The sequence below is a fragment of the Neolamprologus multifasciatus genome, chromosome 1 (genome assembly GCF_963576455.1).
Source record: "Neolamprologus multifasciatus chromosome 1, fNeoMul1.2, whole genome shotgun sequence".
Taxonomy (NCBI): Eukaryota; Metazoa; Chordata; class Actinopteri; order Cichliformes; family Cichlidae; genus Neolamprologus; species Neolamprologus multifasciatus.
Window position 1 is genome coordinate 13,615,707 of NC_140439.1, and position 70,950 is coordinate 13,686,656.

Below are 70,950 nucleotides of genomic sequence, written 5' to 3' on the forward strand. Positions count from 1 at the left end.
ACTGTTTCATTCAGTCACTTCTCCCAGCCACTCTTTAATTTATATAGTCTGTAGCTTAAACTAAAATTCATGCTAGGAATATACTAATAATAATATGTTGTGTTTTAATGTTATTAAAACACAACATATTATTATTAGTATATTAATTTATGTATATTATATTTTTATTAAATCTATTAATCAAGGATAAACATATTATTAGGAGAAAACGCTCTTCGTGTCACCAGGTGTATGATGTCAGTGAACTTCGTCAAGCTTCGGATGATTTGTTAATAAAATATATGAAATGCAAAAAACAGAAACACGCTGACACGTGTACGAAGAAGGACCATGTCTGCCCTCTTGTGGCAAAACCAAGAATGACACCTCGTCTGGGTGGCCTTACTAGCAGCAACCCCTCCCCGGCTTATGATTGTAATTTTGCTGGTAAATCCTCAAATTAACTCAAAACACAAATGATGATCACACGTTTACAAATCCAGTATTACACTTTGATGTCATATGAAATAAGCAAGAGTAATTTTGAAATGACATCAAGACAACATAGCTAGTTACTGCTGTACTGGTGATATGAATGTGAAATTCATAATTTACACAGTCTCACATTTCAAGACATAAATCTAAAGGTAATTAGAAACACTGCTGTCTATCAGTGAGTGTGTGTGGTCATTCTTATTATTTGCAGTAGTACTTATTGTTGTAGTAGTAATATTTTGTGTTAATTGCGTTTTTCTAATGTAAATGCACATTTTCTGCGCCGTTTTGCTCTTTTGGGTGCGCTTGTGTGCGAGGGGCGGGCCGGCTTCAAAAGGGCGGGTGTTCGTAGTTTTGAAGCGCATGATGAAGCCGTGAACAGCCTGCAGCTTTGCCTCAGCCTCCTCTGCTTTGCTCTGCATCGTTTGCTAATTGTGAAACTGGGAGAAGCGTGAGCAGAGAGCCAGTCGACGTTCAGACAGACAGACTGCCCACTGTGAACACTGTGACCGTGAACATGGCTTCCTCGGAGCTTGGTGAGTTTCTCTGAGCATGAAGCAAACTTTCTGAGTTTTGGTGTTGCGACATGCAGGCTGCTAGCTGACTGGCTAACATTAGCCAACGTGGTTAGCTCCACTTCGCTAAAAACGGGCATTTATTCTTCGTTTGCGTTTGTAAAATGACGACAAGTCCTGAGTTAAATCTCTGCTCGTCTGTCTTTGCAGCACTTCTGAGTGTTTCTGACAAAACTGGACTGTTGGACTTCGCTAAGAGGCTGGTTGGTGTGGGGCTGTCTCTGGTGGCCTCAGGGGGCACAGCCAAAGCCCTGCGGGATGCTGGACTGGCCGTCAGGTGGGTGCTCCACTAGCCCTTAAAGTCAAAACCATAGGCGTCCACATGTATTAGTACTGTAGATACCTGCAGCATGTGAGGCCTTCTCTGAGTTCTCAGAGTCTCTGCTTTGTGTCAGGGATGTGTCTGAACTGACTGGACATCCAGAGATGCTGGGCGGCAGAGTGAAGACCCTGCATCCTGCAGTGCATGGAGGTATCCTGGCCAGAAAAACACCCAGTGACACCGCTGACATGGAGAAGCTGGGCTACAGCCTGGTAAGGTGAGACAAACACAGCAAACAGAAATGGGCAAAAGCTTTCTCAAGCATGTAAAATACTCTGATGTGTACAGTATGATGGATATTTGTGTGTCCTTGCAGTAGAAAGAGAAAAAGCTGAGTGGAAATGAAACCCTTGTGCATATGTGACCCATGTGGAATGCAGGCACGTGCTTTTTAATCAAGATGCATGTCGAGTTGATTTGGCTGCCGGATAATTGGAAACCTGCTGCCCGTGCATGCTCATCCTGTGACTCCTGTTCGATTGGAAGAATCTGATTAGATTTCACTGTGTCCTCAGTGGAAAATTAAACAACACATGACTGAAGTTTAGCAGATGACTATTTCTTAACAACTTTTTTTTTTTTTTTTTTCTTTTAAAGACAAGAAAATCAGTGGATCCTGTTGTCAGTGTGCAATTCTTGCTTCTTCTGTTTTTTGTCGGATTATTAAAAAGGTTTGGCAACATCTGAAAAAATGCTGAAACTGCAGTAAAGTTAATGGATTTAATTATTTCATTTACTGACTGTTTACACAAGTAGTCATAAGACACGCTTGAGCAAAGCTTGTCTTGCTTTGTACTTTCTTTGCTAGTGGTCTCAAATAAAGAAGCGGAAAAATGTATTGCACACACACACACGATTAACCCCCTTCAGTGCTGCAAAACACGATTTTGATCATTACAGGTTGAACATTAGAGTTTTTCAAACAGCAGGGGACCCTGCTTACCTACCACGAAAAATGCTCAGTGCCCACCAAAGATGTTTTATCCAGAACCAAAGGGAAGCACCAGCACGTTGACAAAACAATCTGTTTAACCAGTTGTGGTAATTTCATTCTCATAAGTATGTCAGACACTTCTGCTCAACAGAATCCGAGGAAATACGTGGCTTTCTCTCAGACAAGTTGCAATAAGTTCATCGAGTTTATTATGCCTCTATGCATAGACTGAAAACATTATGCATGTATAAGAGAATTAACTGTGAACAGCTTGTTTTGAGCATGTGGATTCCCATAAACACCTTAGGTCTATGTAGTATCTCCCACTGAACTGATCTCCATCTTTAACTTATCTGAAGCTGGCAGAACTGCTGTGTAGTGTGCCTCCACAGCTGGATCAGTAAGAAGCAGCTGTGCACCCACATTTAAAATGTGAGGGCCCTCAGTTCATTATTGTACTCCAGTGTTTGAAAGTTTTTAAGTATGAAAAGATTTTCCTTTGTTTGCCCTTTTCAAGAGTGGTGGTGTGCAACCTGTACCCATTCATAAAGACCGTCTCTAACCCGGATGTCACGGTGGAGGATGCCGTAGAGCAGATTGATATCGGTAATGCATAGAAGTGCACTCTTTGCTTGCCTGTCTTACTAATGATGAAACACTTATTTGTGTACTCTGCGTGTATTGATAAAAACTGTTATTTCTTCTCAGGTGGTGTTACTCTGCTCAGAGCAGCAGCCAAGAACCACGCTCGGGTCACCATTGTGTGCGATCCTGCTGACTATTTGCTGGTTGCCAAGGAGATGGAGAATTTGGCGGACAAAGACACGACCCTTGAAACTCGCCGGACTCTGGCCCTGAAAGTGAGTCTGTTTTGTTGCAAGCGTGTGACCTGGTTTTCTGAGAAAGGAATTTTAGGAAAATACAAACTTGTAGACTTTTTGAGGTGGGCTTTTAGATTTAAAGGTTTTAATGTTATAATGCAGTTTTGGGGGGAGTGGGGTTAAGGTGAGGGTTGGTTTTGGATTATGTTTTGAAAATGGGGTAAAAGGGCATGAGCTGTCAACTCTCCAAACGCATAATTTCTCATTGCGTTTCTGCTTTATCATACCTGTCAGAGGGACACCATTTAAAGTTTGTCATTCAATTCAATTTTATTTATATAGCACCACATAAGACTAGACAAGATAAAAACCCTACAGTAATACAGAGAAAATCCCAATAATTGAACGACCCACTGTGAGCGCACGCTTGATGACAGTGGGAAGGAAAAACTCCCTTTTAACAGGAAGAAACCTCCAGTAGAGCCAGGCTCAGAGAGGGGCAGCTATCAGCCGTGACCAGGTGATCACATGAAGTCACATGTTTGCCTGTTGGTTGGTATACTGCAGTTTCAGAAATTCACATATCACTACTTTTTATATTTTATAAATTGCTAGCTGCTTATTTTGGTTGGGGGGTAGGGCAGGGAAACATGGCCAAAAATATTTATCACAATATATTTGAAAATTTGCGATAAAGATGTAATTGGCGCGAGACAAAATACCTTACAAGTCCACAACTTAGATGGGGCTTTTTTGCACTAATAATGTATTTTCACTTAAACAAGCAGCTGTTGTTTATGTGCATTAAAGTTTAACAAATTTAACAGTGCAAATGCAAATTCCTTGCTGACAGTTTAACCAAAAGGCATTTCCAGTGGAAATTGGCCGACATATCTTCAGCATAACCATGTGTAATATCCACAAAACTTAAAAAGGGGTTATACACACACACACACACACACACACACACAATACGGTAATATTATGTTGAAGCACAGTACGTATCACTCCGCCAGGCTCCTGACTGCGGTTGCCGTAATGCTCCGACAATCCATCAAGCGGTGCGGTTTTGTAACTTTTGGAAGTCGTACTAAAACATTTTTTTTGACAGATTTTCGAGCGCTGCATAAAATTGTTTCGAGGTCAGTAAACACAACCTGAATTCATACATAAGGCACACGGGATTATAAGGAGCACACAAAGGATTGATTTTAAGTGCGTCTTATTTTCCGAAAAACACGGTAATAACGACGGCCCGCTAGCATGCTCTACCAAAAATTGTCCTTTGGTGTGTATCTGACTTGCAAAAGCCAAACCATTTCCATATCACTGAAGTTGCAGCATTTTTACAAACCAATTCTGGTTCATCTGTTTCATTCAACGATGTGCTTTCGCCCTCATTCTCCGTCACCGCCATGCTTTTTCTGCCATGTGCGTATGAAAACAAAGACACTGCGCATGTGCGTTTTACCCATATTCTATCGCCATATTTCATTTTCTTATCATTGCCTAACATTAAACTTACAGTGAACGGTATGATATGACTCAGCCCTATTGGGGGGATGTCTTTAATGCCTGATCATGTATTGAAGGAGCCATATGTTACAGCTAGTTGCCTTCAAAACGATGTTGCTTAAATCTAACTTTAATAACCAGTTGAGTCAAAGACCGTTTCCTGATGGGATTAGTCATAATCCTGCGTGGAGAATTTTAAAAGTGCCGTTTCAGAGTTGATCACATGAGCCTCGAACATCCATCCATTCTGTTCAGACTTGTTCCACTTTAAGCTCCATGCTGAAAAGAGACTTTTTGTTTGGAGTAAGAGGGGAATGTGTGTGTGGGGGGGTGTGTGGGGGGGGGTGTGTGTGTGTGTGGGGGGGTGTGTGTGGGGGGGTGTGTGTGGGGGGGGTGTGTGTGGGGGTGGGGGGGTGTGGGGGTGGGGGGGTGTGTGTGTGTGGGGGGGGGGGGTGTGGGGGGGGGTGTGTGGGGGGTGTGTGTGGGGGGGGGGGGTGTGTGTGTGTGTGGTAAGGTATCGTTGCCAAAATAGCTGCTGCTGCTTGACGTGTGGGGGACTTCAGGGAGTTTGCGTTCTTTTGATCAATCCTTTATAATCACAACATTGTATTACCTAGTGCTATTTTAAGATGGCTTATGATAAAAAATAACAAACAAAAGCTTGAGGGTGATCATTAAGGAGTTGCTCCTCCCCCTGTGACTATTTGTTCTGGTTTTGCTATTTGCTCAGAGATGAGCGTCAGCGAGTCGAAGTCCAGGCTGTTTATCACAGAGTGATGAAATGTGTTTAACATTTGAGGAGCAGTGAACTCTAACCTCACAGTCTGACTGCACTGAGCATTGAGTTAAATACTGATAACTGTCCCACTTTGCCTGCAGCCCTTTTTTTTTTTTTTTTCTTGTGGAGAGATGGTTCCTTCCCTAAAACATCAGAAAGTGATGTAAGCAGTTTTTTTTTTTTTTTTTTTTTTTTTTTTTTTTTTTTCTTCTTCCTAACCTTTCTCTACTCACTCTGCTTCCTGTGCAGGCCTTCACACACACAGCACAGTATGATGAGGCTATATCCGATTACTTCCGCGGGCAGTACAGCCGCAGCGTGTCCCAGCTGGCTCTGCGATACGGCATGAACCCCCACCAAGCACCTGCTCAAATCTACACTCTGCGCTCGGCTTTGCCGCTCACAGGTACCCTCACACCACGCCATGCCACGCCGCAATCTGTCCTTTAATGTCACCAGTCCTCTTTTAACGTTCCCTCTCTTAGTGGTCAACGGTGCTCCTGGCTTTATCAACCTGTGCGACGCTCTGAATGCGTGGCAGCTCGTTAGGGAGCTGAAGAGAGCCCTCGGCATGGCTGCAGCGACTTCCTTCAAACACGTCAGCCCTGCTGGTAAGAAAGAAAGACCCCATTCAGACGCACTCTTACAGTTAACAGTGTCCGCATAGATCTGACAATGAAAGCTGTCACCTTGTTTCTGAAGGAGCCGCAGTAGGAGTTCCTCTGACCGAGGAAGAGGCCAAAGTGTGCATGGTGCACGACATGCTGAAGGACCTCAGCCCACTCGCCACCGCCTACGCAAGGGCAAGAGGTTAAAAAGTCACCTGTATAGCTGATGCCCTGAAATGATTGTGTGCTGGGCTCTTTTTTTTCTTTTTTTTTTTTAATGTTATACATTTACTCTGTGCCTCCAGGTTCAGACAGGATGTCTTCATTTGGAGATTTCATTGCTCTGTCAGATGTGTGTGACGTTCCCACTGCTAAGATCATATCAAGAGAGGTAAATAAGAGGGCAAGCTTTTTAATTTTTTTAATCATTACTATTATTATTATTATTATCTTCTTTATAAAAAAAAAAAAAAATTGTGTAATGTAACATTCTTAGGTCTCAGACGGTATCATTGCTCCTGGTTATGATGAGGAGGCACTCAAAATCCTTTCCAAAAAGAAGAATGGCAACTACTGTGTGCTTCAGGTGAGGGCGCTGTTTCCACACGTCTGTATTTGTCTGTGTTTTTGGAAGCATGTCTTTGGATGTACTGATTAGCTTAAAAGCCTCATAATTCTCAGACACATGCAGATTGAATAACCAGCTCTTTTCTTTTCTAGGCGGATAATGTAACTGGAGTAGTTGCAAGTCATGCTGAAGATAAAAATGTGTACAGTACAAACATACTATGTAAACTGGGTTATGTCCGTGCTTGTGTCTCAGATGGATCCTGACTACGAGCCCGATGACACCGAGGTGAGAGTGTTGTTCGGTCTCTATCTCAAACAAAAGAGGAATGGAGGACGTATCAATAAGGAATTCTTCAGCAACGTTGTTTCCAAAGGCTCGGTAAGACACTGAAGTGTGTTAACGTTTTACTGACTCGATCCAATCTGACAAATTTTAATGCCTTCTGTTGTGTCCTAAAGCTCTCTGAGGAAGCTGTGCGTGACCTCACCGTGGCAACCATCGCCGTCAAGTATACGCAGTCTAACTCTGTGTGCTATGCTAAAGACGGACAGGTAAGAGGTGGCGGATAAATGAGGGAGGAATCCAGAGGAGCCTCAGTTGTTCCCTAATCTTTCTTCACCTGTGTTTTCCAGGTTATCGGTATTGGTGCAGGGCAGCAGTCTCGTATCCACTGCACTCGGCTGGCGGGTGACAAAGCTGACAACTGGTGGCTCAGGCACCACCCTCGAGTCCTGAGCATGAAGTTTCGCAGTGGTGTGAAGAGAGCAGAGATGGCCAACGCAATCGACCAGTATGTGAGCGACACCATTGGAGAGGTGAGGGAGTAACATTTGGAGACGTGCACTGTAGTTACTAGTGAGGAAAAAGTACAACTGTGTTTTTATTTTGTTTGGATGTAAACATTTCAAGACTGCATTTGTGTTTATATGAATATTTAAAATGCGTACATGCAACCCTTTGTGTCTTAAATGCAAAGAAGAACTCAGCTTCTGACATGGACACAAATAAATATGCAGTTTTAAGTGTTTTGTACAATAGATGAAGAATTACTGTATTTTGCAAGATGTAAACACATCCAATGTTCCTGTGCATATTCAGGACTGAGGCACAAAGCAGCAGATTATTTATTAGGTTAATAGATTCTCATTTTTTGTATACAAAAGATTTAAGATGTGCCCACTTCTGATGTTCAATGTCATGTCAAATCACACAGCATGCCAAGTTTGAGACTGTGAGTAAATGAAAGGCTGTGTCCTGTGTATATTCTGTCCTGTGCTGGCAGGGCCCAGACTTGGAAGTTTGGAAGTCGATGTATGAAGAGGTCCCTGAGCTACTGTCAGAGACTGAAAAGAAGAACTGGATCAGCTCACTGCAGGCTGTGGCTGTCAGCTCTGACGCCTTCTTCCCTTTCAGAGATAACATAGATCGGGCCAAAAGGGTAAGTGCCTTGCACGAAGAGCGTGTACATGCTGCACACACCTTGTCAATCTCACTGCAACTTAAACCCTGGTCTCCCTGTCATAACTCACATTTCCTTTCTGTGTGTGTCTGTCTCCAGAGCGGCGTTCAATACATCGCAGCTCCAGCGGGCTCTGCTGCTGATGAGGTTGTGATCAATGCCTGTAATGAGCAAGGCATTACTCTGGTGCACACCAGCCTGCGACTCTTCCACCACTGAGTTCAGTAAGCGTTGAGTTCGCTCTCAGTTTCGTGTCTTTACAAAGACGAAATAAACGTGTGCAACATTGCTGATCTTCAGACATTCCTACATTTAGCTGAACTGTAGAAACAGACGCACAACTTTGTAACACACTAAATACATTCCTGACTTGTGATCAAAATGTTCAAGAGTGTAATACTGTAACTGTAGCTGATCCTTGTAGGTCAGTCTTGCAACACTATAAAATAAACTTGGAGTTTGACTTTTTTGTCTCTTTCATTGTGCTAACTGCATGGCACTGTTAGTCCATTGCATTAATCCAGACTCAAGGTCACAGTGCTTCATTGGGATTGCAGTGAATTGTTCAGCAAAATTGAACTAGCGTGAAAAAAATGTGGCTACAGTTAAATCACGATTCAGCAAAGGGAGCAATACATTTTTCACATGGGGCCAACCAGATTTGGATGAATAAATGCAAAATATGAATAATGAAAAACCTGAAAATGTAAGTGTGACAAATATGCAGAAAACTAAGAAATCAGGAAGAGGGCAAATATTTTTTTCCTGCCATTGTAAGCTTATTGTTGGCACCTTAACCCACCCCCCAACCCTAATAAGAAAGCAAAACACCGTGGTAATGTTTAAGAATCTCTCCAGCTTTATTAAAATAAGGGACTTCTATTTGTCATCGGTAGAAACACTTTGGCACAAAGTACAAAAATAGAACGGTTCATATCCTTGTTCAACACATTCACACGATGAGATCAAAGGGATAAATTACCAGAACTTCAGAATGTGTCAATCACACACAGTGCGACCCCTCTGTAATGGAAGAGGGGCTACAGAAAAGAGAAGCACATTTTCGAAGACCGTTTCAGCAACACTGCACAGTGCGTACTTTATGGGTTTTGGTCAGAATACAATTGGGAAAAAAATGTAAATGGGAAACAAATGCCAATTTCACAGATGCGTAAATCTGACTGGACAAGTTCTAAATAACTTTAGAAAGTTGGGGGTTTCTGTTTCTAATACATCACAATTTCAGAAGCCTGGAAGTCGACAGTGAATAGACTCAAGTGAAGATTAATGATGAGGGCAGCAGAGCAATGTGATAAGGCAGTTAGTTTGTTTCATCACAGACAGCGTGGCTTCTACAAGGTGAGACAGTGCAGCAACTTGACGGTAAGGGAGCAAAGCAGATGTCAGATGACCAGCTCATCATTCCCGAGGATTGTGAGGAACGTGTGCATCTGCCAGCAGTTCAGGCCGGAGGCACTCAATGGGGCAGTGAATGTTCTGGAGGATGAATGGTGGCACAGTTATAAACTTTGACACGTGCAGACTGTTACACAACAGATTACTGCAATTTGAAAACTGATATTTACAGTTTGTATTATGGCTCCTGATTTTCAATACATTTCACTCACTTTGCGCAGTGTGTTGTCTCCATATCTGATTGGCTGCAGCAGACCGACATCGACGTCACCACCTGGTCTCCTGCAGTTCTCGCATCGCCAGCCCTAATAAAGGCAAAAAAAAGCATTTAACCACGCCCTCCGTATCTCTGGATGATCCCGTATGATGTAACGAGAACACGAGGAAGGCTCACGTGTCTTACCTGTTGTCCTCCAAAGCACGTGCAGGTGCAAATAGAACCCAGGTACTCCTTCTGCCACTGGTTGCCCACCCGGTAAGTTTTGCCATCATCGTAACACGTGGACTCATCTGCGTGAATAGATATTAAATGGGGTTAAAAATGACACGCAGCTCATTCACTTTGTAACAGCCACAGAACATTTCAATTAAAATGTTAAAGAGGCCTTACGCGGTTCACACTTAAACTCTCCTTTGCCGTTTCCTAAACAAGTGCAGCTCATTAAGTTCCCGTTCTCTGAGCGACGATCCCATTTCTCTCCAATTCTGTAGTTGTTGCCATTGTCGTGGCACCACTCTGAGAAGAACATACAGAAACCGAGTGAAATGTATTCAATTTCCATCCATGTACACGTATTGGGGAAAGATACCCTAAAAACCTACTAGATGAATCACATCTGAAGTGGCCGCTGCCCAGGCCCAGACACCTGCACGACAGCTTGAAGCCTGTCTCAGACATCCGCTCCCATTCAGCACCGACGTTGTGATGGGTGGCAGTAAAGGCATCATAGCACGTGTCTTTATTTGAGGAATCTCCCTCTGTAACTGAAGGAAGAAGAAAGTGGGGGGGAAATTAGCCACGATGGGCTTCATTCAGTTTCCTTTAATAATATATTCAGATACATCACAGCTGGAAGCTTACTTGTGTTTCCAGCAGTCACTGTCTGCTCCAGAATCTTGTGTTTGAGGGCCCCCAGGAGTGCCTCCACAATAACGTTATAGTCTGCTCCGGGAGTGAGTCCTAGCAGGGTAGCAGTAGTGGCTGTGCCTGGCAGGCGGACCTGGGTAGAGAGGAAGAAATCATAGCTTATTCTCATAAATGGAATAATGAGAATAATTGAATGATGGACTGGCCTCTTACCTGGAACATCTTCTCATTTAGCTGTGTGATGGGATGACAGGACACCAGGTAGGCGTTGCTCTGCCTGTAAGGCTTCCAGGAGACGGTGGTCTGAGTTTGGGCCTCCAGCGGCACACTTGTCTCGTTAAAGAGTATGGGTCCAATGGGCATGTTTAGCTTCACAATGGGCTTTCTGCGGCCTTCTGCATCAGGAAGGGGCACAAACACCAGGGGCTCACGAACTTGGCCATAGGGAGAAAGTGGATTCCGATTATATCCGTTGTCTCCATTGTTGTTGTACTCTGTGTACTCCACATGCTGGCTCTGATCACCAAACCCATGGTTATTGGTGCCCACTAACTGGACGTTGTTGTCCAGAGATTCAGGCACATCCAGCCTGCCATTTCCAGGGCGGTTAGGCTGGGGCAGAGGCAAAGGAAGCAAGGGGTCTTGAGCTGGCAGGAGAGACGAGGTTACGGAAGCGAGCAGGTTAGACGAGGGGGAGTAAAAGCAGAGCAGCTCTAACACATCTCAGCCAAAAGGGATGACGGATACGCAGCAATGCAACTCACTGCAAAGTGTGTCATAATGCACTATTACAAACACACTGAAATATTTTGAATGACACTTGCGAGGACATTCAAAATAACAAAGTGGGTATTATCGTTTTAGATTTTGGAAACACACTTGATCTAAAGCTTCATACAGCTCCAGCTGAGCAGATGAAAGCTGCCGTTCCCCCCCCTTAATCTTACCAGTAACTGACTCGAACTCTGAATGGATCCTTTTTACTTCACATTTATCACCATACAGAGAAAAAAGTATCAGTAATAGTACTCACGAGTCCTGCTCCTGCCCACCAGAGGTGTGCTTCTCTGCGTGTTTTGGATGGCGATGATCTTGATGATGTACTCCGTGTCTGGTCTTAGATCTGAGCAAAGAAAAGGAAAAGTGTTGTTTTTCCGTGCGTAATTGGTGTGTCAGGATAATCCTGTGTGATGCTTTAAAAGTCAAATAAAAGTACGTACCACTGATGGTGGCGTAGTTTTGGCCAGCGTGGGGTCTTGGGAAAAGCTCCTGTGGTCTTCCTCCCGACTCTTCATAGGTGACATAGTATCCTGTGATTTGCGTGGGAGGTGGCTGCCAGGTGAAGGAGATGGAGTAGGGGGTGACGGATGTAAACTGCAGGTTGGTGGGCGCCTGGACCAGCGGGGCAGCTGTAAGGACAAATACAGCTGTTAAACTGCCCGAATGCTATTTTTTTTCTCTGTGTGTGCAAACTAGGATGTGACCTGTGTGAGGCTGAAGCTGCATTTGTTGTGACTTAACCCTTTATCAGCGTAAGTTCATACAAGCAGCCTGGATTTATTTTGTAACTTTGGCTGTAAAATTACAAATTATTTCTCACTTTAACGCTGTAATGCCAGAAGTATCATATCTGATATTTTTGTGATTTTTTTTTTATATTATTTTGGACATTTTTGTGACCTCTACATCACGAGTGTGATTTTTTTAATCTTTGAAAAACTGATGTACACAATCAGATTAAAAGTGCAAAACTGCCAGAGATTTAGGTAACCTCAAGCTGCTAGCCCCAAACAGGTCAGGAAACCTTGCATGCTTCTGCCTCTTCTAGTTGCAGTTGTCTCTTGAATTACATAACTTAAGGAACTGCGATGTGTACTATGCAGATCAGTGTACTGTAACATTATGTAATGACAGAAATCAAAAACCAGAATATTACACTGAAATTAATATTTGTAAAAAAGAAGCCGTTTTTAAACCTGGATTTTTGCATTACCTGTTTGAATTCTGAGAGTGAATGGGTCGCTCCTTGTGTTCCCACTCAGAGTGTACATGTTAACATTGTAAATAGTGTTGGGCCGCAAACCTGCAACACAAAAACACACTTTAAAGCAAGACTGAAGCTCCAAAATCTCTCTTTAAGACCTTAAATGCGTTAAACTGTGGCATACCAGTGAGGGTGTAGGTGTAAGCTTCACTTGGGATGGTCTTGGTGATGGTGGGATACGATCCACTCTGGGGAATGGCTTCAATAAGGAAACCAGTGAAAGGTTCCAGCTTGGAACGCCAGGTCAGTGTGAAAGAACTATCCATTACTTTCATGACACGCACGCGGCGAGGAGCACTCAAAGCTGCATTGAGGGGAAACAGAAGCAAACTTAAAAAGATCAGTTACACCACGAGTGAGGTCTGCAGATGTGTCCATTTATGGCACAGCACGTTACCTTGCAGCGTGGTGGCTTCTGCCTCCGCTGGTCTGCTTGTGACTGTGTTCTTCAGAGCGTAAACCTGCACCTGGTATGTGGTTGCCACCTACACAGTACACAGTTCATATTTACTCACTGACCCATTGTGGATCCATGTAAAGATTCACACATGAACTCTGCTCACCATGAGCCCTGGCACCACAACACGAGTGGTGTCCGGAGCAACGTTCATTTCTCTGTGAGGGCTGTTGATGTTCTTGGGGCTCACGACTACACGGTAGCCGGTCAGGCGCGCATCTGGAGCTCGCCATGACACAGTGAAGGAGGAAGGACTGACCTCTGAGATCGCCAGGTAGGTGGGAGCAGGGATTACTGAAGCACAAAGACACAGTGTCAAGGCCAAAGTTTTAAGACGGGGATATCAAATGGAGACAAATGCTTTGGTGTATTTCTGCTTAGCGCTACCTGTGGCCTGAGTTCCCACCAATGGTGAGCTGGGTGTTCGGTCATGGAGGGCGATGACCTTAACAGTATACTCTGTTCCAGGGCGAAGGTTTCTCAGCACCACACTGTCCTGGTCCCCTCTGGGTGCTGGGCGCAGCTCTCTCTCACCTTCCTCTGCACTGGTGTACAAGACACGGTATGATGTTACTGCACCGTCTGGGCTGTCCCAGGAGATGCGCATGGAGGTGGAGTCGATGTCAGAGAAGGTGAGCTCCTTCGGACGGTCCATAGCTGCAGAAAAAGAGGAACAGAAAGATTCCTCAGTGCTAAATAGATTTTTCCTGTTGGCTTTGGAGGAAATTTACCTGAATTTCCTGTAGCAAAACTGCAGAGTATAGCTTTAACATAGTGCAAGGGAATCAGGACAAATAAAGTTAGAGCTGAAAGAGAAGTGAATTAAGTGAGACTAACCAGTGACTGCATTTTCTATTAGCGGGGAAGACGGCTGTCCATTATTGCCCAGGGCATAGACACTCACAAGATACTCAGCAGTGGGCATCAGACCCGTGAAAGTCACCTCGGTCTGATCTGTAACAGGAGAGCAGAAAAGGAGCCAATAAGATGATGAGTGTTGTGTGTGAAAATTTTAATCATCATGGCAATCTGATTGTGAGCATCTGGCATTCCTTGCAGGCCTTACCAGGAGCCAAATCCTCAGAGTAGGAGGGTCCCACGCCATTTTTGGGAATACTTGTGACTCTGTAGCCTCTGATTGGTCCCCGAGCAGGAGACCAACGCACTGTGATGGCATTGTCACTTATATCAGCCACCCGCATGTCAGGAGGGGCCTCGATATCTAAAGGAACAATGGATAAAGCTTTAGATTTACCATAAACACTCAACATTAAGTTGCTTTTCCAAAAGTTTTCCCGTATTTCTGTACCAGTCCTGTGTGTTATGTAGACGGGGACACTGGTGGCGGGGTTATCGCCTCGTCCGCTAACTGCATAGACTGTGATGGTGTATTCAGTGCCGGGATTCAGTTCGGTGATGGTGGCAGTGGTTTGAGTGCCTGGGACATTAATCTCCCGAGGAGTCTCGCCACCTGAGAGGACAGTATAGAAGGCCCAAGTGTTAAACTTGTGTGGCTGATGTTAGAGGAAACCAAGAATTCAAAAATAAAATGTACAGACTTCTTCCTGCATAGGTGATCCTGTAGTTTCTCACTGAGATAGAGGGAGCATCCCAGCGTATGGTGACGGTGGTTGGGGTGGATCTTGTTACCACTAGGTCAGTGGGCGAATCAGAGACTGAAAAACATTAAATAACAGAATAGAGAAAATCACAGAGGATAATTATGGAGGAAAAAAAACATTAAAACAGATGAGGAATGATCACGCCCACTAACTAAAAGAATAGGTGGGACTCACTTGTTGCCTGTGTGCCAGTCAGAGGCTGACTCTCCTGGCTGCTGCTCACAGCATACACATATATCATGTACTCGGTTTCAGGTGACAGTCCAGTCAAAGTGTAGTGGGTTCTGGTTGGGGGGAGCCTCTCATCCTTGGCATGTCCACCACTGGTCTTCTGATAGCGGATTCGGTAGCCCGTGATTCTAGCCTGTGGAGCTTGCCAGTGAACTGTAAAGGAGTCTGTCCGAATGTCGGAGAAGTCCAAGCCAGTCGGGGAATCCAGCGCTGGAAGAAAAATGTAGTGAAAAACTGAGATACATTTTACATATACATATACAAAGATAATGCCAAATACAGTCTTTCTAGTAGAAATAAGCAAACGTTAATGTAAAAAATCTGAAATGGATCAACTGATATTAATAAAAATCAAACAAAAAGTCACCAAATGCAGGCAAGCTTTAAATAGATTAGGTAACTCTGGAATAAGAGACAAAATATTTATTGTTGATATTATTTATAGTAGCATTGTAGTTATTCTGTTATAGTTTATTCTGCAGGATAATATGCACTCATACATCTTGTCAATCACACTGTATTCACACTCTCGTTTAACACCCTTTTTACCCTAATGAACATCACATCAAGAAACTAGTGACTGAGATAATAAACTAATACCAGTGAAGTGAGAATTGGGATCTTTATAGACTCTTATGCTTCTTTTAAGTTTCCCCCCGCCCAGCATTAGAAAAATGATGGACATTTCAGACTCGGGGGCTACATCCATCTTTTATTTGCAACACCCTTGGTTCTTCTGTGAGGCCACCTGTGTAGATACTCACTTGTTTTTTGAGTCCCTGTGGCTGGTCTACTTTCTCGTTCACCATACACACACACCACACTGATACGATAGTCAGTGTTGGGCTGCAGGTCTGTGAAGATGATTGGTACAATTAGTATTGTTCGAGATGGAGCAGTATAAAGCACAAGTCATTTTGCCTTTTCAAGCCTCTGAGGTCTTCTTACTTTGCAGCAAGTAGGTGTTGGTAGCTCCTCCAACATTGACCTCCTTGATGTCATTATCAGTGGATACGGGGTGATAACGGATAACGAACCGAGAGATGTCGTTTGGTGTGGCAATTCTGGGGACTGACCAAGTCACCCTAATGTGATCAGGGCCCACTCCTCCAAACTGCAGGTTGGTGGGAGCTGGAATGGCTGTAAAAATGAGGGGTTATAAGCTATAGCTATCACTGGTAACGCAATGAGTTTAAGAAAATAATGGAGGACTTCCAGTGGCACAAAGAAAATATCACAGAAATGATTAAATTCAGATATTTGCTGCAGTGTGGCACACTTAAAAAAGAATAAAGGTGCCTCAGATCAAGACCCAACCCCTCCCCAGTGATGGACTGAAAGAATAAATCACCAGCATGCGTTTGCTTTGTGCGTGTGGCCGGCTCGCTGTCCCCCTCTTCTGTAACAGTGAAGATACTGATGTCATAGTCCACACCAGGCTCCAAACCACGAATCGTGTAATAACCAGCAGATGCTTCCACCATATCTTGAAAAATTGGCAAGCTCTGGCCTGAAGCTACTACCACTATCCGGTAACCAATAATGGTAGTACTGTTCAGAGGGATCCAGTGTAGCCCAATGGTGGTGTCAGTAATGTCGACAAAGTCAATTTGACTTGGAGCAGGGATGTCTGAAAGGGTTAGGCATGTTGCAAAGCGCAAGCAAATTTAGACAGACAAAAAAGACCCAATTATTTCATTGGTTATATCAAGAACATTCATTTGATTCCCGATAAAGCATTCAGAGAACCTGGGTATAACAGTAACCATGCAAGACAGTTACACATAACTGGATTGGAAAACATTCAGAATTAAAATTATAATTAAAGGTAAATATAAGGCAGTAATAATACTACTAATGGACATGCAAAAAAATCCCAAAAATATTCACCCTACCAAGTGATAAACACGATTTCCATGCAAATGGTCAGTTAGCAAATAATCATGCTAGCAGTAGATTATAAAAAAAAGCTGCATTAGACATTTGAACCAACTGAGCTTAAAGAACACTGACATTTAGATTTAAATTGGTTGCCAAATAGTGAGCTCCAGCACATTGTACATAATGACATTATTCTTCTGTCTAGTGGGTAAAAATTAACTAATGCAGCTTTAGTTTCTTCTGAAACTAGGCCAAGCTCTGTGGGGATGGGAGTAGCAGGGTCCATTTTCATTGAGTGGGAAAATTATGTCATTTGTTCCTCACGATGAACCAGACACACTAGTCTTTGTGGCTTTCTACCACGTGTAAATGACTTCCTCTGGCTCTTACCTGTTGTGACAATAGTGGACACTGGACTGCTTTCCACATTGCCCTTGGTAGCGAACACGCTGATGTTGTACTCCATACCCAGAGTCAAGTGCTCTAGAACAACTGAGGTCTGATCAACTGCAACAATCTCTTCAAGCGAGTATCCTCTCTGGCCATTGGTTGGTCTGCTTGTCACTCGGTAGCTTGTAATACCTGCAGAGAGATGGAAAATATAACAAATTCATGAATTAATATTAGAAATCAAAGTGAAATACCAGGAACAGCTTTTTGTTCTGGTGAAAAGAAAAAAAACTATTTGAAGGCCAAGGTCTAGAGACCTTCTGTGATCCAATGGGCTGTCAGTGCGTGGGGAGCAAAGTCAATATTTACCTGGTGTTTTGGAGGCTACCCAGTAGGCTGTGAGAACTCCTGTGTTCGGGTTGGACTCAAGTCTGAGGTCAGTGGGAGGAGATAGAGCTGCAACAAGAAACAGCAGACCATGACGCATTGAAAAAAATCTTCAACGCAGCAAAAAATGTCTGGCACAAAATCACGCCAAATGGTTTTAACGGCACTCTGTCAGCTCAGAGCAGCATCAAATCAACCGGACGATCGGTCACACAACTGGTTTTACAGTTGGTTTTGTTCAGCAGTCACCACAGTGCCTGGCTTTTTATTTGTGAAATTAAAACAGATACGCACAAGTGACAACATTGCGGGTGATGGGATTTCCGCGGTTCTGTCCATTGTAGATGGGCTGAACGCTGTAGGTGTACTGAGTTCCTGGAGTCAGACCATCTACATAAACACGTCCAGAGGAAGAGGTTTCTTCTCTGGGAGACTCGCCTTCCTCACTGGGCAGCACAGACAGCTGGGGAAATAAAACGGACATGAGAAAAACTGGAGAATACGCTTAAAAGAAAAAAATTAACAATTAGAAACAATTAGCAATGGCCTAAACTCTGCCCACTCCAGAGGATAAATATTAGGCTCTTTGGCTCTTTACGGTTCCGCTATGTTCACCAGCTAGTTTCTAAATGTGCTTGGACACTGCTTGGAGATAAGTAGTTAGTGAACAGCTCCAGTGATTCCTTTAATGTAATGAGCTAACCTTGTAGCTGAACCTGCGGACAGGTATCCAGGTGACGATGATCGAGGTGTCGGTAACCTCAGTACTGAAAGTGGGCGCATTTCCCATCTGGGGAGCTGTAAGAAAGGGAAGAAGGTGGGGAGGGGGGGGGGGGGGGGGGGGACAATATTTTAAAAAGATTGGAGCAATTTATTCCCGTCTTTACTTGTGTTCGGTTTCTCCAAATACCGACCGGTAGTAAAGTATGTGGTGACGCCCTCGCTGAGCTCATTTTCGAGATCAGAGTAAAGGGTGGCAGTGTACTCCGTATCTGGACGTAGATTCCTCAGTAGGTACTGGGTAACCCTGCCTGGGATCCTCTTTTCAATGGGACTTGAGCCTTCGATGCTCAGGTAAAGGCGGAAACCACTGACAATGGCACGAGGAGCCTCCCAGACAATCAGTGCGTTGTCAGGGCCGATCTCAGTGAAGCGTACATCGGTGGGTGCATCAGGTTCTGGAGGAGGCAGAAAGCATAACACATGTGAGGCAAAAAAGATCTGTTGTGTTTTGGATAAAATCCCTGCGTTTATGTGTTTGGGCTTTTTTCCAAAGTGGCACTTACTAGTAGCCTTTTCTCCTACAAGAGGCTCACTCTCCACTCCGCCGCTGATGGCATAGACGTAGAAGCGGTAAAGCGTGCCTGGCTGCAAGTGGGTGATCTCAGAGTATGCACTGGTGGAGACAGGCAGCCCCAGGGGCCTTACGTCAGTGCCATCAGACCCAACGGGGGAGAAAGTGACTCTGTAACCTGACACCTCATTGGGTGGACCGGTCCAGGTGATGGTGACCCTCGTATCCGAAACCTCGTAGAACTGCAGGTCTGTGGGGGCTTGGACCACCTCTGTGGAGAGGAGAGTGCTAGTTGACTAACAAGGGTCACAGTCAAACCTTAGAGTCTCCTTAGGAGTTTTTTTACTATGTCATTGTCTACGTTTGGAGACAGAGAGACAGAGAACTTAATATTTATTTTACATTTATTAGGCCCCATAGGTAAAAACATAACCTTTAAAAAAAAAACCTCATACCTAAGTTATATATAATAAGTATACAGAGCTAAATATGCAATATTAGGTGCAGATATTACCGCTGCTTTTTAAAAATCTTTAATTTAATTGTGCTTGGCTTAGATAAAATAGATGCTGTTAGCTTAGAGTCTAAAATGGAAATCCATTTAAAAATATTCTCAAAGATATTAGAATGATTTATGAATGATTTATGAATGATTTATGAATGATTTATGAATCCATCCTTGCCTTTTTAAGTGTTTTAAACTAAGTTTAAAGAGGTCACTGTTTTGCGGCCAAGTCTGATTTAAAAGAAGTCATCTGAGGTCCATAATATTTAAGGAGACAGGAAGAGAAATATTACAATGGTATGGCTATAACCATAAAAGCACATTTTGACAAAGCCATGTTTTGACAAGCCCTCTTAACTGAGCAGTGAAAAGCCCTTTCTAAGTCCCTATAAGGAATCTCCAGCTGCAAGTATAAACTGAATCTGTTCAGCCTTCACAGACAGCCGAAAGGCTAAGAATCACCTAAAAAGAATCCTGAGCAATCTAAAGAACAGCATATTGTTCAAATCTTTCACAAAAAGAAAAATTAGGTTTTACAGTGCTAACTCGTGAATTGATTCTGTTTAAAAGGCATATTATGTCTACCTTGCGGAGGAGATCCAGCAGTGTTGACCTGTACAAAAACAGGCTCACTCTCCTGGTCCTCTTCCACGGCGTAGATGCTGATGTTGTAAAGCAGACCGGGGCGAAGGTCAACCAGGGTCACGGACGTCTCTGACTCTGGGAGGGTCAGCTCTGTGCTGCTGCCTTCCACTGATGGTGTGTAGACCACACGGTAGCCTGCAGGCACAAGTATACAGTTATACACACAGCCAGGATAAGAAAAAGGATTTATATCTCAAACAAATACAAAATAAATGGTTTGTTACCAGTAATAGGAGCCTGAGGTCTGGACCAGCTGATTCGGATGGAGGTTTCGCCCACTTCATTGACAACATGCCTAGTAGGTGCGTCAGGAGCTGCCCAAAGGATGAGAGGATCATTCTTTCAAACGCACTGGGTGACTATGAGTGTAACATCACAACAGTGGAGAAGAGAGCTTCTCCTACCTGTGGTCTGTGAGGTAGTGAGGATGAGGTTGGGCTGCCCCCGACTTGGGACCTCGAAGACGCTGACGTTGTATCTGCGTCCAGGCAGGAGATTACTGATGGTGACAGAGGTGGATGTGCGAGGAACATCTGGAACACAGTCAAAAGTCAGAATATAATAAAAACTGAATTGATCTGCAGGAAATATGGAGGCATTACGGAGGTTTCAGGGATGGTCAAAGGCTCTCACCCAGAACTTTAGGCTTGGACCCCTCCTCACTGAGCTCATACTCCACCCTGAAGCCAGAGAGGGTTGTATCAGCTGATGTCCAGGATACAACAAAGCTGTTTGAGGTGATTTCTGTCACAGACTCGGAGGTGTCCAACACAGGTGGAGGTGCAGTCGTCTCTCCCTCATATGTCTCCACTTTTGAAATTAAGGAGCATGGCGTTATTTTAAATATTTCTTTAGATGTGCTGCTTTGGTGTAGCCATGTAGCTGTAAAGCATACTCACAGGAGCCAAGGTTAGTAGTGAAATCAAAGCGCGTGACCTCACGGCGTCCATAGTTCTGAATGCTGATGAGCTGACCCTCATAGGTGATGCCTGGACGCAGCCCGCTAATGGTGTAGGAGTTGATGTTGCCCGGGATGGTGACCTCTCTCCAGGGAGAACGGGTGTTTTTCTGCAGATTAGCGATAATGAGAGGTTGACAAGTTTAAACATTTTAATCTGTGAAGATAAAGAAGAGGTACTCAACAAGAACTTTTCAAAAGCACTTAGGGAAAAAATAGAGATTTAAACATCTATATTTACTTTATAATGAGGTAAAATCCACCTATGGGCAAAGACAGAGTTATGACTAAATAAATCAAAAGGGTGTGCAGGGGAGTCATTAATTAGCTCTGGGAAATAAACCTGTGGTCTGTATATACTGGAGACTGGGCAGCCATTCAGTGTCAGCTCTTCCATTAGGAGTATGTCAACTGGCTTTGAACTGTTAGAAAAATATAAACTTTTCAAGCAGGTTTCAGACTTTGAGTGGCTTTGCTGTCCAAGAAATACAGTCCAAACCCATAAAGCGGATGCAAGTTTGACTTCAGTTGAAGTTCATTAACCTCTCAACCTGCCTCGAGACGTCTTTGAGGTCTTCAAAGAGAAAAAACAACAACACTGGATGTTTATCTGGGAATCTGCTAAAAACCTGCGTGTACAGACTGCAAAGGCAAGTAAGTTTACCCTCTAATCACTTTGTTTGTTCAACCTTCAGACTTCACCAGAGGCACTCACCCTCAATCACAAATGTATCCGCCTTTACTAAATGCTACTATTCAGCAAAATTAAAGCCCAATTTTGAGCAAAGAAATACGACTCGCTTTCATTTCTGGAGGCAATTTGTAACCGAGGGAAGCGAAAGTGAGACTCACAACTCTCCATTTCAGGATGTACTGGGTGATCTGAACAGATGAAGGGGCGTTCCACTGAATAGGGCGAGAGTCAGACTGTTTCCCAGCCTCTGTGATGATCACCTGGATTGGTCTGCGGCCATCTAAGGAGAAAAAAAAAGATTTAGGAGAAGACATCAGGAGTAAAGGAAAGGGTAGAAGTGAGAAGATTTTTTTTTCACATAACTTAACAGCATTGTGTGTAGGGAGTGTGGTTGAAAGTTGGCTACTTTTTGGTGAGTTCTGTCAGAGGGAGTCATTGCTCGGGGACAGAATCAAACCACCAGACGATGCTAAACCAGCTCAAACACCCACAGACATTTTCAAGTCAGATATAACGTCTGCATACTATATTCATCATGGTTTATCTCATCTCTGTTCCCTAGAGAACACAGTCAGACAGACAGACAGACAGACAGACAGATAGATAGATAGATAGATAGATAGATAGATAGATAGGACTTTCTGATTGCGTGAGATTCATTTAGCAAGGTCAGTTTTGTTTGATTCAAGGCTCACAATGCAGTACAAATTCCCCCAGTAAACAACTAAACAAAGGCAGGAAGTGACTGCCTTCTAAGCCCCTCTCCCTTGTTCAGCAATTCACCTTGTTCCAGCTTAGCAAGTCAACAAAACATCATTCAGCATCAGACAGACAGGGTAACTCCAGCTTGCCAAAATTTCAACATTTGGCAGACTTTAAAGTTACGCAAAAAAAAAAGAAACCCACAAACCCCCGCTTCCCTCCACCTGTCTGGCAAGGTTAGGAGTAAGTGGGAGGAAGTCAATAATGAATGGGAGTTGGTTTAGTACAGCAAACATGAACTGAGCACCAAAATCCATATAGGTCGGTGGAAAAGCTAAAAGAAAGGACTATTTGAGAGAAATTGTGAAAAAAATTGGAATACACCTCTCACCATAAATACTTTGTACAATGGTACCTTGAAGTGATGCAGATTGTTAAGATTCACTGAGCTTCAGACCGATGGTTACAAATGAGAAAAGCTTTAGGTTTAGGCTGTTTTTCAGGCTAAATTTTCAACCTGTTTGTTTACATTCTGGCACATTTTCGACCACAGAAGTCCCTTAGATGCTGAAGAAACTATTTTGAATAAGTCAATCTGGCCACGGTGGAACAGCTAAAATGCCAAAACTAAGCATTCAGAATGGCAGTCCAAAAAATCAGAGGGCGAGAGTAGCTACGCCCATCTTTCATGTACTCTCTATGACTCAGAACATGTGGACTTTTAAAACAGAGCTGTGCATTTTTACCTTGGTAGGTCTGCTGGGGCTCGCATCTCATTTCACCAATCCCATTTCCATAACAATAACAGCGGTAGTAGATGCCATGGATGGCTTTGTCCCATGTCTCGCCGATCTGATAGAACGTCCTGGTTTGTGGTTCTTGACACTGATCTATTGCAGAAAACACAAGGAGACAAAAGAGTTGAGCAGATGGGACAGACGACTGCGGGGTTGTTTTTCTGAAGCTGCAGCAGTTCTCAGTATTTAATCCCCAAAAAGCCAATCAGTAATGAGCCGTGAACGTACCAATAGCGTCACACTTCCAGTATCCACGTCCTTGTCCAAAGCAGGTGCAGTTCATCATGTAGCCTTGGTCGTGGCGCTTGGTGAATTCCTGGTTTACTTCATAGGTCAAACCATCAACTATACACTGATCTGGATGCACAGAGAAAAGACAGGAAGGTGAATTCACCTTTTATTTAAAGTTTCACATTATTCGCAAAGTATTTGAAGACAAAATATAAAAGGTTTTGTTAGATTTAGCCCTCTGACCTAAAAGCTGTGAGTAAGCAACACAGTTCCACTCCCCACGGCCGTTTCCCAGGCATGTGCACTGCATCATGTGACCCAAGACGTCATGGCGTTTGTCCCACTTGTCGCCCACACGGCGCATCACTCCATCACTGGTGGTGCATACCTCTTCATGAGCTAATTAAAGAAGGAAACATAAAAAAGCTATCAGTGTGTTGGTACATGTATACATTCACATGGTGCTGCGTATGTCCAGACACAGAGTTTTTCTTGGTCCACTTCAACCCAGAATTTGTATGTTACTGTTACGTAACAGCCTTAATAGCATCATCACTCTCCCATGACCTCTTTAAGTGCCAATTATTTACTCCTCAATTGTCTACAAGTGAACCTTGCAACCAAATCGTCATTATAGTCTGTGAGAAACGACTTGATGAGAAGAAGACAAAAAGCATTTTGTGCAATCGGAACAAAAATGGCAAAAGTATTTAAATGCCCAACTGTGTTATATAACAATATACCAGTTCAGTACCTTCAAATGAGAAAAACAGCAAACACACTCACCAGCCATGGGACAGAATCCAAAACGCTGTTCTGAATCATAGTCGTAGGTGGTGCCACACCATCTCATGTTGTCACGGCGCCCATCAGTGGTGCAATCGGTGTAGTTGCGACCGCTGTAGAGGAAGGGGAAGTGGCACAGGGCACCGTTGGAGTTCCCACCCCGTGTTGTCACAATTGCTGGATTCAAGAAAGTACACATACAAGTTAATGCATGCTTATCTGGCTCTAACCACACAATTATTCATACAATCTTTATTATGTGAGTGGCAAAACTTTGGCAAAGTTGCAGTTTACATCTATGTTCCTGAGTCTCACCATTCTTTTCAGTGCAGAAAGAGTACTGCTGGTCTCTCTGATAGTCTGAGGTTGTAGAGCACCACAGCTGCCCATCTGAACGTCCATCTGAGGTGCAAGAGTAGTAGGTCTTCCCCATGAAGACAAAGGGGAATACACAGGGTTGGCCATCAGAGTTCCCACCGTACACCTGGTTCCTGGCCTCTGTGTGAAAAGGGGTGGGTGGGAAAAATGACTTCAGTATACCAAGAAAAGAGCAACATGCAGAGCTGCAATTTCTTGGGATTGACTCCAAGAGCCACTTGAGCCAGCCTCAAGACTTCTGTATTAAAATACCCAATTTTATTTGCTTCTGGTACACACCCCATTCTTGACAGCTGACTCCATTGCCCAAACAGGTACAGAGCATCTGTTTGCTGCCCTGGTTTTTGATCCAGCGCTGTCCATCGTAGTAGTAGGCTCCAGAGTCGGTGCGACAGGTTCTCTCAGCGGGAAGCTCAAGCTGCCGGACTGGGGTCAACACGACTCTGGCTGTAAACAAATTTTAAAAAAACAACCAACGTCAGGTCTGTTAACAGCGACAAGCTCAGAGCTCTTGTTGAGCACTGGTTTCTGATTTTCAAGTCTCACCTCTTCCTGAGCTGTGTCTTTCACACTTTGATTCACCTCTGCCGTTTCCTAGGCACACACACTGCAGGCGATGTCCGCTTGTGTCAGTCCTCGTCCATGTGTCTCCAATACGGTAGGACCTCCTTGTGTCCTGGTCATTGCAGCGGTCTGGTTGGTGTACAACAGTGGTTAGTAGCTGCCCCTGAAGAAAAGCTTGCATTTGTGCTTGTGTATGTTTGGATTCTGCTTACTTCTTGAGGTGCATGTGATGCGTCCATTCCCCTCGCCCATACAGGTGCAATCCAGCATCATCCAGCCTTGGTATGGCTTCTCCCAGGTGTCTCCTACAGCATACGTGGCAGCTAAGCTATTGTCATAGCACCTTTCCCCTGCAGAAAAATAAACAAATCTTGATTTACTGAATCTGCAGAATCTAAATCACACTGGGCAATTTGTATTAGACATAAACCAAACAAAAATCAATAGCTGGAGTGAAAGATGAGCAAATCAGAGGACATGCTGTCTCACTCGCTTATCTTGTTTGACTGGACTCGTGTCAAATATTTGCAGTGGTATCAAAGAGTCACGCTTCTGGGAAATGTGTGTGTGTGCATCCATGTTTGTGTGTATGATGAATATATAAACTTTGATCTTTTGCAATATTTTACATTTGTCTGCTTTTCATAGTTCATATGTGAAATTTTCTTTTCTGCCCTGCTCACCGAGAGGTTTGCATGTCCACTCTCCTTTGCCATTTCCAAGACACACACACTCCAACATGTAGGCACCGGTGTCATGAGGCCTCTGCCAAGTGTCCCCGATTTTATAAGACCTCCCACCATCGTGGCATCGATCTGTGAATGACAAAATGTGAACTTGCTGATTTCAAAGACCTCTTGTATATGCGAGATGGCACACATATACAAATTCTGGTTCAATAATTAAAACTTAATTTCAGGAATAAACTGAACCATGCAGAGGTATTGCCATGTGTGTCATGCACTTTGACGAAGAAAAAACTACCATGCTAAGGCATACCACTCCAGCACATTATGCTGTTTCAACGAGGTTAGTATTTGGTATTCTAGGAACTCACGCGCTATTGTGCAGCTGATCTTGCCGGAACCAATGCAGGTGCAGTCCCAAGTCATCCTCTCATGTAATCTCTCATAGGTTTCACCCACCTGGTATGTCCGGTCATTGTACTTATCATAACAGGATTCCTCCACTGAGAGGAAAAAACAAACAGCACAAAGTTAAAGAGGCTCTTACCGAGAAGCTGTTCTGGAGTCTTCTCTTGCGCGTAAAAACGCACAACATCTGTGCCTTTCTCCGTGTATTCGTTGCTTTGTGTGTGTGTGTTTTGTTTTTCTTTCTTTTTTATTATTTTCACTTGTCGGGATCAACACAAGAGTCGTGAAACAAGTGATAGTGCACTACAAAGACGCACTAACCTTCAGGCTTAGTTTTACACTTGATGCCTGCTGCTCCACTGCAGGTGCACACCAATGTGCTACCAAGGTAAGGTTTCTCCCACTGTTCGTTCACTCTGTATGAGCGACCGTTTTCCTCACAGCCGACTACAAATAATATATTATTAAACATTTTAACAGTAGAATGAACATTAAACTTTTTGTTTGCTTTGGCTCACATGGAAAGAAATATATCGAAATCACGTGTTTCTTTGTTGTTGTTGTTTTCATTTAACACAAAACGCACTAGAAATCTCTTTCTAATGCATGAAGTTACACAGTCAGGCCCCCTGAATTCAAGAATAAGTTCTTGTACCAACCTGGATTAATAGCCGATGTATCATGAAGCTCGGGATACACCTGATACTGGCCAGTTTGTCTTTTGTTCTTCTTTGGCAAGCCGTGAACTGCGCTGCTTACGCACAGCGCAAGCAGTAACCCTGTGAGCGGGCTACCCTTCATTTTATGGAACGGAGAATTCAATGAAAAGCAGAAAAAACTTAGATGATGGGGGGAAAAGCAATAGCAAAAAATAAAAAAAAAAGCAAGTGAAGTATTAAAGGGCTTGGAGAGAGCTGGTTCCTGCCCCTTATTCTCAGCTACCTCGGCTGCTCCTTCTCGGCAGTTCACTTGGCCGAATCGCAGCTGGTGCGCCAGACCTAGCGGAGGGCTGCGCGCTGGTTTTATACTAGGACCGCCACAGCAGCAGAGGAGGGGTTTAACGGGAGACTGGAAGACCCGCCCGAAAAGTGTGAGCAATACTTATACTACTCATTTTGAAGAAAAAACATCAAGCAATGAAGATAAATAAGCTTCTGTAATCTGTTCATCTGCACACATGCTGCCCTGTGTAGGGTTGGGAAGTCACGCTGGGGCGCAACAATTCAGTGCGAGTCTTACATAACCGCAAAAAAAAAAGAAGAACAAGAAAGAAATGCCCATAACATTTGTTATACTGTAATCCCAGAATTATACAGTAATGGCCTCATGCTATAGTTTCTATAATTCCCACACCACTCTCCTACCTGGATTTGTGCAGCTATTGGGACCTATGGATCTAAACTACCGATTGAACATATTTTACATTAAATTATAATTAAAAAAATAAAAATAAAACTGCAGTATGTGAATTTTACCCAGCTCGGCACAGAGTCGATAAGTAACAAAAAGTGGAACTTTATGCCTCCACCATGTCTGCTCACGGAGTTCACAGACGTGTATTTTTTTGTCCGTGCTATAAAATCTGGTATAATCATCATTTTTTCTTTAATGTTACGTAATTTTGTTTTAATCTTATCTTTATTCCTAAAACTGATGGTTCTTTTCGAAAATACTTAAAAGTAAGTAACTTTAAAATACCAGAATACTTTAAGGATTAAATGGATAGGCCTACTGCTATTTTTCTTTTCTTTTTTTAAAAAAAATATGTTCTTCTAAAGGTTAAGAAGTACATTCATCATTGGATGCACATGTGGTGTTTTATAACCACCTTCTTTTACCTAATGAAATTATGTTAACCCAAATGTTACCAAATTACCTCAAATCTGGTGTGATCCTGGGGAATCAAAACACACTTATCTTCACTTTTACATTTTATACACACACACACACACACACACTAACATACATATACATATATATATATATATATATATATATATATATATATATATATATATATATATATATATATATATATATATATATATATATATATATATATATACACACACACACACACACACATATATACACATACATACATATACATACATACAGTGGGGCAAAAAAGTATTTAGTCAGCCACCGATTGTGCAAGTTCCCCCACTTAAAATGATGAAAGAGGTCAGTAATTTGCACCAGAGGTACACTTCAACTGTGAGAGACAGAATGTGAAAAAAAAAATCCATGAATTCACATGGTAGGATTTGTAAAGAATTTATTCGTAAATCAGGGTGGAAAATAAGTATTTGGTCAATAACAAAAATACAACTCAATACTTTGTAACATAACCTTTGTTGGCAATAACAGAGGTCAAACGTTTACTATAGGTCTTTACCAGGTTTGCACACACAGTAGCTGGTATTTTGGCCCATTCCTCCATGCAGATCTTCTCAAGAGCAGTGATGTTTTGGGGCTGTCGCCGAGCAACACGGACTTTCAACTCCCGCCACAGATTTTCTATGGGGTTGAGGTCTGGAGACTGGCTAGGCCACTCCAGGACTTTCAAATGCTTCTTACGGAGCCACTCCTTTGTTGCCCGGGCGGTGTGTTTTGGATCATTGTCATGTTGGAAGACCCAGCCTCGTTTCATCTTCAAAGTTCTCACTGATGGAAGGAGGTTTTGGCTCAAAATCTCACGATACTTGGCCCCATTCATTCTGTCCTTAACACGGATCAGTCGTCCTGTCCCCTTGGCAGAAAAACAGCCCCATAGCATGATGTTTCCACCCCCATGCTTCACAGTAGGTATGGTGTTCTTGGGATGCAACTCAGTATTCTTCTTCCTCCAAACACGACGAGTTGAGTTTATACCAAAAAGTTCTACTTTGGTTTCATCTGACCACATGACATTCTCCCAATCCTCTGCTGTATCATCCATGTGCTCTCTGGCAAACTTCAGACGGGCCTGGACATGCACTGGCTTCAGCAGCGGAACACGTCTGGCACTGCGGGATTTGATTCCCTGCCGTTGTAGTGTGTTACTGATGGTGACCTTTGTTACTTTGGTCCCAGCTCTCTGCAGGTCATTCACCAGGTCCCCCCGTGTGGTTCTGGGATCTTTGCTCACCGTTCTCATGATCATTTTGACCCCACGGGATGAGATCTTGCGTGGAGCCCCAGATCGAGGGAGATTATCAGTGGTCTTGTATGTCTTCCATTTTCTGATGATTGCTCCCACAGTTGATTTTTTCACACCAAGCTGCTTGCCTATTGTAGATTCACTCTTCCCAATCTGGTGCAGGTCTACAATTCTTTTCCTGGTGTCCTTCGAAAGCTCTTTGGTCTTGGCCATGGCGGAGTTTGGAGTCTGACTGGTTGAGGCTGTGGACAGGTGTCTTTTATACAGATGATGAGGTCAAACAGGTGCCATTCATGCAGGTAACGAGTGGAGGACAGAAAAGCTTCTTACAGAAGACGTTACAGGTCTGTGAGAGCCAGGGATTTTCCTTGTTTGAGGTGACCAAATACTTATTTTCCACCCTGATTTACGAATAAATTCTTTACAAATCCTACCATGTGAATTCATGGATTTTTTTTTCACATTCTGTCTCTCACAGTTGAAGTGTACCTCTGGTGCAAATTACTGACCTCTGTCATCATTTTAAGTGGGGGAACTTGCACAATCGGTGGCTGACTAAATACTTTTTTGCCCCACTGTATATATATATATATATATATATATATATATATATATAGTTAATTTCCATGACATGAAATAAAATATATATATTCATATTAAATATCTCAAAAATGAAGTGAAATAACATTTCCAAGGTGGGCGGAAACAGTAAACCAGAGCACATTGTGTTGTTTAGGACATGTCCCGCTGCATGAGCTGTTACTCATGGGTCTGGTCAGGAGAGCAGCTACTGTATGCGTGACTGCGGACTGTAATAATTCCTGTCTCAGGTTCAAGGAACAAGTTATGCCAGAGGACTGAAGAATTAAACCGCAAGGATATGTTTTTTGGGAAACAGGAAGAAAAACAGCAAAAGCCAAAAGCACAGTGAGTGCAACTGAGTCACCAATCTCCCCTGTTTGAAAAAAGCCTCTGAATTCTTTCCACTTGTGCAATAGCGCCAAAGCGTGGAGACTCGAAACACCAGAGAGTTTCAAGCGGCAAGCCTTAAAGTGTTAGTTAACATCAACTTCCATATTCACTGCTGTGCAACAGGTTTCCTGAATGTGCACTCATGCATTTTCGGGAGGGTGATCCTGGTGTAAAAGAAGGCATAAATATTTGAAAGAGAGAAACGTTTACTCCATAGAGTGGTGCATTTTGGGTATGACTTGATTTCTTGGGTTGTTATGTCTCTGTCAGATTTATGAGCTGTCTCTGTCAAAGCCCCTGGAAGGCTGCCTGGCTTATATCATCTCTTCTTTGCTCACTGTCTCTGTTTTCCATACATAAGATCTATTTTGCAGCAAAGATTCATCCCTCACGCTGGTTGTTTTCACAGCAATTTCTTTGTTCCCAGAATGATTTGTATTTGAAAGCTCAGTTGGATACCTTATAATCTCTGAAAGCTGGAACGGCTGCGACTGTTTTCTAAAGTATGATTGATTCAATTTAGTGTCTGTCATCTTTTTCCACTGATATCAAAACAACACTTTCTTACACAAAGGAATACAGTTGAAAGCAAGACGGAGGTATGTGGGACATCTTCATTGCATTATACCCTAACAAACCTGTAGTTGTCAAAAAAGCCCACAGATTTAGATCACCTAAACAAGTATGTACGCCTTGATGTATGCACTGCACAATATTGTAAAATATAAAATGTTGAGCTTTCCTAAACAGTGTTTGCAGTTTTTTCACTTGTATTTTTATTCCAAAGAGTTTGTGAGAAGACCTGGGAATTTGTTTCTCTTTCATGGTAGAAAACTGTTCACTATCTGCCCCAAGTCATTGTTGGAGTGATATGTTTCGTCCTTATAGCCACATTTACCGAAAGTTGATCAATATTGGAATTACTGGAATACTTTTTAGCTTTACTCAAGTTAAGTCAGCATTCGTTAAAATATGTTCAACACCATTTGTTAGTGTTCGTTGGTCTTAGAAGATGGTTACATTGTAGTTGAAACAGGGAAAGACATGGTCAGCAACAATACTCAGGTAGGCTGTGGTGTTTAAACAATGCTCAGCTGGTACTAACGGGCCAAAAGTGCACCAAGAAGATATCTCCCACACCATTAAACCACCAGCCTGAACTGTTGATACAGAGCAGGATAAATCTGTATTTCATGTCGTTTATGCCATTGTGGACTCGCTTGCCTGATCTTAGCTGACACAAGTATCACCTGGTGTGGTCTTCTGCTGCTAAAGCCCATTTGCTTCAAGGTTCAATGCGCTACGCATTCTAAGATGCTCTTCTGCATTAGTTTAAAGGAGTCGCTATTTTTGAGTTACTGTTGCCTTCCTTTTAGCTTTAAGCAGTCTGGCCATTCTCCCCTGATCTCTGGCATCAACAAGCCATTCTCACCCAGAGAAATGCCACTTGGTTTTCTCTTTTTCAGACCATTCTCTCTAAACCCTAGAGATAGTTGCACAACAGTCCCAACAAATCACCAGTTTCTGAAATACTCAGAGCAGCCCATCTGGCGCAAAAATCTATTTCAAAGTCACATGAACCACCTTTTTCCCCTATTCTAATGCTCAGTTTGAACTTCACCAGGTTGTCGTGACCATGTCCGCATGTCTAAAGTCTTGAGTTACTGCATTAATTGAAGGGGGCAGTGATTGTTAAAGGTCCACAGTGCAGAGTTGGTCAAATCTGTCCTGAAGGTTTCTGACAAATATGTACAAAATCCAAAGGGTAGAAACAACAGCTTGTGAACTATTTGTTGCTAAGCTTATCAGTTAGTTGCTCTGTAGCCTTAGGTTAAGTAGACAAAGCTGGTGTTAATTTCATTATTAATTTCCTCATCTAATTATTTTCTGGCAAACTACTCAAACTAAAAGCTATAAAATGCGAAATTAAGTGTTTTGTGTGGAGTTTCCTCCTCCAAATGTGGAAGGCAAATTTGTTTTAAGGTGTGCCAATCGGTAACATATGTACAGCCTTCTAGTACTTGTTTGTAATGCGGGGTTCTCCATCCTGGCTTCACTAAACTGCGTACAGCCAGTTTGGAGAAAGAGAGCCAAACGGCCACAGCTGGATGGAAAAACTGGAGAGATGAAATACATAGGGGTGTGTGTGAAATGATAGAGAAAGATGGAAACAAAAATGGAAAGTGTTTGGAAAGAGGAAGCTGGAGGGTAATATGTCTGGCTTATAGACTGGAAGAGTGAAGGAGGAGATGAGCAGCAACCATGACTGACTGACTGTCACACCCACTTATGGCTGTTCTTCCACTGTTTGCCTTCAGCTCTCTGCCTGGAATAGAAATGCAATGAAAATCTGAACATGAAGAATGCACTGCTCTTCTAGAGGAATATAAGAAACATAGAAAACAAAGTTGTTATGCAGAAGTTCATGCTGCAGACAGTCAGTGGATGAAGACAGTTGAGCAACATAATTTAAGGTTGTCAGCATTCTCAATGATCCTCGTCATTGCTCACGTCTGAATCAGTCAGAATTTTCTGCACAGGATGCGAAGAGCTGCTGCACTGATGGGAACAAATGTTAGAGGTCGGTGAGGAGGGATGGCGGTTGTGAATGCAAACTGTGACGAAGCACTTACCAAAGATTCCACAACACACTGCTACAAAGCAAAGTTACTGTGGAAACCAGATTGGGTTGGGTCATTTAAAGAGTGACAGTGAGGGTTGGATTTGACATGTGAGGGGTACTAATAACTTCGCTTCATCGACTGAATTATATGTTGAGTCACACAAGAAAGTCACACGCCCGTGAAATGAGTTCATGGTCAGGAGTCCAGAGGAGCAAAGAGACTAGGCAAAATGTTGGACACATCACAAAAAGCAACTGAGTTTATAAGCAAATGACAACTTAAATGCAATTTTGTCAGCCTTCTGGATGCTACAAAGGCTTTTGTTTCCAATGCTTTCTCATTCTTACTTTTTTAACTTCAAGGCTGAAAAACGCCAACATGCCAGAATCTGTCCGAAAAAGTTTATTTTTGGGGGATTTCTTTACCTGGCTGTTAGGGCTTGCATCAAGACATGCCACAATCTAGTTTCTCAAGTGGTTACTGGAGACTCACTCCTAAAGTGAGTCACCCCCATAGACTCTTATGTGAAGATTTTCAGCTTTACACCAAAAAAAAAAATCATTTAAAAAACATGTATAGGTAACTATAACTGATAGCTGTTTACTGTGCTTCACCTAAGTTGGTGGAAAACAAGGAACTTGGCCACTTAGCTTTGTTGGTAGTTAGTTAGCAAGTATGCTAACATTAATGCTAAAGTATTTGCTAACTTAGCAAGGTGCATTTATCATTTATCATTCATTCATTTTTGTCACTAAGTTAGCAAGCACGCTAGCATTAATGACAAATATCAACCAATAACAACCTATAATGCTAATAACACTCTGCTTAAAGGGGGCAAAAAAGAATCAGACTATTGTGCTCAAAGGCGCTAAAAGCGAGGGAAGCTCTTGACAGCTTTGACAAAGAAGGTCTAAGCAGTAGACCCAATCTGTCAACCCAGTTTGGGCTTTGACAGTCAGGAAACACTTGATGGATGAATGAAATTTAAAATACGGGAACCTGCTTAACAGATGCCATTTAAATGTAAGCAGTTTGTATTTGGTGATGAATGTAAATGTTAACCTCAAAGTGAACTTTTGTTCACTGTTGCAATATGAGAAAGCATCACCTCTCACACCTTTCTGAACTTTTTTAGGGTCTGTTTCAATCTAAGAGCAGCGTTCTGCTACTCTCACTAAAATATTAACTATCACCTCCCCTTCTCCAGACAGCTGTGTTTCCTCAGGCCAGACACCGTTTATACAACAATTCCAACTTAATCCTATCTGTACCGCCATTTGCAGGGCAGCAGTCTTTCCTGATACCTCTCTCTATCGAGCGTGGAAACCTTGTCGGTGTTTTTTACACTATGACATCAGATGTAAATAAGCACACTGTTAACAGGGCAGCAAATGTCTGTTTCCATTTCGGCAGTGAGTTGGTGTCTTTGTGTGAGAGAGTAAAAAACAAACTGGGCCTGATCAAGAGGACCTGTGGTCTTCTTTAACCTGTGTCCTCACGCACGCCATCCACAGCCAGGCCAGTGTGAATCACTCCATGTAGAAAGGAGAAACTGACTTCCTTTGGGGTTAATTTGCCCAGACTGTGCCCGTTATTTTAATAAGGCTGATGGGAAAAGTAGAGGACACAAGTCTGCATCTTGTTTACCCACTGGAGTGAAAAAATAGCCACTTTGTTAGGGTTGCAAGAATGAGCTTCACAGACATGCACAGAATTTGTGACCCATGCGAAAGTGTCTGTCCCTTTTCCTGTTGTCACACCAGCTAATAGTGATTAATTTGTTCATCACATTAATGAACTCGTGATTCTGCCGCCACTGAAAAGGTGATGATCTTCACATGGACAGGGCACATTTCCAAAAGACTTGCAGGAAGCCCTAAAGGCAGCAAGGTAGAGAGTCACTCAAGCCGGACCAGTTACTCACACTGTTTGGTGTGTGTCTGCGATGTGCGTTTGTGTGCGCACCGCTTGCCGCAGCTTGCTTGCTTCGTCATCTCTTATGGAGAAGGAGGTCCTCAGAAGATGCTGGAGGAAGCAGACAAAGAAGTGCTTTGAGTGGTCAGGACTTTTACTGACCTCCTGGAAAAGTGTCTGAACAGACCAAGAAAGATTCAGATGTGCTGCTGAGACAGAAAAAAAACACACAAACACACACAGGCAAACACAAGGATGGCATTGTTGCTAATGAGTAAATATAGTTATTCCATTCTGCAATAAAAGCTCATTTTGCTCAAATGCTGATTGTTTTACTTTTAAAACCTTTAGATTTCCACTATTTTCTGTTTCACAATGTGTTTTACTAGTCATAGGGTTTTATTTTCTAAATCGGAGTAGGCCAGTGGTGCATACATAACATTCAGCACCTTAGAGTGATCCAGGTTTCCTGTCTGCATCCTGAAGCTTTCCACATCCACCACGTAAAGCCTTTTCCCAGTGTGAGCCCCACAGGGAAGCCAAAGGAAGGTTTGCAGTACCTTCATAAGTTAAAAACAAAGTATTTTAATCTCATCAGATCTCTTTCCTCTGTGTGTTTTCTCGTTGTCTGCTCTCTGCCTGTGTTCATTTTAATGCATAAAGATGACTATTCCCTCAACTTTGAGTGCAATGAATTCCCAACATCAAGGATTTTTTTCTCAGCTGTACCATGATGATCCAAACACACTTTCCAATCCTGTTAGGGGAAATGTCATTAACTGTGTTCCTTTTCTTAAGCATCACCATTAGTCACTCTCCTGTCTAGACAGCAGGGACATGCCATCTCACCTGGGGCCGTATGGTGAAGCAGGACTACCTGCTTTATCCCAGGTGAAGTCAGCCTACGTAGGAAAATGTACGACATACATCATGATATAACATGCAGCACTGTGGCTCATAACATTATCAGCTCACAGAAACAAGTACAACCAGTGGAAGGTATGTCTGTTTGGAGTTTGCATGCTCTCACCTTTTCTGTTCTGGTATCCATCAAAACCATGACAGGTAAATTGGCCTGTTAAGTGCCCCTGACCAAGGCATACGCTTAGTGCTGGAGCTGTTCCCCAGGCACTGCAGGATGACTGCCCACTGCTCCAAAGACTTGGCTTACAAGTGTGGTTAAATGTTTACATACACTTGCCATGGGCATGAATGTCATGGTAATTGTGGTATTTTGATGAATTCTTTGAACTGTTCTTTTTTCCAAGTGGAGTGATTGTACATTTACTTTCATGACCTTAAAAAATAAGAATCGAGTGAAAAAGTTAATTTAGGGGGGATCCACACAGGATCAAAACTATACATACAGGCTCAAATATAATAATATTTGGTTAAATGTCCTTTAGGAAGTTGCAACTCAATCAAACACTTTGGTAGCCATCAACAAGCTTCTGGCAAAATCTATAAATTCAAAAATGGTAGAGTTTGTTCAAGTTAGTTGGTTGGCTTTGCAACATAGTCTACAAATTTTCAATAGGTCTGAGGTCGAGAACATAATTCCAAAGGCCTAATGTTAGCCTGACTTTTCCATTTCAAAAAGTTTTTATGTGTGCTTAGGATCACTGTCCTGTTAGAAAACCCAACTGTGTCCAAGTTTTAACTGTCTCATGCTGATTTGGCATGAAGTTGAAAAAATTTCAAGGTATGCCTTCTTCATTATACCATCCAGTTTGTGCAAGGACCAGTGCTACTGGCAGCAAGACAGTCCCAGAGCATGAGGCTTCCACCGCCATCTTTGACCATGAATGGTGATTTTAAGATTGAAAAGCCTCGCCTTTACTCCTCCAGACAAACCCCTTGTTATTGTGGGCAGCTGCAAATTTCAGTCAATTTCAAATGTGTCAATCAAAGTTTGTGTCTTTTTCCAGACCTTGGCCAAGTGGTGACACATCAGAATAACTTGTACTTTTGGCAAATAAAAACTAATAGGTATCCTTGGCCTTGTCAAGTTAAAAGATACTGTAGAACCTTCAGCAGCACTTGTTAAAAGACTGAAACTAGAGTGCATATATATTTGAGCCTCTATGTCTACTCCTTACCCTAGATTAGAGAAAATTCTAAATAAATTCACATTTCTGCACCCAATTTTTTTTCCAAGTCATTAAAGCTGTATGCTGTACAATCATTCCAGTCTGGGAAAAGAAAAGTTCAAAGAAATAATGAAAAGCCCAGTTATTTCAAAAATTGACACACAGTCAGACACTTCCAGAAATATACACACTGCAGACACTTCAGCAAACATAGTCAACACGGTTGTTTGTCCTCTGCCAGAAAAGTATGTTAGATGTGGGCACCCAAGGATCAAAAACTGGACTAGTTTGAAGTAATCTTACTTTTCTGACTCTTTTCTACTCTCCCAGAGGATGTTATACAACCTCCCTCATCCATCCAAGCACTTTCTTCTATGCTTCAAGTGCTTTCTATGTAGCATTCACACACATTCATACTCCAATGAATGCATCAGAGAGTTAGTATCCCAAGGATATTTGGCACACAGTCTGGGGCAGCCAGGGATCGAACCACCAACCCTTCTGATCAGCAGCTGACCTGCTCTACCTCCTGAGCTAAAGCCATGTCTCACATTGTGCAGACACACTGTGTTTGCATTCTGTTTTGACACCACTACTTGAAATAATTCCCTGGCTTCCATATCTGCAGTGCCAGCGTGGGCACAGCAGGACTGGGCTGCTTGATTCAGAGATGTTAAAGAGAGGCGAGAGCACAAAGGGTGTGGATGAGCAGTCTGCTGTAGTTGGTGAGTGAAGCTTGGCTCACAGTTCACACCCACACAGTGATTTCACCAGTGGCTAACAGTGGGGATATAATGGCATTTCTTCAGCTTTGGTAGGGTCATGAGGATGTTAGGACTGTAAACTGTGACCTCTCATGCAAAGAGAATCACAATCCTATTTCAAAACCAGAAAGTCAATATTAAAGGAGTAAGCAAACTCTCGGATTTGGTCAGTTCTACATTTCTATTGCATTTATTTCCACCACTTTTGAATGTCTTTCTTCTACAGTATTTGGATATGGCATCTAGAGTGTTAAACTAGAAGAATTATGGCTGTGAGTTATGGTTTAGGTGAGTTTGGTTAATGTTAGTGCATTATGCACAGAGAAAGTTTGTGATTAAAGGAAATTAGAAGGTGCCTTCGAAGATAGAGGCTTATCCACCATCCCAGCCTCCACCCCTCTGCTTTTTAATTGGATTCTTAAAGGAATTATGTATTTAATATTTAAGTATTTATCAACACAAGGACACCAACTACAAATTACCCGTGTTACCTTTTTTTAGTCTGAATTGCTTTCAGTAATTAGAGTAGAAACTGGAAACATTTGAGGGGAAAACTTTCCACAAAGAACTACTAAAGCAGACGGCAAGATTGTTCACATTTCCCTGAAATGGTTCAAGTCCCATTTATAGAGCAGAAAGTAATTTGTCCCATGTTTTGTCTAAGTTACACATTCAAACGGAATATGACGTAAAGCAATCTCCCAGGCTTTTATTCTTGTAATTTCGTTACGTCAAATAGTTCAAAGAAAACTCTGAAATCTCATGTTCTTAATGTGTGATTTATCATGAATGCAACAATAAGATTCTAAGAGGACTTAGCTGTGTCACTATCAAGATAATGATAAGGTAGCCAGGTGATGAACACATAATTTCTTTCCATAATAGCTTAATGGGATGTTGGAGGTGTGTTACTTATTGATTGATTGATTTGTTATGATATTGTTGATTTGTTATGATATAGTTGATTTGTTAGGATTAAATGTCCTGCCAGCGATTCACCTGACGTTATAAGCTTCATCACAAAAAAGCAACATTATGAAAGCTGGTAGATACTTAAGATTTCACCAAGTGCATCTTGGTCTGCTGTACGTTTCACGTTTGCTTTGTAGGGCAGTCATGCTGCATGTAAGTTTATTATAAACTTGTTTTTGAGTCAGGGATTTCTTTGCAGTTTCAAATTATTTGTCTTGCGATTTCAACTTACTGTTACTTACAATTATGCATGTAATTTTTGGAAATGTGCTTTTGTGAATACTTTTAAGAAATTATCGGTCCATATTTTAAGAAGAGGGTAAGTTTGTTTGAAGATGTTGCTACTAACAACAGTATTAACAATATTTGCTGAGTGGGCTTAAGACCACCATTTCATTTGTGTGGCAACTACATTCCTGGGGAAACAGTAATGATAACTGTAGTGATCTGAAAGTTGATTCTGAGTTTATATTTGGAAGTTTTAAATCAAAGAAAACTGGATTTACTGGATTCGCTTCAGAAGAACTGGGCATGATTTATTGACATAAAAAATTCATCAGTTTAAAAAATTAAACTGATGATCCATCACATCAGAACAGAATCCCAGCGGTGACAGGAATTAGGACAACACCCTCAAAGTATAGGCGCTAGTGGTGGTGAAGATGAAGAAAGAGACCTGGATGGCACTCTGAGTGACCAGGGTGAAGCGGAGAGGAGGTGGGTTCAACAAATGAGAGCCTGAAAGGGAAAATGACAGAAGAGCAGAGAGATTTAAAGTATACAGAGTGGAGGCTGATTGGCTGAAACAAGGGGGGAAAGAAAATGATAGTCAAAGTGATGTAAACAATCTCACAAGCTTCTTTTTTTCAGCCACATAAGTTGCCCCTTTCTGGCATTTAAATCCATCTATCCATTTTCTTCATCTTATCCTATTATGGGTTGTGGGGGAGCTGAAGCCTATCCCTGCTGTCGTAAGGTGAATGGCGAGGTACAACCTGGACAGGCTGCCAGTCTGCCACAGAGCTAACACAGAGAGACAGAAAACCATTCATGCTCACATTCAAAATTTGGAGTAACCAGTTAACCTAACATGCATGTCTTTGGACTGTGTCAGGAAGGAAGGAGGAATCCACGCAGACACATGCCAGGAAAAGTATTCGACCTAAATGGTCCTTCACACCATCAATGGTTCATATAGCGCTAAAGCAGACAGAAAGTGATGACGCAGTAGCAGCGGCATCATCAGGGAATAATTTAATGTGGGGGAGATATCATTCCACCTTTTCGTGTTTTATCCCTCCTTGTTTTGTTTTTTTGTTGTTGTTTTTTTTGCCAATTTCACCATCCCCCACTCTCCTCTTCCCTTCTTCACTTACCTTTTTTGGTCTCAGTCTGAGTACTCCTCTCCATTTGGCTTCACTGACTGCACCGCTCCTCTGACCATTTGCCGTAGTGCTGTTTTCTGAAGGAAATGCCAGAATGTTTTACTGTCTGTGGCACAGAGACCCAAACACTTTAACCACAACACACTGAGCTCACAGAATGTTTTGTACTTGAATGTGACTATTATTTGGTTTACCGGAGCACATTTTCTGATGTCCTAAATAGGCAAATAAACCAAATTTACTGTAATAATAAACTTTCATTTGGGTAACGATAGGCTGCAGCAGGTTTGCTATGACTCACGTGTATGGCAATGCAGCATGACAAAATCATAGCCAAGCTGCGGGAGAATGACTCACAGTCTGTGGACGGGCACATTGACGGTCCTGATTACATTATTTCCCAGCAGAATCGTTTTTTGCATGAAGAAAACATTAAGAATGAAATGAAAAGAGTTTCCTAAAGCTTTCCCTGTTTGGCACAGCACTACACTTCACCACAGCAGAGTGGAGTTACAAGCCCTTTAAAAAGCCTCACTCTCTTGGAAAGGAAATTCTTTCATAATGAAACTATAACAAGCAGCAACACAATGAAGCAAACGAACAAACGAATAGAGGCCTTCATAACAACATCTGAACCCTGCCTCACATCCACCCTCCCTTATTTTGCAATTATTTTTCAGACACAATACAAACTCACAGTCTGTCCCACTGCACAGCTTTGAAGGCTATTAAACAGATGATGATAGGACCTCGGAAAAAGCGTGACATCATCTCACCGTGTATGCGCGTGCATTCGTTTGTTTGCACCGGTTTGATGTCTCTCTCCCTTTCTTACCTCCTATAATTACAGCTCTTGTACCCCCTGAAGACAAGCAGCAGATGTTAACATCATCTGACCATGAGTCATGTTATTTATTTCAAGGTGAAAAGTTGGAACAACTTGACTTTCTCACACATTAGACTGGAAACAGTGACACCATAAGAGGTGTGAAGCATCGATCCAGGTAATAAGTCATATATAAGTGATCAGCACATGTTCCAACATGTAAAAGAAACTTTTATCCTTGTGTTTATATTGACACAGGATTTCAGGCTGAACTACATTAGACCTAAACACTGCTGAAGTTGCAAATGTGACAGTGAGATAGTGAGGTATTGTGAAAGTTGGAGTTTGTTGTGGAGATGCTTCGGTCAGTGATGAGTGTCTCACTGCCAGAGAGAAACTGTGGAGAATGACAAGGTCATTCTGAGAAGACACATTACCTAATGCCTTTGTGCAAATAAGCTTATATGAAAGTGGAAGTAAGGGTTCCCTTTTATGCATTTATTAATACATTTCAAAAGACTACATTTCAGGACATAATAATCTTTTTCTTAGCAGGTCTTAAAATGACATAGTACATGTGACATTTCACAAAATGCTCTTAATTATTTAACAAAAATTCTGTTAAAATGCAGAAAATGTGTGTGGGAAAACTACATCTTTACTGCTTCCATAGAAACTACGAACATAGCAGCCAGCTATACATATATATATATATATATACAGTGGGGCAAAAAAGTATTTAGTCAGCCACCGATTGTGCAAGTTCCCCCACTTAAAATGATGACAGAGGTCAGTAATTTGCACCAGAGGTACACTTCAACTGTGAGAGACAGAATGTGAAAAAAAAAAAATCCATGAATTCACATGGTAGGATTTGTAAAGAATTTATTCGTAAATCAGGGTGGAAAATAAGTATTTGGTCAATAACAAAAATACAACTCAATACTTTGTAACATAACCTTTGTTGGCAATAACAGAGGTCAAACGTTTACTATAGGTCTTTACCAGGTTTGCACACACAGTAGCTGGTATTTTGGCCCATTCCTCCATGCAGATCTTCTCAAGAGCAGTGATGTTTTGGGGCTGTCGCCGAGCAACACGGACTTTCAACTCCCGCCACAGATTTTCTATGGGGTTGAGGTCTGGAGACTGGCTAGGCCACTCCAGGACTTTCAAATGCTTCTTACGGAGCCACTCCTTTGTTGCCCGGGCGGTGTGTTTTGGATCATTGTCATGTTGGAAGACCCAGCCTCGTTTCATCTTCAAAGTTCTCACTGATGGAAGGAGGTTTTGGCTCAAAATCTCACGATACTTGGCCCCATTCACTCTGTCCTTAACACGGATCAGTCGTCCTGTCCCCTTGGCAGAAAAACAGCCCCATAGCATGATGTTTCCACCCCCATGCTTCACAGTAGGTATGGTGTTCTTGGGATGCAACTCAGTATTCTTCTTCCTCCAAACACGACGAGTTGAGTTTATACCAAAAAGTTCTACTTTGGTTTCATCTGACCACATGACATTCTCCCAATCCTCTGCTGTATCATCCATGTGCTCTCTGGCAAACTTCAGACGGGCCTGGACATGCACTGGCTTCAGCAGCGGAACACGTCTGGCACTGCGGGATTTGAGTCCCTGCCGTTGTAGTGTGTTACTGATGGTGACCTTTGTTACTTTGGTCCCAGCTCTCTGCAGGTCATTCATCAGGTCCCCCCGTGTGGTTCTGGGATCTTTGCTCACCGTTCTCATGATCATTTTGACCCCACGGGATGAGATCTTGCGTGGAGCCCCAGATCGAGGGAGATTATCAGTGGTCTTGTATGTCTTCCATTTTCTGATGATTGCTCCCACAGTTGATTTTTTCACACCAAGCTGCTTGCCTATTGTAGATTCATTCTTCCCAGTCTGGTGCAGGTCTACAATTCTTTTCCTGGTGTCCTTCGAAAGCTCTTTGGTCTTGGCCATGGCGGAGTTTGGAGTCTGACTGGTTGAGGCTGTGGACAGGTGTCTTTTATACAGATGATGAGGTCAAACAGGTGCCATTCATACAGGTAACGAGTGGGGGACAGAAAAGCTTCTTACAGAAGACGTTACAGGTCTGTGAGAGCCAGGGATTTTCCTTGTTTGAGGTGACCAAATACTTATTTTCCACCCTGATTTACGAATAAATTCTTTACAAATCCTACCATGTGAATTCATGGATTTTTTTTTCACACTCTGTCTCTCACAGTTGAAGTGTACCTCTGGTGCAAATTACTGACCTCTGTCATCATTTTAAGTGGGGGAACTTGCACAATCGGTGGCTCACTAAATACTTTTTTGCCCCACTGTATATATATATATATATATATATATATATATATATATATAGTCAAATGCAATTAATTCACCAGTCAGGTGTTGCAATGATCTTAAATGCACCATGAATAATTCAAGATCCCACCAAATTCATCCCAAGGTCGATGTTGAAATTCATGATCGTACAGTTAGAGAAAACAAACAATTATAGCTTGCTAAGGTTGCCTGGAGAAAAAGGAACATTATAGCACCATGTTTCTTTTTAGGTTTGCAAAGCTGAATCTGAAAAAACCAAAGGACATCTGAAAAAATGGCATATGAGACCAAAGGGGAGATGTTCATCTATAATCCACAGCAGCAAAAAAACACCACCAACAACAAATGTCATGTCAGCTCACACCTAGCACAGTTTGTTCTGCAGCCATGGGACCTGGACACCTGTCAGTCATTCTGTTGATCATGAATTCCTCTGTATACCAAAATATACTTGACTCAAATGTGAGGACGTCTGTCTGACAGCTAAACTTGGCTGAAACTGAGTCATGCAACATGGCAACAATCCCAAACATTAAGATGTTGATGTTTGATGGATGAATAAAAGTAAGTTCCCAAAAAAGAAAAGAAGAAACACTTAAGGTGGTTCAACAAGCTACTCAGCTGTAGGATGTACTTAGTTTTTCACACACTGCTTCTGTGTTTTGGTTTAGTTTTTGTGAAATAAATAATATGGTGTACATGGTGTAATATGTCATGTGTTGTTGCTTTATTGTGTCCTCACACATACAACCTTAAAACTGGCGAAGATTATTCTTTCTTTTTGCCATGACTGTAAAAGATGGACATAACCTTTGGGTCTGAAAAATGAAGCCAGAGCAGCAGTAACCATGTGTGATTGTCTAGCAGTCTACAGCCCTGATCATCTCAGAAAGGAGTTTATAGTTTTAATAGCTAGTTTCAGGCTAGAAGTCCATTTTTCAAAGCTATTTTAGTGGACAAACAGAAAACTAGAAGATAAAGCAGGGTGTGTTTTAGTGAGTGGCATTCACGGTCTCATCATTAGCTTTCCCATTCTCTTCTGTTCATAAACTAAAGCAGTGGCGGGAGAACTGTTTTTCTGAACAGGAGCATGATTAAAATTGAACCTGAATGCAACTGGGAGAGAGTGATGTAGGTTACGTGGAGTTTAAATTTTGAATCTCAGCTGTACTTCTGTCTCTTTCAGGTTGTTTCTGAAAGAGACAAAAGGTGTTCATATTTTCTAACTACTGTTTTTTTAATCCTCTTCATCCAAACGACTCTATCAAAATATTCAGAAAATGTACTTACAAATGTATTACCCAGCATATCACATGCCACAGCATCATTATCTGGCAGAAATATTAGGCTTAATAAATCCATGCACTGACATTTTAGATCCACTTGATCTGTGTAACAGAAAACTTCCCACCAGTATCTACAGACTTCCCCGAAACGATCATAAGCTGTCAGGAATTCCAGCTATATAATAAAAAATACAATATTTCATGCATCTAACTCAGAATGACTTTTCTTTATTTGGCTGTACTTCCAATGATATCTTAAATCTGTGTGCATGTGTGTGTGCAGGAATATGCGGGAATATGTCAGGAGTTCATTGTTGACTTAAATAACACCAGCCCAGACGGTGAGTCCCTGAAGGCTAGACCAATGAAAAACAGCACCTCTGTTTTGTGGTTCTGTTCGGCAGACCCTCTTCTCTGTGCAAACGCAGCTGGTCCGACTGCACATACAAAACCCACACACACACACCCACTCGCTTCCCCTCTGCAGGCTCTGTGCTGTGGTGGAAACTCTGTGGACGCTGACATCATCACTCCGAGACCACTGAGGAACATTACAGACGGAGAGTGGAAATATAGTCCCGGACAATGACATCACACTACGGTTACTGTCATTGCTGTACCACAGAGATGGAAGCAGAGACTGCAGGATCCACGAATCACGTGTCCACCCCACCCCCCGTCCTCCTAAGGACCAGCGTACACAAACAAAGTGCAGAAATGCAGGAATGCAGCAAATCAGCGCTCTGGAGACACAACTCTGAGCCCTCTAAGGTCCTCACTGCTTTCCAAGGATCTTGCTTCATGATAAAACCATCTAGAAACGAATCATCGTTGCTGCTTTAATTGCATGTTCTTATGACAGCTCCGGATGGCTTTTGTGTACTTGTTCACTATGGAATCCCTCCCTAACAATCATTTGTCCATCCAGTATCTCGAGAGGCACCTTTAAGCAAACACTCTGGTGGGGGTGAGCTATTCCCTGATGTGTTTATCTGCCTTGAAAGATAACAGTTTCTGGTAAATTCCTGCACTTATTCGCTCTCCCCTGTGGATTGGAAGCATATGGCTTCATTGCATAACGCTGACAAAGAAGGTAATCATGGGGAGAAATGACTTCACGTTATTAGAAGAAGGAGTAGGTGTGCAGGCTCCCTTTGTGAATTTTAAGTTTGGCCATTAATCTTATGAGTATAACCTGATCTATTTTGCACATGTCCGAAAACAAATGAAGTCTTAGTCAGTGTTTCCGTTTCCAGGTAATTGGCAGTGTAAAAAAAGCCCAGAGGACAAAGCATTCCCCGTCAAAGTAGAACGAAAACAGATCGGGACAGTAACAAAAAGTTTAAGCCAGAAATTAGTCTCTAAACATGACGTAGTTCTAACATAGATGGTTAAACATAATAATTACCATGTTTGCCTTTTGGTCTGGTCTGCTGTTACACCACTTCACTAAATACAGACCAGAAGCTTCATTTACTGGATAAGTATACTTAAAAAGAGAACAAATTCAAACAATTCAGTGTTTACACTGAGTCTGGCATGTTATATTTTTAAACTTTTAAACGTTCACATCATTTGCTACTATGGCCTTACTTTACTTATTTTAACCAATGCTCTGCATAGTACCAGAAGCACAAGCAAATCTATTTGATTTCATTCAGCACTCACAGTCCTTAATGAAAAGATCTAATCAGCCAATCAAACGGCAGCATCTCAATGCATTGTTCACTTCAAAATTCTACACAAAATGCTAATAAATAATGACAAAGTGAAAATGTTAGATTGAAATAATGCAAATTTATTAAAACCAAGAGACAAACGTATAACATTTACCTAAGAATTCATGGCCTTTGCCACAACACTCAAAATTGAGCTCAGGTGCATCTTGTTTGCACTGATATCTGTCAGATGTTTCTTCAACTTGCCTGGAGTCAACCCATAGTAAATTGAGTTAATTGGACATGATTTGAAAAGACACACACCGGTCTACATAAAGTGCATGTGAGAGCACAAACCAAGCCATGAAGTTCAAAGGATTTTCTGTAGACCTCTGAGACAGGATTGTATCAAGGTGCAGATCTGCGGAAGTGTATAGAAAAGTTTCTGTAGCCCTGACATTCCCAGAGTCTCGGTGCATAGTGGCCTCCATCAGTCTGTAAATAGAAGAGATTTGGAACCACCAGGACTCTTCCAGTATGAGTGATTAAGGTTAAAGTGTGTCAGTCATGGAGGTGACCGAGGAATCAATGGTCACACTGACAAAGCTCCAGTCACCAATATTTCTGCAGCACTCCACCAATCAAGGCTGCCTGGTAGAGTGGCCAGACAGAAGCAGTAAAAGGCACATCACATCCCAGCTGGAGGTTACCAAAAGGCACCTGAAGGACTCTCAGACCATGAGAAACAAAACTCTCTGGTTTGATGAAATAAAGATTGAAGTCTTTCGAATGTGAAGCATCATTTCTAGAGTAAACCAGGCACTGCTCATCACCTGGCTAATTCCTCCCCTACAGTGAAGCACGGTGGTGGCAGCGTTATGCTGTTGGGATGTTTTTCAGCAGCAAGAACTGGGAGACTAGTAAGGGTCGAGGGAAAGATGAATGCAGCAATGTACAGAGACATCCTTGAGATAACCTGCTCCAGAGCACTGTGGACTTTGGACTGGGGTGAAGGGTCATCTTCCAACAGGACAATAACCCTAAAAGCACACAGAGATGAATGGCCAGAGTGCCTCAAGCTGATATAAAGCCAACAGTAACTCAAATAACCACTTGTTGCAACCAAGCAAAGCGAAACAGTATCTCTGAACTCATAGCACACTGAACCTTGAAGCAGATGTAGCAGCAGAAGACCAGACTGGCTGCTAATGTCAGCTAAGAACAGGAAACTGAGGCTACAATTTACACAAGCTCAGCAAAATTTTTCAACAGAGCATTAAAAAAACTTTGGCTGATCTGAAGAATCTCGGTTACCCCTGCAACATTTGGATATTTGGAAGAAACAACATGAAAGCAGTTCAGGCTTCTGGCCATTTTCTTGGCGCACTTTGGGCTCCTTAATACCAATGGGCATCATTAAAGCGGCACAGCCTATCTGAGTATTGTTGTTGACAATGTCCATCCCTTTGTGACCACAGTGTTCGCGTCTTCTGAAAGCTGCTAACAGCACGATAATGCACATGTCACAAAAATCAAATCATCTCAAAAGAGGAATTAAAAACGTTCTACAAAGAAAAGTGAATAAAGCCTGGTGTGTGGTGCATATATAAGGGACGAATAAAGTCATAAAACATGAATCCCTAGAGGTAGAATAACTACTTCCATCCAACTTGCTTCCATCTTTGCAATTCATTTGTTCTCTCTTATGCGTTTTGGTGAAAGAGGCTAGAAGGCAGGTGGTAACTGATGGTTTAAACTATGGTCATTTCCTCTCTGACTTTCATTAATTAAAAGCTTAAGAGGAAGATAAACAGGGCTGAAATTTTACTAGCAGAAGTCACTGATGTCTGCTTTGTCAGAATGTTGGATGAAGCCAGGTTCAAACTTCTGCTTCTTTTCACTGACGCATTAGAGTCAAAGGTCTAATATATTTATTTGCCTATTGTGTCACATTATTGCTTAAAGTCCATAAAGTATAGCCCAGCGATGTAATGCCTTGTTCTAACAGTGGCAGGTACCATCTATCACATCCTGTATATGTTTGAGAGAGAACACTGCAGGTACAAAGCAGCCTGAGCTGAACTAAACAGGATGATTTAAGAGTGAAGCTCTGTTTATTTCTTGGCTGAACAGATTTGCTGAGAAGGGAACGACCTTTGCAGGTTAAGGCCATTCTGCCTGGAGGGGCAGGGTGCACTAGAACAGACACCGAGCTGACGTACCACAGCTGTCTGACAGATTGCATTGCATTTAAAACGTCCAAATGTTTCATATTTACTCTGAATCATTTAAAAGATGGTGAGGAAAATGGAAATACAGTTGGGATTGCTCTAGGAAGACTCTGGAAAATCAGATCTGGGTTCACGGGCGGGTCCTTATCGCCTCAAAGAGACGCTTCTCCAGATGTGCAGACCACTGGCCAAACTTCACAGCTTCGTGCAATAACGAACAAGTAGAAATATATATTCACACCTTCAGCGTATTGTGGAGATCTCCACATGTGGAAGACAGAGAGAGGGCCGTGATATCACCCAAAGCTCCAATCGCTGGCTGTTCTGGAGTTTTTCTTGTTTGTCATGAAAAGGAAAATGATGCTTTTCTATCCGAGCACTTAAAGTAACTCAGTTTATGCACAGTCTGCTAGCAGCTCTGTGAGGTTTTATAAAGGCTGCGCAACACTTTGTGCTGAATGTCAGCCTAATACCAAAAGACATAAAAGAAGCAACATGATGCTAAAAGAATTTCACTGTGTAACAGTGGAGGTGGTAGAAGTATAACTTCCAGGCATAAAAAGACCTAAAACCTCACATTGGTGCAAACTCAGCAGTGTTTCAAAATAACTGTACATTTCAAAATAGATGACACAGTCACAACCTCCGTGCTAACTGATTGCGCAATTTAACATACCAGCATGTGATATAGGAAGAATTAACTCAATAAACTTGTACACATGTACACAGTATATATGGATCAATAATATGATATTTTTGTGTCTCAACACATAATTATATAGGTTCTAAAACATGTAAAATATTTTCAGTGCAAATAATGTATATTGTTTTACATTTTGCTATCTAAAAACCATAAATATAAGATCACAAATTAACTGTGCTTCTCAGATTTTTTTTATTGTTAAAATAGTCCCATATTATAAATAATATTAATTCTAAAGATATTGAGATAATTTAATGTTGACCATCACTGTATGTCCTCAAATGTCATGGTGGCACAAGCATAAACACGAGACTTTTATTATGAAGCAAAACAAACAAAAAAAAATCATAGAGAGAACTCTATGTGACTAAAGAGGTTGATAACTGTCTTGTGAATATGGATAAAAAAAAATACCCTGCTGCTTCTCAAGTTGTAGAAGCAGTGTAAATCTGGGAAACCATCAACTTACCATAAATATCTGTGTGTTCTTTCTGCCAGCCATGAGCCTTAATACATGTGTCCAAGTAAAATCATGTTTAAATTGAAAACAGCTGCCAAACTCAGGCAGCACAAGTGCAAGAAATGCTTACATAAATCAATGATGTTATATAAACTCTGAGACGATCTATTTGGTTTCTAAAACATATAAAATATGATCATTTATGGAAAAGAAACACCTACAGATCATGAACTGAATCATTTCATTTAAACAGAACAGCTGCACTCAGACATTATCGCACCAGTGAAAAACTAAAAGTATTAAGCAAAGTCAAATCTTCCCCAATGCTGGCATGAGATCAAAAGCCCAAGAAGTTTATTGTGATTTATTGTTGAATGTGTGCACTAAATTTAATAGCAGCCAAGCTGGTGAGATATTTTACTAGAAATTCTTAGTAGTGCTGGAGAAAAGGTATTTCAGATTTATTATCTGGAAACTAAATATGTCCATATCACAGTTTTTGCCTATTCATCAAGATTTTTCCCAATTTTCCAGAATCAGTAAAACATTCGAACTGATATTGGCTGGATGAAAAGTCTCTGGAGTCATCGTCTGCAGATGGTTTGTGCAAAGTTTTATGGCGAACCATCAAATATTTGTCTAAATATTTCTGATTGGATCAAAGCAGTGAGTAACTGAACAAAAATAAAACCCAGGTGAAGATCATGTGAGATGATGAAAAGTTAAAAGTTATGAGATGTGATTTATTTATTTATTTGTCAACAGCATTTTAAGAATTTTTAAACTGTTCACAAAAACTTTTTTTTTGTTGCTATAATTTAAATTGTCCATCTGGCAGAGCCGGGCAATTAAAAAGCTTTAACTCTGTCATCCTTTGGCTCCGGTCCACTAAGGTGGAGCAGAGTGCTGTGTGCTTGGCCATGGCCCCGTGGGAGTAATCTGTTTTCTTGGACCGCACCAAACAGCTCCAGCATTTATTAAAGAGCCTGCCTTGTTTTACGCCTCCCTCTTTAGCTCATCTCTTTGGAAGTCCTTTGGAAGCAGGGAGAAAAACACTTTTTTTATGAGAGATACCACGAGCTAGTGTCTTTTCAGTTTCCTTGCAAGAGAAGATGTTGTTAGATTTGGGGAGGCAGAGAAGATGATGTCTGACCACGAAGGATCAGCTGCATGAATACTCAAACATGGAGAGTCAGCAAACTTCCCAAGTCTTCTAAGAAAAAGAAAGCAGACTTTTCTCATTCCCAGCAAAAGTGTCCAACAACAAATACATTCAGCTCAGACTTGAAGTTTGGAAGTTTCTGGAGGGTGAAGATAACATTGTGTTGTTGTTATGGCTGCTGCTCCGTGCGCACGACTGGTTTTGTGCTGTAATCTCAGGGAGACATCTCCTGACATTTGCAGAAGAATATGTCTGAAAATGTGTTCAGTGCAAGCTAGCATGATTCAGCACTAGAAATATGAAGGTACACTTTGTACCTAAATACATAGACTTGCTGCATGTGAATTGGCCCTTCATGCTGACTATGTTTTTAAGTAAGTGAAGCATGAGTTATTATTGAGATATGGTGATATCATCTGTTCATACAAGATAATCAATTATAATAAACTCCACTGAAATGCAAAAATATTATTACAATGTAATAATAATGTAATATTCATACATTTGAACTAATATTACAAAAGAAGCTATGCTTCTATGACTTATATAAATAGTAATTAGGCATTTTATTGCTACTTCTGTAGGCTTGTATTTTGGTTTCTAAATATACATTGTGGTGTAAATACACTGTGGTTTACAACATTGTTATCTGGAACTATAACTATGTCTTTATTGGGTGTGAAAACATAATATTTTTACAAGATGGTCTCTGTTGGTCTAATAGCTGATGAAAGATAAAAGCTCACCAACATGAACCTCACAGTGGAGCTTACATTGGAGGTCTCTTACGGAGATCTTTCACAAAAAGTAAACATTTTGGCCTGTTGGTGACATCAAAGATCTGAGAGAATCTGCGTCAGTAATCACTGATGTAATGTTACGGTTCATCCTCCAAGCACTAAGGAAGTTACCAACTTGTTATTTCTCTTCTTCTTTCTTCTGGTTAGTTTCCTACAGTTTATTTTCTATCTATTCACTGTAACTGAGAAATAATACTTACCTCTTTAGCATTTATGGAGCCTAATGATGGTAACATATCCATGTCCATATTGACATGACAACATCACACAGTCACTGTAGATGTGTCAACTGCACCCTTGGGATGCTCTATGCTATGGGAAGCAGCCATCAATATGTATAATCTGCATTCATAATGAGATGGTCATGGCATCTGCTTCTGCTTCTGTCTATTTCAGTTATTATTGCCTTTCTATCACCTCTAAGCAGTCTGGGTATTCTCTTCTGACCTCTGACCCTCATCAACTGCTTCTCACTGGATATTTTCTCTTTTAAAAATCATTCTCAGTAAACCTTAGAGATGATGGAAAATCTGAGTAAATCAGCAGTTTCTGAAATACTCAGAACATCCGGTCTGGTACCAACAACCACGTCACATTCAAAGTCACTTAAATCAACTGCACTGAGTTATTGCCATGTGATCGGCTGACTTGATATTTACATTAACAAGCGGTTCAATAGAGTGCTGAGTGTGTGATTGCATCAAAATAACCCCATGAAGAATTTCTGGAAGGGAAAGACAAGGTAACGTTTATAACCAGGGATTATCATCCTTCCGCATTCTTACATAAACTGACACTTTGAAATGTTTCTAATTTTATACATTTACAGAATGTTACTGATACCTTTTGATGTTTGCAAAGTTACAGCTTGAGTCGTTATCAATTATTAATAACGCCAGGCTTTTACTGATTTCCTGTTGGCTTTTCATTAATTTTTCATTAATTTAGGTCAAAGATCTTGAAAGGGTACTCCAGCTTCCTCCCACTATCCAAAGATATTTAGTTAGGTCAACTAGTGATCTTGAATTGGACATTGAGGTGAATTTGAGGGTAAATTATTCTGTGTGTGTGTGTGTGTGTCCGCACGTGCCTGTGTGCACGTGTGTGCGCGAGTTAGCCCTGTGATGACCTGGTGACTAGTCCAATGTGTGCCATGCTTCTCACTGTATGACAGCTGGACGAGGCTTCAGTTCCCGGCAACCAGGAACTGGACAGGCAGTTGAGAAAACAAATGCTTTCCAGTCATCTGCACAGCTGTAAAATACATCTTGGAATGTCATGTTTTTGATATCAAACTCTTTTGAATTATGTGTGGGCTTGCTTTGTCATTTGTCTTTGAGTGTGCTGTTTAATTGAACAGCCCTTTTTTATAAAAAAATCATTTTTCACAGCTTTGGGTTGCAGAGATTTTGGTGAGGAGCAAAAATGACGTAGCCTGAAATACCTTAAGGTTGACAGAAGGGCAGGAGACCATGACTGTCATAACTATCTGTCCAGTTAGTATATATTAGATAGAGAGGAGCGAGACCATATGCTCCACATTCTTCGCCATCACTGGAGTTGATGTGATCCTGTGAACCCATTGTCTTTTTTCCCTTTTTAATGAACTAAGACGAGCATCGGCTGTTAGGCTCAGCTTTTGCTGTTAGAAAATGAGTTCTCCCACACATATACACGCCTTTGCATAAGCTGAGAATGAGGTCTTTGTCAAGATGCTATATGTTCAGCCACATAATTTGTAAACTTTACAGTTCGTGCAGCCTCTCAGTTCATACCAAGGTCTAGTAATACATCATTACTTTATTTGTTCCTCCTTTCTAGAAAAGCTGTTATCTGTGCAGTTTCTTTTCCATGTCCTCGCCGCTGATTCACATACGAAGTGACGCAAATGTCAGCAGAATCACACTAAAAAGGACCTTTCAGTCTCACTGATTAGTCCATCCATTCGCTTCCGCTTATCCTTTTCAGGGTCGCGGGGGGCGCTGGAGCCTATCCCAGCTGTCATAGGGCGAGAGGCGGGGTACACCCTGGACAGGTCGCCAGTCTGTCGCAGGGCCAACACACAGGGACAGACAACCGTTCGCACTCACATTCACTCGCACATTCACACCTAGTGACAATTTGGATTATCCAATTAACCTATTCCCACAAACTGCATGTCTTTGGACGGTGGGAGGAAGCCGGAGTACCCGGAGAGAACCCACGCAAACACGGGGAGAACATGCAAACTCCACACAGAAAGACCCCAGCCTGATGGTGGAATTGAACTCAGGACCTTCTTGCTGTGCGGCAACAGTGCTAACCACCGTGCCACCGTAAAAAGGACCTTTCAGTCTCACTGATTAGTCTTTTTCTAAAAACAGGGAAACAGAATTATTACACATATTTTTCCTGTAAACTGACTTTGTGCAAACAAGTCTTGCCTTGGTCAAGAAAAACCTTTCACAACATCTGTCCAGTTATCACTGTCAAAGTCTACAACTGAGAGATGCTTTCATAAATGCAAGTACAAAGGGTTTACCACAAGGTGCAAAATGCAGAGCTGTACTCTACAACAAATAGGTCAGCTTAGACTTTCCCAGAAAACAGAGTCTGCACAGTTCTGGAAAAATTCTTTGAACAGATGAAACCAAGATTAACTTGTACCAGAATGGCAGGGAGTGAAAAGAAGATGACGAAAAACATCCTGTAAAACATCTGTCAGTGTTGTGGCATGAGCATGTGTGGATGCCAGTAGTATTTGTTTAGTGGCAGTGTTTATGGATGATGTGACTGCTGATAGAAGTCACAGGATGAACTCTGAAGTGTTCAGAGCTGTACTCTCTCCTCAGATTGAGCCAAATGCTGCAAAAGTGATCCCACGGCACTTCACAGTGCAGATGGATAATGGCCGAAAGCAAAATGTGAAAGCAACACAGGAGTTTAAAAGGACACAGAAATTGGATACTCTTCAATGTCCAAGTCAGTCACCTCATTTCAACTCAACAAAGCATGCTTTGCAGCTCCTGAAAACAAACCTGAAGGCAGAGAGGTCCACAAACAAGCAGCACTTGAAGGCGGTGAAAAATATATTAATGGTCTAATTGACTTTGATCTCCTGAAAATGGAACCCTTCATATAAAAAAATGTCAGTCCAAAACTTTTTTTAAAACCCCGCAAAATAAAGCTTCAAATTAAGTCTGCGCCTCACAAATGGTTTGATTTCTTTACTTCCATAAGTACAGTACAGAAGAAAAAAAAGAATTAAAGTTCTCTCTGTGTGGATAAGAGCGTATGCATATAAACCTTTGTTTCTTCATTAGTTGAATTATGTAAATGTATTTTATATAAGAGCATTATAGTTTTGGGGATTCTCAACCATTTCAACAGAAAGAGCTGTAGACCCTGAGGAAGGAGCCCATTTTTTTACCAGGTCAGCAGTCAACTGATTTTAATACTGAAGGTGGGGCTGTTGGCCCTGTGGCATGTAACCCTGTCCCCATCTAATGGTCAAGAGAGGCGTTACATGAACATACAGTCTCTGCTGAGTCAGCTCAGTGATATTAGAAGCTTTGGCACAAAAGAACAAAGTTGTTTGCCCTCTGTGATGTCTGTAAAATATATTCTGTATAAAAGCAGTAACTTCATGGTAGGTTTTTTTTCCACTTTTTGTTTTAAGCTACTGAAACCTCCAACAACGGAAAACATCTGGCTGCTAATACTTGAATGTTCTGTAAAGGCTACAGTTGAGCATCAGGAGTAAGGTGGTCGTGTATATTGTGCTGGCACTTATTTATCAAATGTTCAGAGTTGTTTTTACAATCTGTTTTAGAATAACTGATTAATAGACTGCACTGCTTGGTGCAAACAGTCAACCGGACTCCAGTTTCTGACAGATTACATCAGCTATAAAACCTAATCTGACATTTCTGGTTCTTTCCAATAAATAGTCGGGGATGTTTTTGCTTATTTACAAGTGGGCACTTTTTGCATCGCGTCATCTGACAGTTTACTGTTCTTATATTTGTAACATTGTCTTGGATTAAGCTTTTCCAAGTGCCCTGCGTTAATTAAACTAGATTTCTCCCTGTGGTGTATTTGCTGTGGTTCAACTTCCCTCAGTAACTGTTAACAAGTTCAGTTTACTAGAAGTCAGTCCAGACACAAGCACAGGAATTACTGTCATACATACATTTATTTTATATAAAAGAAAACAAGGGTTGTAATATTAACAGTTATACACACACACAGCCCAATCACTGGAAAACTACTGTATCCAACATGGCAGCTAGGCACTGAACAATGTTGGATGTCATTAAAACATCTACGTGCTCCTCCAAGTGCCTCTTGGGATCCTGAAGATTAAATAACAAACATTAAAAAAAATTTTAAAAAGATGAAAAATGTAAACCACAGGGTCAAGATTTTCAGATCCTTTTTGAGAATTCCCTGGTTTCAATAAAGTTTATAATAAATACAAACAATACAAAAATCTACCTGTTTTCCAACATTCTTGATGGCCAGCTGCTCGGGGGTCATTTTGTCCTCTTCTTCAACGGCCTGAGGTGGAAATATGACAGTATGTCAGTATTGTGGAACAGCATGGTAAAAAAATAAAATAAAATAAAATAAAATAAAACATTATCTGCTGAATTACACTATTTCAAGTCACACCTTATTGTAGTTCTTAGCCAGCTCCAGCATTTCTTTGACGATGGTCTCATTGTGCTTGCAGTGCTCGCTGTAGTCCTGCAGGGTCAGACCCTCCATCCAGCTCTTCTTATGCAAGTTCAACAGCATCTGAATAAGAAAAGTCATGTTTAATATGTTCTACCACAAATTTTAAAAAGCAATAACTCTTTAATAGGTTGTGAGACTCAAACCTTCTGCTCCAGCTCATTTTTCCTGTAATTGATGGTGATGGAGTAGTAGTGTCTGTTGAGTCCGTGAATCAGGGCCTGAAAACACAAGAAACATCAAGTTAAGCATTTTTTTCCTTTTTGGATAATGTCAACAAACATTGCACAAAAAAATCCCTAACACTGGATTTGTTTTGAATTTTTACAAAAAAATCCTCTTTAGAACTTTTACACTGATTTAGTTTCAATACAATGGCTGGAAATGAAGTGTGAGGAATGGCGGGACGCACAGCTGTTCCTGTTCTTCACGTCTCTCTGAATGCAACCTTACTAGTGCCAACTGCCTCAGGTTATGCTGTTATACAACAATTTAACTGCATGTAAATAAAGTTAACTGAATTGTGTTTGTTCATGTTATAACAAGCTGATTGTTGAGGCTAACTGAACACTAACAACAAAACATCAAACAGCTGATGTTATCTGCAAATATTCAAAGAAAACTGAACATAATTTTATGGAGAAGCATGAGTGACTATTACTTTGCATATGATGTTCAGAAACTGGAGATAACAATACACTTTGCTACCATCTGTTAGGAGATTTTAAGAAAAAACCTATGTTCTAAGAACGAAAACAGCAGGTTACCTGGATTGAAGGCTTGTTCAGATGACCCAGGTTGGATGTGGTTTGTCTGGGTTCATGACCCAACACCATCATGTTGGCATTGATCAATCTGAAGGCATCAATAACAACCTGAAGATGACAGTGGAGGAAAAAACGTTTCACAATTAAACGATCATCATCACTAAGTCATTATGAATTCTCACTTAATAACTGATCTTGTGCGCTGCACTTGAAATAATAGAGGCTGATTAGAGGGTTTCTCCTTGGTACCCACTCATCCCTACCTTGCCTTTGACGCTCTGAATTGGGTCAACAACCACTGCGACAGCTCGCTCTGACAGGGCCTCAAAGCTCTGCTGTGTGTTGATGTCCACACCAGATAACCAACAACCAAACCCAGGGTGACTGTGGTACCATCCCACCACCATCTCTGGTCTGTTAAACAGCACAGGAAGAGGACAGCAGATATATATGAATATGATTTTAGAGATATTTAATGTAATTTTTTTTATAAAAACTTTTCTTTTTCTCTTCTAAGCCTTCACTTTATGCATCAATTACTAGCTAAGCAGGTATTTGATCAAACTGTCCTTTTGAAATGTGTTTTTATTCATTTTATATAGTCTCAAGTATTAGCGTGTTACCTGCCAGTCTGCTTTAGCATGTCCAACATCTTGGCCTGAAACACAGGATCCACTGCTTCGACACTCACACCCTGTGAGGCACAAAATTGTGATTTTGTGAAAAAGTATAAAGTCAACATTAATCATCACAAATTTATTTCAAAATTGGTCATATCATGATACAAACAATGTGTTTATTATCCAACTGTGCACTTCTTGGTAATCTAGAGAAGGAGATTGGGACAAATTAACTTACTGTTCCTGACTGCGGCATGGCAAACACATCAATCACTCGCACTGTGTAGTCATCAACAAATTCTCCCAGCATCAATCCCATGACCTCCATGGGTACACCAGCACGCCCATGTTTCAACATCTGAGGAATAGCATGAAAAGTCATCGAAATGGGGTTTTTTATGGACATCATATATTTACTGCTGATGATGTGGTGCAGAGGTGTTACCTTGAGTAGGGCAAGAGAGGAGATGTACACCTGCTCTGCTGTGTCCACAGCAGGTGCATCTGTTGGGGGGCCCTGAGGAGGCGGAGCAGTGTTTTTTTATTAGTTCAGGCTTTTGTAAGACAGCAGCAGCTTTTACTAATCCCCACATTCCAGGTATCAGTTAGAATTTTAGAGCATACAATGTGCATATGCATTATATTTTTTTCTGGTAATATTTATTTAATGGCAGTAACCATCTGATAAAACCTGCAGCACATAAGCACTCCCCTTTAGCCGGTGTATTTTTTATGTAATGTAGTTATACTGTTGGTTATCTTTAGGTTACCTGGCCAAGACCTGGCATTCCACCTCCGAGCCTAAGCAGCCGGTCCATACTGAGATGTGTTAACTGAGAAACAGAAACAAACAAAAAAAAAAAACTTTGTTAAACTCGTGATCAGGACATGGTTTGTGAAGATAAAGAGTTATATGTAATAGTTCCTTGAGTCCACATTTATTTAAAGCAAACTTATAGAGATCAGATTTTACTCTGTTTGGACAATCTCCAAATTAATAAGATTACCTATATATCACCTAAGTCTAAATTTATATTTAACTGCTAACATTAAAATAAATGGACCTTATACATATTTTATTTTTATATTTTGGTTATATTTTGTTTTTATGAGATTAGACGTTATGTATACAGTGTACGTAGGCCTAACGAGTAGACTCGAGTAGAAAATTCTGACTATTTGCACTGTGTGCAGAAAATGAGCTAAACTGCACTGTCAGTAACACAAAAAATACATTAATTAATCAAATATCCATATTCCGCAGAAAGGCTAATGACAGTTAGCTTCAATGTGCTAATTCACCCATAATCGTCAAACGCAATACGGCAACATCATAAGCCTGATAAAACATTATCGGCTCCTATGTTTTAGTTAATGTATCATTACATGCCTGTGGCTGATGACTATAGCTTTAGCTTGTTTACTGTTTTAAGCTGCTTTTAGCTGAGTTCACGGACACAATTAGCGTGATGCTAGCGCTAGCCTGTTTGTGCTAACTTAGCCTGCACTGTTTAGTACAAGAAAATGATTAACAAATTGTTTACAGTAATCCCCTTTCATCAGCTTTAATGACTTCTGTGAGCTGTGTTGAACGTCTGCCTCCACTTACCTGCTGTCAGACCTGTGTGGTATTCAGAAGAGTTTGTTTTTCTGGTCGTATCCGAAACAAACCACCCGGCTACAATGAATCAGCCAGAATCGTCTTTTTTCCACAGAGTAACTGTCGCACTAATGACGTATATTGGTGGAGCCCAATGACTGTAGAAAACCGTTTTCTACAGTCATTGGTGGAGCCCGACTGGCATTTGCGACATTGAGACACTGGAGGGAGCCACAGTTATGCATGTGAAGTCATTTAGGACAACAAATCGATTATGTACAGAATTCGACAACAACAAGAATAAGAAGAACCAGATTTATACCAAATTTCTTTATAATCTATTATTTGTATTAACTTTTCTGTTAATCTAACCAGCTGAATTATGGCTACTTATATATCAGCTCATCTTTCTGTCAATATATACATATTTTTGAAGTCATTTACATACCCTCATCATGGACATGACTGTCATGTTAATTTTGGACACCAATAAACATACACATCAACTTATATTAAAATGTCTATTAACAAGCAGCACCTTGACCAGTTGCTTTTGCTAGCCATCAAGTCAACCCAAACTAACAGTAACCAAGTTTGAACTGTCTCACTGTTTTTGATGTAATTAGATTTGAAGAGAAGTGGAAGAATTTGGAGGTAGCCCTTCATTATTATTCTTCCATCCATTTACCACTGACAGCAAAACAGCCCCAGAGTATGACGCTACAACCACCATGCTTGACAGTCAGTCCATTTTTTTTAGTTTGAAAGCCTCACCTTCACTCCTCAGTACCTACCTACCTCTTGTCACTTTATCTCATCCGACTAAAAGGCGTTTTGCTTGCTTTAGATTTTTTTTGGAGCAGGGGCTTCTTTCTCTCAGCCCATGGCCATGTAAAACTAGCTTCACTGTGGACAGTGACACTGGTTTTCCAGCAGCTTTCGGTTAATAGAAGGCGTGAGCCTTGGTTTCTGAACATCCTAACCAATTTACTCTCATCTGAGGGTGAAAGTTTCTTTTTCCAGAACTTGCCAAAGTGGCAACACATTCAAATTACTGATAATCCTGGAATCTGCAGCTGTTTACAAATGGCCCAAGAGACCTTCCCAACTTGTGTAACTCTAGAATTCTCTTTCTTAGATCTTCACTGAGATCCATGATTGTTCCCATTGCTCTAAGTGTTGATCAATCCAATGAGTGCTGTCAAACAAATCCTTTTTATGTATTTTCTAAATGTAATGAATCTAACCAGTTGCTACCTCTAGCCCTCACATCAGTATCATTTCTATGGAAAACAGTAGTGTATAAAGTAAATAGTATTTTTATATAAAGGCTGAAGACTGCTGTGATGTTTTCATGGTTTCTCCTTTTTCAGCAATCAAGCATTTCATTGCTCCCAAAGGAGCCGCAAATGCTGAGCCAAACCACACCATTACTGGAGTTGTGAAAAAGCTTTTCTGTTTGTTTCCTGTATTCTAGCCAGACAGGAGCCAGTTCTACAGAACAACTCGTATGATCTCACCCAGCACCGTTACTAGCCACACTGCGACGCTAGACGTGTCAGCTGCCACGCTGATGGCGCCAAGGGGGTATTTCAAATTCCCTAATTCTTTGGTGGATGTGGACAGAGCAGATAATCATCTACATTCCTCAGCCCCTCCCTCTTCAAACCCTCAGGACCCCCTGCTACATCAACACAGTTCAATACACTCAGCAGTCTTAACCAGGATGTGCTTCCTTATGATGGGTTTCTCTGACCTTTGGGATCCAGGGCTAAATTAGTAGGGCATACATTATTAACTTTGCCTCAAAAGTACATTGTTTCAGGGCTTTCTGCTGGCTTATTGTTTGTTATAGTTTTAATACACACAGTCATTATTCTACCAAAAATGATGATGAAAACAGGGAGAGAAGAAATTCTTAAAACATCTGGAGGAATTATTCAGAAAACTAAAAATAAATTCTATGGAACAATCGACCTACTGGATATTTTAATTATTTATAAAGAAGAGCTTTAAAAAAAAAAAGTAGAATGAAAAAATACACAGATTTGACTCATCTACATTTGAATCTTTTGTGAAACCTCATCTGTCACCAGAACATTGGATGTATTGGGTTTATTAATCAAACATGGCCTAACTTCATAAAAACAAGTGCACAAACACATTTATGAAAACAAATGGTGCAGCTGACTGTTCAGATAGGAATGATTGGACTTTTCAAGTCACATCAGAAGTGGCTTGTAACTCAAAACCAGCATGAAACCTTAATCCTACCAGCAGAGGAAATAAGGAAGAGAAATTTGATGCTTTAAGAGCTTCCCTGCACCCTGATGGGATTTGGATTTAGAGCTGCTTTATAAATCTCCAGCAGGACTTGCAGCAGGATGACTACTAGAGGCAGGCACTGCTTTGAGCCTTTAAACATTTGTATGTGAATGCAAAATGAGTGTAATTAGATCAAAGTAAAAAAGGTAAAATGGATGCTCTAAAAGTTAGAACCAACAAATCCACAACACACATCTACATGTGTGTGGTCTCTGATACCATTTCCTCCTTTTTTCCTCCCTTTTATATGTGCAAAAACCTCTTGGTAATTGGGCCCGGGCTTGTATGCCATCATTTTCCTATTATCCCTTCATAATAATAATAATAATAATAATAATAATAATAATAATTGTTATTATTATTATTATTATTATTATTATTATAAACAAAGGCAGAAACGATGCTGAAAATCGCAGTTTCCTTCTTTAGAACCCCCCCCCCCCCCAAAAAAAAGAGCATCATACCGTTTTTCTATGTGTTTATTAATTGTTATTATTATTTATTCCTTTTCTGTAGCAGCTTGTTTCTTTTCTACACTGAAATCCCCTGCATCATTTGCACAGGTGAAAAACTCAAACTCAATCCTGAAAAGATTCTGATGACCTGCACACTGTTGTGGACTCGTTTTCTTACACAATTAAGGCAATGCACTGTGGTAAATGTGGTCATTTTGCGGTACTGTACTTACTATTTATGTCAAACTAGGCTACCATGACTGTAAATTGACCCATATACAGAAGCAATCTGTTGCTGTGTGGATGTGAAGTTTATTTGCCCAATAAATAAAAGATTTCTTTACTCAAAATTTCCGATTTTTGTACAGACATTTTGGTTTTGTTTGGTTGTTTTTTAGAATAAAATTCTCGGCCTTAAAGGTAGGAGACGGGGGAGGGGACTTTTAAAGCGCTTGGTCTTTAAATAAAGTCTTCAATACACAATGAAGCCGTTGATGAGAATCTAGAAAGGTACAGTTCCTGTTTTCCCATCATTCAGTGAAGTGGTTAGTGTTAAAACGCACTTTTACGAAGGGTTCATGAACTCATCAATCTTGTAAAGCCGTTCAATTAAAAAAAAAGAAGAAGTATTTCTTCTTCTGACTCATAATTATGTGATATGAAGTACACGAAGCCTTCCAGGCTACATTCCAGAAAACATCAATAGCATGTTTTTATGTTTTTTGAATTCAATATTTGCTCTGTGTTCTTGCCTCCGTCCCACATTGTGCGGTTTACAGGGAAACTGTGACCTCGTCTCTGGGCCGGTGGCGGCTGCTTATATTTCACTGCATCCTGACTTCTGTGACATGTACTAGCCTATGTTGGACGGGGTGTGTGTGTCGGGGGGAGGCGGGGGGAAGGGTACAAAGAGGAAGAGGGTGTGTGTGTACAACTCTGTGTGTGTGGTTTCAGGAGGTGGGGGTGAAGAATGCTTGGTATGTGCGGACGACGACAACATGAAAGGCGGCGAGGGTTGAGCCCAAACTGATTGTGCTTCCCAAAATCAAACCCAAACCCGCTTTGTGTCTGAATTTCGACCGAGCCTCAGACACCACACGTCCGTTTATCGCAATAAGCAAGCGTAAGCTGCGAGTTGTTAGGTGGCGGCAACGCAGTTTATTTGATGTCAAACACCCTGCAGAGGCGGAGATGGTTTAGTCTGTAGTAGGTGGGACTGCCGAGCGGTCTGCAGCAGGACGTCGTAGATCAATGAACCGGACCGGAGGGCTGGTCCATCGCCTGGTGTGCATCTGACTGTATAGATGTAACAGTATACCTATGCGGGACCGAGGCTTCTTTTTTAAAGTGTCCAGCAGCCGTTCATGATGCGGATGTTATAAAGCGACTGGCTATTTGATAGGCTCCCGAACCCCGCTCGGATTTCGTCTCTATAGTGGCTCTCATCGGTGCAATTTTTTTTCTGGGGGGGAGGAAGTAAAATCCATCTGTAACCTCCAGGATGATCTTTGCAAACACGGGCAACCCGCCGAAGACAGCCAATCGTAAGCAGGTAGGCCAAACACACACACATACACACATTGGGTTTTTCCCCCTTCTTCCTACTTTTTTTTAAAATCACACTTTGGGGGGAGAAAATGGGGTGAATGATAGCATATGACATTGGAAAGCCATTTCAGGATTTACATGCATTCACGCCACATTCTGGTAATAATTAAACCCCGTTTGGAAAGCAGATCATCTGCTCTCAGCACTTGTCAAAAGGGGAAACCTAATAAGATGAAGAGATTAAAAATAAAAAATAAAGATAAAATCCGAGCCGATCTGTAGCTGTACAACCGATACTTTAATTATTACGTCCGTATAACCTTGCTGGCCAACTCTGGTCAATGTGCATGACGGTTGTAGTCCATTTTATAGGTTAATGCATTCTGGTTGGATCCAGAGAGGGAGAGGGAGAGAGCTGGGATGAATGTCAGTGTGCTGGGTGAACTATGCAGCCTGCCTGCCTGCATTCTTCTTTTTGACCTCTCAGGTGAAGAGAAAAGGCTGGTCTGAATGAAGGCCGTGCCCCTGTGCTTTTCCATCTGAAGATGGAAGATGGAAGGAGAGAGGCGGCGGGTGTTTAACCTCTGCCGCTAACGGAAATGTGAACCCTGCTTCAGATAAGGTGGAGCGAGGGTTCAATTTTCTTGTAATATATATTCATCGGAAGGTACTGTACGTTACTTTGAGGACGGGGATGTGAATCCGATCTCCTATGAAACCCTTCAGGGGGAGAATGAGTCTTCAGTGTAGGTGTTTAATCAGCTATAAGAGGGCCCTGCGTGTAAAATATACCATAGCTGCCCTCTAATGGAGAAGCTTTGATGGACTTTTTTTTTTTTTTTTGCTTTAACTTAAGCTTTGTAATTGCACACCAACAAAAGTGTAAGGCCTCTACTTGAACACATAAGAGACCTAACAGATGTTCCTGCCACAGGAATCAGGTCTTCACGTGTGAAAGAATAATACCTGCTATGAACATTTAGCCATAGTTGGCCTTGTTTGGCCCATGTGCACAGTTTTGGCTCCTAAAATGTGGATTGTATTTCGGTTATGGACAGATGGTGTTATTTTACCACGCTTTGTCTTTGATCTGATCTGGAGAGGGTTGCGGTGGCTGGTGGGGGGATTTTAATGAATGAGTAAAGGGAAGGAAATGCTTTGCAGGGCAGTGGTGTGGTTTGGCGTGCAAGTAAGAAAAAAAAAAGGAAGTGTCTGTCTGATGTCAGACCCAAAGGCCCACCTATAAGAATGCACAGGAAATTTGTCTTTTTACAGCTTAAGGGTTAAAGGGCAAACCTTTTACTCAGTTTAAGAAAAGGTAGAGAATTCAAGGAGTTCCTCTGTGACCCTAAGTCAGATAAGCGAGTTAAGAACACTCATGCATCGATGGAAATATGGAAACGTACAAAATTATTATAAGAACATATTCAAGATGTAGGAAAGCTGCTTTTAGGCTGCTGTCCCTTTAAATAATTTAATTTGTTTGATTGCTTAATTTTAGGTACCTCTATGCACAACTGGGTAGTTAATTAGTAACATTTGTTGAGTTTTCTGTGATCGGCATCACTGCAAACTCACCAAATGTTTAGCAAGCCTTATTCTTTAAAATGAATGTGAGTGGCATACAAGCAAATAACCTAAAAGCAGCTCAAAGTTGGCCAATCCTTGAGTCCTTCTTCTGCTACCACCGGACCTGTTGTGGTCTCAGGTGTGTCTCGCTGTAGAAAACCAACTGAAATGCAGCTCTTTAGCGAGCAGTGCTTATTGATGTTAGACGAGTACTGCATGGACTAGTGCAGACAGCGTTTTCCCTGTGTGTTTGTCACACTGATGAAATGTTCTTGTGATCACGCTTGACCTGAGTTTAAATTAGATTATCCAGCTCCCGTACATTTCCTAACAGTGTGTTTCCTGTGTGCAGTCCTACCCCATGACTCCGTCCAGTCCCAGCAGCAACAGCAGCAGCAGCACAGGCCTGGAGCAGCTCAGCAAAACTAACCTTTACATCCGTGGCCTGCCTCCTGCCACGACAGACCTGGACCTGATCAAACTCTGTCACCAGTGAGTTTGTGCTCATATACGCTTATGGCTGTGCAAACTAATGGTTTGTCACTTATTGTACTTTGCAAATGAAAAGGGGTTGAATAGTAGCTCTGAAAAAGGACAGCAACAGTTTCTAAAAATACATTTTAATTGAAAGAATATATGACAAATTCAGGCTCAGATAATGGCCCAGAAAAGGCAAAATATAAGTAGTTTGCGCTAAAATAACTCACAAAATTGAAAATTATTTATTAATTTTTTTATGTAAGGATTTCTTATGGTACACGAGCAGCACTTCAGTGGTTCACCAGGTTGATAAGCCCCACACACTGGGAATCACTGATCCACAGGTCCTGCTATTGACCCTTGAGTGTTTTCGCCATGATCGTCCTGCTGTTTAAATTTGCAGCATTAATTTGATCTTTTGTTCAGTGTAATCAGAAACTAGCAATTGTGACCATAAATGTATCAGGAACATGTTAACCGAGGTCCCAGTCCAGGGGTTTCTATCCAGCCCAAAATTTATCTTGGAACCACAAGAGTCGTCCCCTGCTGTTAAAGACAATCCAAAGTAATTCCACCTTAGATTCACTTTTCACAGCTAGAAGCTAGCTCCATTGTTCAAGAGCTGTCCTCTTTATTGGACATCAAAAGGGGAAAAAAATTATATTCCCCAACCATTTCGTAAGTAGTTGCTTTCTTGTACTACAAGAAAAACCCTTTAGCAATTGCTTTGGTCACTAGCTTGTCTGCAAACACTTGTTAACTACTAGCCAAGTAGTAAACCCTGAAAAAGTGCAACATAAACTGGAAAAGAATAATGTTCGTCTAGCTAAGACATTTCAAAAGGCGCATTTTTCACAGTTCTACTGCCATTTTTAGAATAGTTGGCCAGTGTTGGTAGACAAGCTAGCTGGGTTCATGCAGACTACAGGCGACTGCAGCATTCTGCTAGCAACCAAAAACCATCACAACAAAGTTTTTGCCTATCGGTCAGGGAATCCATTTTTCCCAAGAAATGGATGGTTGTCAGATGGTCGCAGACCGGTCTTTAGGCCTGTGTATCTGGGGTTTTATTCACTTAACTTTAAATTGTCAGCATGATTGTCACACGTCCAAAAATGGCAGATAAGTTGACATCTCATGGCTGCAAAATCTCAATACTTTCTATGGTCAGGGTCAGCTTGTCTTAGGACAAAGAACAGAAAATAGAAAGCTAACATCTGTACCAGCACAGCATGAAATTGTTACATTTAAGGTTTTTAAAGCTAATTAGTAAGAATTTAAGAGTGGACATGAGACATATTTTGTTCTTTTGGGCAGAATATATATTTATTTTCAATTCATCACATTGTAGTAAGCTAAGCAGATTAACAGATAGCGTTAGCCATCAAACACCACCTGTGTTGTGTGGACTCCTGCTTTGATATTACGGCTTTTACAATCTTCAGTTTTTGAAGCCAGAGGTGACCATATTTGGGCAGGATGGTTGGATTTTTGCTACTCAGTGCTTGGTGACAGGAATATTTCATTCACCATATATTCAGCACACTTCTTAAAACTTTCTCCAAAAGGCACCAACACTACAAACACAGTCGTTGTTGTTGGATAGTAATTCGTTTAAGTAAAGCCTAGCAGTCTGCCTGTTATTGCATAATATTGAGTCTGAATGCAATATAAAGAGGTGAGTTATGATTTCTTGTTATTATTTTGTGTATAACTGGTTTCCTATACAATAAGAAGAGACCTTTCCTGAATATGCTAAATAAATAGCATAAGTGGTTTAATAGTTACTGAAATTAAACTAAAATATTACACTCTTAAAAATAAAAGTCTGTTTGCTGTTTGATGCCAAAAAATCAATGCAGACATGCAAAAACCATGCTGGTTTAACCGTAGTGTCCACATAAAAGGTGCCAACCACTATAAAGAAACATATAGAAAAGTCGCAGCTCATCTTTGGTATGCAAAGCAGATTGCGAAACCCTCATTCAACTGGTGAGAATGCCTTATACGTGCTGATAGTACAGACGCCAGTCTAAGTGGTTAATGTGGTGGGTTGCCATAATTAGTGCTGTTTTGTCCAATCTTTTTCCTTCTGATTCACAAGCAAATGGAAAAGGACGTCCACTCATGTAACCCGCAGCAGCAACAGCAGCTGTTTGTGTCATGTTTGCTTGTGTTTTGTTCGTGTTCCCAGTGGTGTTTGGCAGCACAAAGCAGAAATGAAAGTGCTTTTCATAGCAACAAGGTCTGAATGGTGATGTAAGCTAGGCATTCAGTGTGTATGGCGTGCGGGTAGAGAAGCTCACAGTTTGTGTCAGAGTTCAACTTGAATGAAAAGTCAGAGATAAAGCAAAGCCTGAAACATGTAAACTGAAACCAGTTACACATTGTGTGGTTTAATCGTCCTGTGAACTGTTCTTTTCTTTAACCTCACTGTAAAGTTGAATGAAGGCTCTCCATGTAGTGATTTCTCTGGAAACAAATCCAGAGAAATCTGACTTTCCTTAAATAATACACAATGAGAACAGTCTCAGCTGTTGATTCATCATTGTCTTTAACAGTAGTCCACATCTTTTGTGCACGCAGGTATGGAAAGATTCAGTCTGCAAAGGCAATCCTGGACAAGACAACCAACAAGTGTAAAGGTCAGTGAGATCAATAAGTTCTAGCTGCCAAAATATACTAACAGTTCAACTTTAAATTAAGTACAGAGAGCCACCTAACACGTGAACACTGTTGAATTTCCACACCTATAAATCAGTGATGACCTGAAGCCAACTGTGAATATAATTTTGTCACAAGTGTGCTGTTGTTTTGCTTCGCAGGTGAAAGTGTAGATTGATTGGTAAAATCTTCATTGCATTTTAACACTATGAAGACAGAAGTGTGATAAGTATCACAGAGGTTTCACAGAGTCTCCGCAAATAGATTTAACAGATTTTTACACTTTATGGAAATAAATGGAAAACAGTGCATAATGGCTGGCTGTATAATAAGAAAGCAGATGGTAAGATTCAATGCACTGTTAAAAAATACGGAAAAACTTTCTTCATTTTAAAATGCAGAACATACTGTACTGCATCTTTTTCACACTGTTGGAATGCTCTAGAAAATGGTGAAAAGGCATGCATAGAATGTGGGTGAGACATAGATACCGGTTTAAAGGAATAGTACAGCATTTTGATTTCAATACTACAGAAAGGTGGCTGAAAACCAAAGGTTTTTCACAGATAAACAGGATACAATGCATTAATTATATCCTGCTCATTCTGAAGAGGTCCTGGTAGACGGTTATCTTTTTATCTTTCAACAAAGCCAAGTATAGTTTTTAGTGTTTATTCTTAGCCGAGCTTACCCGCTCAAGGATCTTAGTGTTATCGAGCTTCTGGTCTAACTCTGGGGAAGGAAATGAATAAGCAGACTTCCCAAAGCAATTCCTTTAAAAGATTTCCCACACATCTCAATTACAAGATTTCTTTTATGACTCTTTCACGTATAAAATATGTTGTTGTATTTACGAGAAAAAGCAATTTATATATATATATATATATATATATATATATATATATATATATATATATATATATATATATATATATATATATATATATATATATATATATATATCCCCGTAAGTGATGTTATCACTTACCGACTGCTGATGTAAATACTATTCTGCAAACTCCAGGTTACGGCTTTGTGGACTTTGACAGCCCAGCGGCTGCTTTAAAAGCAGTCCATGCTCTGAAAACCAGCGGCATACAGGCCCAGATGGCCAAGGTGAGTTTGGTACATGCACATGTGCATGTCTGTGCATATTTGTTATGCTTGCGAACATCTCTTTAGGGTTGTGCTTTTTTTCTTCCTTTTTTTTTTTTTAATGCATGCACGCTTGTGTCCACTGTGTGTTGGGGAATGACATTAGACCGGTCACATGACCTCAGCTGACAAGCTGTTCTTCCCGTGACCCCATTTACTTTCACTGTAGAAACCAGATGTCACATCTCTCTCTGCCAAATAACCTGTCAGTGCAACACATTACCCACTATCCTTTATACACTATACAGAATTTTACCAGGAACTTTACTGCTATTGGGTATTTGCAGTTGCTATTTATACATATCTGCAGCAGTGCTCTGTTATAGCAGCACTTTAAGCGTTGAGGCATTCTCGAGCCTCTGTGGCCAGTTGAAAGTAAAGCACACAAGGATATTTTTGCATAATATCTGTGATTTTTCTCATAGTGGGCAAATGTCTTCCAGTCCTTTCCCTTTCACATGCATGCTGCGTGTGATTGAATTCACGGGTTAGAATTCACTGGTGTGCGGTGGCTCACTGGAGACCTGCATGTAGCTGCTTTGTTTGGAGCAAACATGGCTGAACGCAGTTTGTGTGTTGCAGTAGCTAGGCTACGCCGCTCTCCTGCTGTTTCTAGGGAAGACTGTGGAGGCGCTGAGCTGCTGCACAGTGCGGATGAAGTGTGTAACACTGTGTGTGTGTGTGTGTGTGTCTGTGTGTGCAGGAGAGCTTGTTTAACCAAATGTTCCTCTAGCCATTAACCACACTTTAGCTGATCTGCGCCCAGGCAAGTTTCATGCAGAGAATTTTATTTATTTTTTGTCATGCATTCATTTGTCAGTAGAGAAATGGCACAACACAGCCTTTGTGAGTGTTGATTTCATTTTATCCTGACATGATGCTAAAGCATTCAGTGCATTTCTTCTTTTCTGTCTCTTTCCACACGAGCAGCAGCAGGAACAGGACCCCACAAATCTGTACATTTCCAACTTGCCTCTGTCTGTGGATGAGAAAGAGCTGGAGAACATGCTGCAGCCCTTTGGTCAGGTCGTCTCCACGCGGATCCTACGAGACTACAGCGGCAACAGCCGAGGTGTTGGCTTTGCCAGGTCTGTCACAGGAGACTCACAGAAAGAACATTCTTTTCTTTTTTTCCCCTGTTCGATCGCTATTAAAGGAGGTGCAACATAAACCTTCAGCAAACCTATGATGATAAATTGCGTTATGAAGTAGCAGTGGCACTGTGCAGCTCCTGTCCTAGCACAGCAATCTGTAACCTGCCTCCCTTTATTAGACATAGAATTAACAGTGCATTAGTTACTGTTACCGTTTGCTTTTGACATTGTGTAATACAATAGCTCACTTGAGGTACCATTTTATTGCAATATAGAGCAAACAAGCCTGTGTTCTGCCCTCAGACTTATTAAATAGAGTCAGTTATGGCTCATTGTCTGTGTAAGACATGCTTTTGCATAACACTGCTGTCAGTAACAGCAAACACGAAGCATACAGGCTGTGTTTGTGTTGTCTGT

General features: G+C 41.4%; 4 protein-coding genes across 7 annotated transcripts in view; 2 read left to right on the forward strand and 2 right to left on the reverse strand.

The window, feature by feature from the left end:
- Positions 1–818: 818 nt before the first annotated feature.
- atic (5-aminoimidazole-4-carboxamide ribonucleotide formyltransferase/IMP cyclohydrolase) lies at positions 819–8,521 on the forward strand. Its single transcript, XM_085158862.1, has 15 exons — positions 819–1,010; positions 1,200–1,326; positions 1,445–1,588; positions 2,823–2,911; positions 3,014–3,165; positions 5,669–5,825; positions 5,905–6,030; positions 6,122–6,229; positions 6,333–6,418; positions 6,524–6,613; positions 6,851–6,976; positions 7,057–7,149; positions 7,231–7,413; positions 7,881–8,036; positions 8,157–8,521. Exons 1-15 carry the CDS (start codon positions 992–994, stop codon positions 8,274–8,276), a joined length of 1,776 nt encoding a protein of 591 aa, XP_085014988.1. The 5' UTR covers positions 819–991; the 3' UTR covers positions 8,277–8,521.
- Positions 8,522–8,893: 372 nt separating this feature from the next.
- On the reverse strand, positions 8,894–27,232 carry fn1b (fibronectin 1b). 3 transcript variants are annotated; one of them, XM_085158833.1, is made up of 46 exons: positions 26,880–27,232; positions 26,542–26,667; positions 26,184–26,315; positions 25,810–25,941; positions 25,339–25,476; positions 25,109–25,255; positions 24,842–25,009; positions 24,500–24,682; positions 24,185–24,361; positions 23,642–23,797; positions 23,396–23,524; positions 23,117–23,260; positions 21,827–21,948; positions 20,916–21,084; positions 20,650–20,826; positions 20,421–20,549; positions 20,241–20,330; positions 19,957–20,151; positions 18,859–19,137; positions 18,487–18,750; positions 18,276–18,370; positions 17,867–18,035; positions 17,555–17,641; positions 17,186–17,377; positions 16,266–16,544; positions 15,863–16,054; positions 15,679–15,768; positions 14,858–15,124; positions 14,621–14,737; positions 14,371–14,532; positions 14,128–14,283; positions 13,899–14,015; positions 13,449–13,718; positions 13,168–13,355; positions 13,002–13,089; positions 12,729–12,908; positions 12,554–12,643; positions 11,781–11,969; positions 11,594–11,683; positions 10,774–11,207; positions 10,555–10,693; positions 10,296–10,457; positions 10,084–10,209; positions 9,877–9,983; positions 9,686–9,778; positions 8,894–9,554 (listed from the first exon to the last, which is right to left on the reverse strand). In XM_085158833.1, exons 1-46 carry the CDS (start codon positions 27,019–27,021, stop codon positions 9,477–9,479), a joined length of 7,356 nt encoding a protein of 2,451 aa, XP_085014959.1. In that variant the 5' UTR covers positions 27,022–27,232; the 3' UTR covers positions 8,894–9,476. The 3 variants fall into 3 exon arrangements, with proteins under 3 accessions (XP_085014959.1, XP_085014965.1, XP_085014974.1); XM_085158839.1 differs by lacking the exon at positions 26,542–26,667; XM_085158848.1 differs by lacking the exon at positions 16,266–16,544.
- A 28,463-nt stretch (positions 27,233–55,695) lies between these two features.
- psmd14 (proteasome 26S subunit, non-ATPase 14) lies at positions 55,696–59,389 on the reverse strand. Its single transcript, XM_085164883.1, has 11 exons — positions 59,253–59,389; positions 58,414–58,476; positions 58,089–58,160; positions 57,882–58,001; positions 57,647–57,717; positions 57,287–57,437; positions 57,024–57,131; positions 56,403–56,477; positions 56,194–56,319; positions 56,017–56,079; positions 55,696–55,874 (listed from the first exon to the last, which is right to left on the reverse strand). Exons 2-11 carry the CDS (start codon positions 58,459–58,461, stop codon positions 55,776–55,778), a joined length of 933 nt encoding a protein of 310 aa, XP_085021009.1. The 5' UTR covers positions 58,462–58,476; positions 59,253–59,389; the 3' UTR covers positions 55,696–55,775.
- A 3,566-nt stretch (positions 59,390–62,955) lies between these two features.
- The window catches only part of rbms1a (RNA binding motif, single stranded interacting protein 1a), a 14,639-nt gene continuing 6,644 nt past the window's right edge, over positions 62,956–70,950 (forward strand). Inside the window, exons 1-5 of one of the 2 annotated variants that reach the window (XM_085149234.1) lie at positions 62,956–63,575; positions 65,493–65,632; positions 68,207–68,265; positions 69,309–69,400; positions 70,370–70,527. In XM_085149234.1, coding sequence (XP_085005360.1) covers positions 63,525–63,575; positions 65,493–65,632; positions 68,207–68,265; positions 69,309–69,400; positions 70,370–70,527 — 500 coding nt within the window. In that variant the 5' untranslated portion in view covers positions 62,956–63,524. The other variant, XM_085149294.1, reaches the window with a different exon arrangement.

Bases quoted from the DNA above. Each gene is read 5' to 3' on its own strand.
- psmd14 (XM_085164883.1), bottom strand. From the start codon at position 58,461: ATGGACCGGCTGCTTAGGCTCGGAGGTGGAATGCCAGGTCTTGGCCAG. The intron at 58,161-58,413 runs GTAACCTAAAGA...CCGCCTCCTCAG, and splicing joins GAATGCCAGGTCTTGGCCAG to GGCCCCCCAACAGATGCACC. The intron at 57,438-57,646 runs GTAACACGCTAA...GCTGTTTAACAG, and splicing joins ATGCTAAAGCAGACTGGCAG to ACCAGAGATGGTGGTGGGAT.
- atic (XM_085158862.1), top strand. The intron at 5,826-5,904 runs GTACCCTCACAC...TCCCTCTCTTAG, and splicing joins CTCGGCTTTGCCGCTCACAG to TGGTCAACGGTGCTCCTGGC. The intron at 6,419-6,523 runs GTAAATAAGAGG...TAACATTCTTAG, and splicing joins CTAAGATCATATCAAGAGAG to GTCTCAGACGGTATCATTGC.
- fn1b (XM_085158833.1), bottom strand. From the start codon at position 27,021: ATGAAGGGTAGCCCGCTCACAGGGTTACTGCTTGCGCTGTGCGTAAGC. The intron at 14,284-14,370 runs GTACAGAAATAC...TTGTTCCTTTAG, and splicing joins CTACATAACACACAGGACTG to ATATCGAGGCCCCTCCTGAC. The intron at 9,555-9,685 runs GTGAGTGAAATG...TTCATCCTCCAG, and splicing joins GAGACAACACACTGCGCAAA to AACATTCACTGCCCCATTGA.